Here is a 72,089-nt window from a genome sequence, read left to right on the forward strand (position 1 = left end):
TCAGGGGACAAAGGTGACAAACGTAAAACTTTAGGCAATTAAAAAAAAGAAATAAAAAAAGAAAGCAAGTGTGCTGCCTTCTCTTCAAGTAACCTGTCTTTTATTTCTTTTTCATCCTAAGACCCAGACTGCTCTCTGCCAGGATCCCTAGAGCCTCCACATTGGTGAGTGCCCTGACAGGGCAGGACCCAGCCTCAGGCTCTAGTTCACTCTCCTCCTGGGAAGAAAATGCCTCTACTCCGAAGGCAGCCAGCACATATTTTACTCAAAACAATTGGCAGAAGGCTGTGGATCCCTTCTGTTCCCAGGAATCACACTGGGACTAATTGCACCGTGCATTTTCCATCACTGGTAGCTAGTCCCAACAGTGATGTTGGGCATCGTTATTAATAGGCTTAGGACAGACAAACAAGAGGGGAAGTGGCTTGGGCTGAGTCACCCAGCAAAGTTAGAACTCAGAGCTCCCAGCCACTAACCTCACCCTGGGCTCTGTTTCACACACCTGACAGCTCCAGAAACTTGCTGCATTTTGTACTCTGGGCAACAAATTATCTGGCTAACTAAGCAGGTCTGACTTGTCTTGCAGAAAAATAAAGCAAAAATCTTCCTTGGGATGCTATCTTCTGATCTTTCTGTTTCCATTGGTTGACAGGAAACCAGAGTCCCCATGTCTTGCTGAATGACCTTGAACACATCATTGAAAGTCTCTGGATCAGTTTTCCCTTCAGTAAAATGTGGACAAGAGTTATTGATACCCACCCCAAGAGAAACTGTGGATGAGCTAGAGAGAGGATTGGGGTACGTTTATCCAATTTAATCTGCATAATCCTTTACACGAGTGAACCTCAAACTTGGCAGAACATTATTATCACATGGATAGCATTAAAAATAAAAATACCTGGGCCTTGACCAGCCCAGCTTACTTGGACTCCTCCTCCATTCTCCTAGCCACATGGCCGCCAATGTGAAGAGAATCCCTGAGTTGACAAGCGGGGTAGTCTTTAATTTTCCGATTTAAATCCTTTACAACCTAGGTTAAAGGCACCTTCTCTACAAGATGGGAAGCATTGCAATCTCTCCTTTCAGCTCTCCCGTGAACTCACTGTTCCCCAATTTTGGCATTTCTCTCACATGCTGCCTGTTATTTTTACTTAACTCATTCAAATCTTTGCTTTTTGTGTTCTCAATTAGCTACTGAAGAATAAGAACTGTAAGAAATAAGGCGATTTACCATCGCAGCAAAAAAATTAAGATACCTAGGAATAATATTAACTAAGGAGGTAAAAGACTTGTACTCGGAAAACTACAGGACACTGAAAAAAAAAAAAGATAGAGGAAGACACAAACAGATGGAAGGACATACCATGATCATGGATTAGTAGAATCAACATCATTAAAATGTCCATACTACCCAAAGCAATCTAGAGATTCAATGCACTCCCCATTAAAATACCAATGGCATATTTCACAGACCTAGAACGAACTTTCCAAAAATTCATCTGGAATAAAAAAAAAGACCCCGAATAGCTGCAGCAATCCTGAGAAAGAAGAACAAAGTAGGTGGGATCTCAATACCAGATAACAAACTGTATTAAAAAGCCACTGTTCTCAAAACTGCCTGCTACTGGCACAAGAACAGACATATAGACCAATGGAATAAATTAGAGAACCCAGAAATTGATTCAAACCACTATGCTCAATTAATATTTGACAAAGGAGGTAAGAGCATACAATGGAGTCAAGACAGTCTCTTCAATAAATGGTGTTGGAAAAACTGGACAGATACATGCAAAAAGATGAAACTAGACCACCAACTTACACCATACACAAAAATAAACTCAAAATGGATAAAGGACTTAAACATAAGACGGGAAACCATAAAAACACTAGAAGAATCCACAGACAGAGAAATCTCAGACATATGCCAAAGCAATATCTTCACTGATACAGCTACTAGGGCAATGGAAAGTAGGGAGAAAATAAACAAATGGGACTACATCAAAATAAAAAGCTTCTGCACTGCAAAAGAAACCATCAACAAAACAACAAGAAAGCCCACTGCATGGGAAAACATATTTGCCAATGTTATCTCCAATAAGGGTTTAATCTCCAACATTTACAGGGAACTCATACAACTTAACAAAAGGAAGATAAACAATCCAATCATAAATGGGCAAAGGACCTGAATAGACACTTTTTGAAAGAGGACATACAGAAGGCCAAGAGACATATGAAAACATGCTCAAAGTCACTAATCATCCGAGAGATGCAAATCAAAAAGACAATGAGGTACCATCTCACACCTGGCATAATGGCTATCATCAACAAATCATCAAATGACAAGTGCTGGCTAGGATGTGGAGGAAAAGGAACCCTCCTGCACTGCTGGTGGGAATGCAGACTGGTGCAGCCACTGTGGAAAACAGTATGGCATTTCCTCAAAAAACTAAAAATGGAACTCCCATTTGAGCCAGTGATCCTACTTCTAGGAATATATCCGATGAAATCAGAAACACCAATCAGAAAGGATATATGCACCCTTATGTTCATAGCAGCACAATTTGCCATAGCTAAGATTTAGAAACACGTAAGTGCCCATCAGCAGATGAGTGGATTAGATAACTGTGATACATCTACACAATGGAATACTACGCTGATTTAGCCAATCGTGAAAGACTATAAGCCTGAGCTCCAATGTGTTTCTCTCACATTGATGATGTTTCTCTCTGTCTTTTCCTCTTTTTACGCTGTAAAAAAGAAGGAGTTCTTACCATTTGCAACACCATGGATTGAACTGGATAGCATTATGCTAAGTGAAATAAGCCAGTCAGAGAAAGATAAATATCACATGATCTCACTCATTTATGGAATATAATGAACAAGATAAACTGATGAACAAAAACAGATCCAGAGACAGAGATGCACCGATCAGACCGTCAAACCTCAGAGGGAAGGTAGGGGAGTGTGAGTGTAAGGGGGAAAGATAAACCAAAGGACTTGTATGCATGCATATAAGCCTAACCAATGGGCACAGACACCAGGGGGGTGACGGCATGAGTGGAGGGATGCGGGGAGGGGGGTAATGGGGCGATAAAGACACATATGTAATACCTTAATCAATAAAGAGAGAAAAAAAGAAAATAAAGAGAAATAAGGTGAGCCCCCCCAAATCAGGGGTCTTGGTAGAACACAAAATATACTTGGAAGCCAGGCAGCAAGGCAAATATCTTTACTCTTGCAGGAGGGTGCACAGCATGCGGTCTGCACTGAGCTGGCAGTCTGCTCGACTTTTTAATCCTGACGCATGTGACCTGTCCCTTACTCTTTTTTAAAAAAAATATATTTTAAAATATATTTTTATTGATTTCAGAGAGGAAGAGAAAAAAACATCAATGATGAGAGAGAATCATGGATTGGCTGCCTCCTGCATGCCCCCACTGGGTGGGGATCCAGTGCACAACCTGGGCATGTGCCCTGACCGAGAATCAGACTGGGACCCTTCAGTCCCCAGGCCGACGCTCTATCCACTGAGCCAAACCGGCCAGGGCTGTCCCTTACTCTTGATTGGAGCTCAGGCTTATAGTCTTTCATGATTGGCTAAATCAAAGTAAGGGGTTGACCTTTGTCATTTCAAGATGGTGGCCCCCAGGGCAGCTGCAAGTCATACAGGCCAAAATGTTGGCTGCCACGTTACGCAGTCCAAAACGGAGGCTGTCTAAACTGTTCTTTGACAGAAAAGATTACTTGTTTATTCTCACAGAACGATGACATACCCTTCTCTTATTAGCACCACAAATGCCAGCTCTATCATCCCATAATATATGTTTAATGAATATTTGTTGACTTGCAAATATTGTGATTAGGAAATCTGGAATAATTTCTTATTCATTATGGGATGTGTTCTGTGTCCTTTGGAAGCTTTCTTATCACATGGAAAGAACTTTAAAGAAAGAGACAGGAGCCTTAGCTTTCAATCCTGGCTGTGTCACAAACTCCCCTTGTGACCTGCAGCAAATCACTTGCCTTCTCTCTCTCTCTCTCTCTCTCTCTCTCTCTCTCTCTCTCTCTCTCTCTCTCTAACATTTAATCACCTTTATTTGTTTATTTATTTATTTATTGTTTGTTTGTTTTTGTTCCTCCTCACCTGAGGATATTTTTCCATTGATTTTTAGGGAGAGTGGAAGAGAAAGGGAAAGATCGAGAGAAACATCATCAATGTGAGAGAAACACATCAGTTGGTTACCTCCTGCACATGCCCTGACCAGGGCTTGGGCCAGGGAGGAGCCTGCAACTGAAATACATGCCCTTGACTGGAATCAAATCCGGGACCCTTTGGTCCGCAGGCCGCTGCTCTATCCACTGAGTCAAACTGGCTAGGGCCACTTGCCTTCTCTTGCTGTCAGTTCCCTCATTTGTGAAACCAGGGTTGATCTGTAAAGTTTCTTTTAGCTCTGGGTTTGGGCTACTCTAGATAGCAAGGGGCAGCCTTTTTTTATGTCATTGCTATTAATGTCCACAGTGAATTTTCCCCCTGTAAGGACTGCCTAATTGATGGCTCAACCCCAGTATATAAAATGAGAAACACAAGAGAAAATAAGTGCTTTGGCCAAGCTTCCATGCCTAGCATGTGTGCATGTGTAGGGGCCCCTGGATTTGACTAGATTTTTCCATCAATTCCCAAGCATAGGACTGTCAACCCTTAATTATATGCATGCCCACTGTCTCCTCCGTGAATGACACAGGGCAAAGGTATGACATTTCAGCTGGTTTACTCTTGTCCCTCTGCACACTCCCTTCCACTGCCATGTTCATTACAGTCAGTTCAAGTACTGTCTTCTGAGAAGGAGATGAAAGACACAAGACACTAGTCCTTGCCCTCATGGGACTTCTAGTCTACCTGGTAAGTGGGGACGTAAATGTGTGGGGAAAGAATGTGCTACCATATGTAAGGGAGAACCTGGGAGTCAAGTGCTGCTTTGATACATCTCCAGTACCTAGAACAGTACCTGACACATAGAAAATGCTCTACATACATAAAATAGGTACTAATTGCCATGGTTTTCAAACCTTTTAGTTTAAAGAAGGGAAAGCCTTTCTTCAATGAAACAGGTGGATATAAGGTTGCCCTGGTAAGATGAGCTAGGTTTGAACGCTGCTTGCTCAGGTCTCCTCTGGGCACCAGAGATGTTCCTCAGAGTCCAGTCACTTACTGCAGTCAATTAGAAAGGAGTTGAAGATCAACTTGCTGTTTTTCCTGGTTAACCTTAGGAAAATAAATGGAGGTTTGAAGAACCAGGCCCTCCAAAAGGAATATTTGCCATCTGACAAAGAGTTGTCAATCTCTCTTCTCCCCTCCTTCTAGGGAGTTCCAATTCGTAAGGGCAGAGGGGAGAAAGTTTTGACTAGGAAACTTCTAAGTTAGTCTACAAATGTATATCAATGTAATGTTTACTTTAAATAAAGAAGGAAAGAAAACCACAGTGGTAATGTTTTCCAGTATTCCATAGAAAGTCATTTCATGTTGTCTTCCAAGCAGTCCTGATTTGAAAATACAATGTAAAACTCTCATGAAATCTGTTTAGTTAGTAGATGGTGCTGCCTTTTGCACAGCTCACCCTGCATCACACTGGTATCTACTAACATTCCTGACTAAGTTCATGGTCAGCCTTAGGCACATTCAGCTGGTAGAGGGGGCTACCTGATGAGAGAATCTCTGTGCATGCTTACAGGACTGAGACCCACTTCCCAGCTTGGCCTTCTTGCCTTTCCACCCCTCACCAGCAAGGGAGGGAAAACAACCTAGGGATGCATACTTGTCAAGGGGATCCAGGGAGGAAGGTACATCCCAGATATGCATCTGGAAAACAATTTTGGGTAACCAACATCTCTTTTTTTAAATCTGTTAAATGGATAAAGCTCTTGAATTAAGAGGTTTTCCTCATTATCCATCTCATGGCCCTTTCATAAGTCTCTTTACCTGTACCACAGACTGTCCCTCCATACAGGTGCCAGAAGGGGCAGGCATTAGACCAAATGTGTCCCTCCCAAATTCATACTTTTAAAGCTAACCCCCAGTGTGGTAATATTTGGAGATGGGACTTTTGGGAGGTGATTAGGTTATGAGGGCTCCCTCACAAATGACATTTGTGTCCTTATAAAAGAGAGCCCAGAGAGATCACTTGCCCCTTTCTGTCATGTGAGGTCATATAAAAAAAGAGCCACCTATGAACCAGGAAACAGGTTCAGACCAGACACCGAATCTGCAAGAGCCATGATCTTGGACTCCCCAGCCTCCAGAAATAAATTTCTGTTTTTTACAATCCATCCAGTCTATGGTATTTTGTTATAGCAGCTTGAAAGGACTAACACACCTCATCAACAGCAGGGGAAACTGAAGGGGAAAAGGAGCTCACTTTAGACAGCAAGTCACCAGGAGCCCTAGCTTCTCCCCTACTGCCTGGTATACCCATCTCTTTCACCTCTTGGCCAGTCCTAAGACTTCATTACCTTCAAAATCTAGCTCAGGCCTGACAACCATCTATCTATCCACCCCTGCCCTTCCAACACGACTGCAGACTTCACCCCCTGTCCAAGCCCTGACCCACAACATGTAGCCTTTTGCACTTAAGTAGTTGAGCTTGAATCGTTAAATCTGGTCTTAAGATAGAAACCACTCAAGGTTAGGGCTGAAGGAAACCTTGGAAATTAGGAGAAACTGAGGCTTTCCTTGGGTTCCAAGGTTATGAAAAAAATATGGCTGTGACCCAAGTTTTCCTATGTGTGCCTATGCCTTCCTGGTTACATCTTGAGTTCTTCAATTTATTTTCTTGGTCTCTTTCCCTTTGCTGCACAGTACCTGCTCTCTGTGACCATGGTGTTGACTCAAGGAGGGATTAACGACCTAAACAACAAAGAGCCCAGATAGAGGCTGTGGTCCCCAGCTCTGAACCATGACTTGATCCCAACTAAGACCTTCCCTGATATTGGTTCGGAAGCTCAAATGATGGCTCCCAGAAATTAGGTCACTTGCTCAAGGTCACTTGGCAAGAAGTAGCCACAGCAGGAGTCAACTGTAGGTCCTCAGGCCCCAGGGGCAGCGCTACGCCCTGGGAACTGCTCCAGGCACTGTCCAGAGCCCGCAGATCTGGAGGCCGACTGAGCCAGAGACAAGCCCAGATCCCGCCCCCCTCCTCTGCTCAGCGTGACGTTGGTGGAAGTGCATTATTCCTTTAGGTCTCTAAGCATTGCTCGCATATTTGTGCCTGTGGCTCCCATCTGAAGTGTGAGGGTTGGAAGGAGATAGTGTGGGCGGTTCACACTGGCCTTCTGTACGTAATCTGGGCACACTTGAGGGTTCCTAGCCACCGTAAGCCAAATCCCCTCAGCTTGTGTGCAACCCTACCGCCTCGCGCACAAGCCCCCACTGTGACACGAGGATGTCTGAACTCAGAGTTCCTGGAGTGGTGAAACTGGAGACAGCTTGGCTGGCCGCTGGAGTAAGCCAGGATTAGAAGACTTTCTCCGGAGTGGTGCTCTCTGGTCCTTCTCCGCCCGCCGTGCTCCCACGCCCCTCAGAGTACCCACAGACCCCCGCAGGCAGAGTCCTCATGGCTGCACCCATCCAGCGGGTGCCCCCCCCCCCCGCCCCCGCGGCCGGCCAAGTCCTTCTCCAGATTCCAGCGTTGGGGGAGAAAGAGGTGAAGAGCCTGGGCACGCAGGTCGCCAACCTCCCAGCGCGAGCTGGTGAGCACATCTTCACGCGTCCCCCACAGCTGAGCTCGAGCCACAGAACTTTTACATCACCCGCGTTCCATGACGCTTCTAGAACTGGATACCAAACGCCCTCGGATATCTGTATTCACTACTTTTGTAGGACTCTCGGGAGAAGGCCGGCAGGGGGCCGGAACAGGGGTGAGGGTCTTCCCGGAGACCTTCCTAACCCGTTTCTCTTTGCAGACAGCAGTGGTCAACCCTAGAAGGACGAGACTTGGGCGTCCCAAAAGACCTAGCGGATTGTGCTCCTCGAGGTACCGGCCTTCCCTGGGGGTTAGGGAAGGTGGGGAGAGGGACGCGGGGGGAAGGGGTGGGGTTGAAGAGGGTGTTGAGAGGACCGCTAGCGAATGGATCTGTTTGCTGCCAAGTTGGAGGTTGGATAGGGTAGTTTGGAGTGAAGAGTCCTAGAGCAAACACTGTTTGTTTTTTTTCCCTCTCCCCCCTCGTCCGAAAAGAAACCACATTGCCAGGGGGAAATAAGACTTAGTGTAAACACAAACAACCTCAAAAAGAAGCCAAGAAAAACTAAGCCAAAAAAACCCAAGCGCAACACTCTTACAAAACTGTCTGGTTTTGTAACAATTTCCCTGCCGCTGGCCAATGAGCAGCGTGGCGGCGCGTCACGTGGTGACGTTTTATATAACGCTTTGCTGAGACAAGACAGTTATTAGGCGGCGCGAGGCGGCCGGCATGGAGCTCTTGGAGGAGCGGCAGGAACCGGTGTGCGGCAGCGCGACAGCAGTGGCAGCCCCAATTCCCTCCAGCCACCGCTCCCCATTCTGGGTCCCCGGCCCCTAGACGCCTCTTCCTGAGTTTGTCCTTCCTTTAATGGATTTATTTCAGGCTGAACAGATGCCGAGCTTGCCCGCTGAGCTCGCGGGCAACAACTTAGAGCTGGCGGAGCCGGCGGCATCAGTGACCCGTGTTGATTCGGGCCATCCGGAGGCGGCTACAGAAGGTCTCTCACCTCTACCGACGCGGGAGCCAGAGCAGCCTCCTCCGGCCTCGACGACCGAGTGTAAAGTCCTGCTCACACAGGCAGACGCCCTGGCGTCCGGGGGGCGCCTCCGGGAAGCCCTCGAGGTATACCGACAGCTGTCGGAGCGGCAGCAGCTGGTGGCTGAGCAACTGCAGCAGCTGGTGCGCTGCCTGGCTGAGAACATCCGGACAGGAGAGGAGCTGGCGCCAGTGCCGGCGGTCGGGGGCAGCGCTGCGAGCTGTGTGGTGGGGGCGGAAGAGGCAGGGGTGGCAACCGCCACCGAGGCCACCGAGTTGTGGGATGGCTTCAAGTGCCGGAAGTGTCATGGGTTTCTGTGGGACCCCGTGTCCTTGTCGTGTGGCCACACCTTTTGTAAAGTGTGCCTGGAACGCGGGCGGGCAGCCGACAGGCGCTGTGCTTTGTGCGGGGTCAAGCTCTCCGCGTTGATGGTGGCCACTGGGAGGGCGCGCGGAGCCCGGCGGGCTGGGCAGCAGGCGCCGCCGCCGCTGCGGGTCAATGTGGTGCTCAGCGGTCTCCTTGGCAAGTTGTTCCCTGCTCGAGCTCGGGCATCGCAACTCCGGCACGAGGGCAACCGGCTGTACCGCGAGCGCCAGGTGGAGGCGGCACTACTCAAGTACAACGAAGCGGTCAAACTAGGTGAGCCCACCGAGATCTCCTGGCAATGAAGGCACAGGGAGGTGGGGGATGGTCCAGGGCCAGGAGTGCTCAGGGGACCACGGGATGGACCGGGACCGGAGTGGGGGAGGGGTTTCTGGAGTTCACTCCTGGACTTTTCCTCTGCCCCTACCAATTTCTCTTTCTTTCTTTGTGTCTCTGCCTCTCTGGCTCTGTTGCTCTTCGTCTTTTTCTGTGTGTCCTGTTAGCTCGTGTTTCTGCATCTCCGTTTCTGTTGGTGGCACACTGGCTCTGTCTCTCCTTTTGTTTGTCTTTCGCACCTTTGTCACTCCGTTTGTTGCTCAGTGTCACCGACTCTGTTTCTCTTTCTCTCCTTCTCCCTATGTCTCTACACGCCTGGGCTCCCGCTTACACCTGCCTGCACCTTCCCTGCCGGGAGGGAAACTTTGCACCCTTCCCACCCTCGCACAGGCTCCGCTGGGCTTCCGCCAGCCCCAGGTGTTCTCTAGGCACCTGCGTCTGCTGTCCCACCAGCCCGGGCCGCCCTTGCGGCCGGGAGGTGTCCCTTCCGGGGCCGCGGCTCCGGGTGGACTGGGTCCGGCGTGGAATTAGGTCAGGAGAGCACTGGTTGCATAAGGGCCGCGAGCAGCCTTGGCTGGGCCGCCCCTCCTTCGCGCGGGCGGACGGGCGGGCGGGATTGTGTAACCGCTGAGGTAACCAAAGTGGGCCACGCTCGCCTCGGAAACCATCCCGCGAGCATGGGGGGGCGGGGGGAGGGAAGAGCGCTCGTGCCCCGCTGCCCTGTGACTCATTGTCACCGCTTCCTATCACAGGATCCCTGTCTGAAATAGATGCCCCCCTCCCCTCCCAGTCTGCTGCTGCGTCCTGGCCTGGAAACTGCTCAGGAATCCCAGGGCTGTGGGCTAGCTGAGAAGGGGACATGCCTCTGTCCCGCTTTCTCGTGCTGCCTGGAGACAGATGGGTGGGCTTTGTAGGTTCAAGGACAAGGTGGGCAGCCCCATGCCCGTGGCCCTACTAGGGCTCCAGAGTTCCCGCAGGGAGAGGCTTCCCCAACCCTCTCCTCCCCACAGCTGAACCCAGGAAGTGGCCTCTGAGCCACTGGCTGCTGTTGCCCAGTTCGGGCAGGCTGCCAGGAGCTCTGCTGGTGGGACATGGTGTCTGGTGAAGCATGCGGGGAGGAAGGAGGCAGCAGGGCTGGGCAGACAGGACTCTGGGACTCCATGGGTGGAGGAGGGGCTGGGCTGGAGTCTCCATGTGTGGAGGAGCCTAAACCAGAACTGGCAACAGGTATTGGGAGTAGGGGAGGAACTAGAGTGGACTGGGCAAGACTGGCACCTGAGGGAGATGGGGACTCCACACACACACACACACACACACACACACACACACACACACACCCTGTGCTCACACAAACACACTGAGCTTCCACTGGGCTGGCATGTGCTGCAGAAAAGAAGAGATGGAGAAGACTTTAAAGTGTTTCCTAATGTCTTAAGAGCAAGTAATGGGCACCCACACAAACCCTCAGCACACCCCTGAGGGAAAAACCAACAAAACCTGTTCCCGAAACAGAAGTTGGAGTCTGGTCCCTGGGGAAGAGCAGGGCAATATGAAGGAGACAGGTGGAGGCCTCTTAAGCCCAGCTCTCCAAGGGAGGTTCCATTCCTTCCAGCCATCCCAGGAGGGCCAGTTTTTTCTGGTTTTTTTCCTTGCACGGTCAGAGCAGTCAGGGTGAAAATGTCAAGACCACTTCACCCTTCTAGGAGGAAAGGGGCCTCTCCAACAAAGAGTATCTTTGTACTGAAAAATGGCCACGCTCTCTTCCTCATTGTTCTAAATACTGTACCGCCCTTCAGAAAAAAAAGAAACTCCAGATGCAAAGTTTGGACAGTTAACAAGTCTGACTAGCTATCTGTGTGACTTTCAGAAGATGTCTTTCCCTCTCTGGGCTTGATTTTCCTCATCTGAAGAATGGGTTGGTTGAACCAGATGATTTCTAAAGGCCTGCCCAGCCCTGACATCTAGTGATTCAGACTGTTGGTGAGAGCCAATCTCAATTTATTCTCAGAAGCCTTGTCCAGGTTCATTCACATTTGGCCATCTATACTGAGTAGCCAGATTATTATGATCTCTGAATGCATAATCTGGCCACTCAGTGTATATCCTATATAATAAAAGGCTAATATGCAAATTGTCCCCTCAACCAGGAGTTCAACCAGCAGGCAGGCCGGCCAACTGCCCATGTCCCCTCCCTCTGGCCAGGCTGGCCGGACCCCACCAATGCACAAATTCATGCCCCAGTCCTCTAATATATAGTGGCCAGATTATTATGTGTTCAGAGATCATAATAAGCTGGCCACTCAGTGTATAATGAGAGGAAGGAGCCTTGCAAATACATTTCCATTTTCTTAGAGAAACTTTATATGTGCTGGGTTTCTACACAGATGTTGCTGTTGCTACCAGAAGACTAACTTGAGCTTGTTTTCCTGGTAGCCATGATGGGGGTCACATCTAGCCAGCTCCCGCTCCCCACTTCCTGGCCTGTTTCCTTATCGTTGATACCTCACTCAGAAGCCAGGCTGTCAGTTGCTAGCCCCATATAGCTAGCCCCATATAGCCCCATTCCAGAGTTTTCTCCATGTCAAAGTCACTAAAGCACCCCTGACACCACAGGCCCTCTAAGGATCTGCTTCATATAGGGGCAAAAATCCCTTCTTTACAGCTGGGGCATCTCAGACCCATAGTGGCTGAAGGGGAATGTGGTTGGCAGGATAACATTAGGGCTAGAAATTGAGCATGACCCTTTGGGTCCCCAGGGGGAAAGTCCTAGAAAACTTGCCATCTGCGAAAGATCCATCCTCATACAGGATTTACATGTTTATGCTGGGGGCCATTAATGAGGGTTTGTTTTTTTTTTCTCATTTTGGCAGCACCAAATGACCATGTACTTTATAGCAACCGGTCACAAATTTATTTCACCTTGGAGTCGCATGAGGATGCACTGCATGATGCAGAAATAGCATGTAAGCTCCGCCCAATGGGCTTTAAGGTGAGTGTGGGATGGGAAAGGGTTATGCTATAAAAGGAAATGGCCAGAAGGGCTGCCGCCCTTGGGGGTATGGGGCATTAGAGTTCAAGCAGACCTAGGAGAAGGCTTTGCAAAATTGCGGGTCCCTTGACAAAGGGTTACTTAGGGGTCTTTAAGGGAACTGGATTCTTCCCCAATTTGATTCTCCATTGATGACCTGCATAGCAGCCTGGGCTCTGTGACTCCAGAACATAGACTTGAGAGCCTGACTGCCTGAGTTTATGTCCCAGCTCTTCTACTTTTATCATCTGTGTGACCTTGGACTAATTACTTAGCCTCCCTGTGCCTTATATTCTCATCTATAAAATGGAGATATTCAAAGTTCCTACTTAACAGGGTTTGTCATAGTTGCCTGCACGATAGGGCTGTGTATAAGATAACCCTTGGAAATGCTTCAGGCAGTAGTGAATACCTATGAAGTTAATGAGTGTTAAGAAGAATAGTGTCAGGAGGGTGAATAAGAGTGGGATTGAATGCTAAAGTTTTCTTCCAGGCACACTTCAGAAAGGCGCAAGCCTTGGCCACCCTAGGCAAGGTGGAGGAAGCACTAAGAGAGTTTCTATACTGCGTTTCACTGGATGGAAAGAACAGGAGAGCAAGATCTGAATCCCAAAGGGTGAGTTGAGATGACATCAGGTCCAGATGCCCAATGGGTTCCCACCTCACTGTCTTCTCCAGGGAGGTGAGTGAGGGAACTGTCTTCTAGGGCATTTGGGGTCTTGAGTGCATGGCTTCCTGGGTTAAGGGGACAAGAGGGAGACACAAGTTCTAATTGATTGCCCCCAAGTCACCGTCCTCTTAGGGTGTACAATCAGATTGAGCAGTTGCTACATTTCTGTAGGAGCCTATGAGGAATGTTCTTGCTTCTTTCACTCAGGGTTGTCAATGGGGAAAAAACACAAGACAAAAATAAATGCAAACAAGTTAACATGGGGATGGAGGCTCACTGAGAAGATTCTGGCTGTTGACAAGAAGCCAGGGGTGTAGGGCTGCCTGCAGCTGTAGAACTTCACTTTGACCGAGTCACAGCTTCACCAGCCACACGGGGAAACCAGCTCCTCATAAAGGATGCTGGCCCCCATCTCACTTGCCATATGTACAACTCCAACTTTCATTTCCTTTGCTAGAAATAAAACACATATACTGTCTCACAAATATAAGTCAGAGACCATTACAATATAATCCAAACAAGCATTCCAACGCTTGAGTCCCAGGAGAATGTGGTTATTTTTAAAAGCTGCATGAAGTACTGAGAGTATTAGCAAAGGCTTAAGCATCCTCATTCCCTGGACTTTGTTGCTTACTCTTCTGCAATGTGCTCTCAGAGTGTCTGGCTAATTGGCCTGAAGTTGGACATTCAGTGGTAGCCTCTGCTCTCGCCTTGTGCCCAGCTCCCAATTCACCACCACAACCCAAGTACTTCTGTTCCATTGTGGTTTGGCAGAGCAGTGATGAAGAAAGAGAGCAAGAGACAGGACTGGTTGCTGAAGGCTCAAGAAACGAATGGTTAGAAAAATCAATGAGCTAGGGGAAGTGGAGCTCTGGAGGTTCTGCCTCTGACAGATTTCTTTTCTGGGGAGTTGCTTTTCCATGGTTTGGGAAGTGGACAAGGTATTCTTGAGAGAAGCACTGGTGGATCCTCCAAATCTTAAGTGTAGTCCATGGTGTGGATAATAATAACAACAACAATAATAGCAGCTAACATTTATTGAGCACATCCTATGCACACCAGGCACTGAACTAGGGCTCTCTGTGGAAGATGTTATTTAATCCCCACAACATCTCTATGGGGGTAGGTGCTGTTATTTATCCCCATGTTACAGATGAGATGGATGAGGATGCTGAGGCTTGGTGTCGCATGATATATATATTTCAGAGAGGAAAGGAGAGGGAGAGAGAGATAGAAACATCAATGATAAGAGAGAATCATTGATCAGCTGCCTCCTGCATGGCCCCTACTGGGGATTGAGCCCACAACCCAGGCATGTGGCCTTGACTGGAATTGAACTCGGGACCCTTCAGTCCACAGGCCGACACTCTATCCACTGAGCCAAACCAGCTAGGTCAGGCTTGGTGACTTTTGTGACGTTGCACAGTTAGTGATTTGTGGAAGATCATTTGAAGCCAACTCTACCTGTTTCCAGAGTCTGCCTTCTAGCCACTTCCTGCTGTCCTGAGGGGACATGCTCAGAGTCTCAGCACTCATTGCTGGGGCTGGATGGAGTAGCAATGGGACCAATCATTTCTGCAGTGGATGGACAAAGCTGGTTAGAAGAACCTTGACTCTGGGGACAGATTGTGTGAAGGTCAACAGAGGCAGCTGTCAGGTCCTAGGATGAGTGCTTTCTTAAAGAGTTTTTTTTTTAAAGTATTGATTGATTTGAGAGAGAGACATTGATTTGTTTTTCTATTTCTTTATGCATTTGTTGGTTAATTCTTGTATGTGCCCTGACCAGAGATGAAACCTGCAACTTTGGCATATCGGGACGACGTTCTAACCAACTGATCTACCAGACCAGGGCCATGAGTGATTTCTCTACTCCCATTTGCACATTTCACAGGTGGCCTGAGAGGGTCTGGTATCATCAGTTATGTTGACCTCTTTTTCCAGCTGCTTTTAGAGGGGCTACCTAACTTAATAGGGCAAGAAGTTGTGTTAAGATCTGGAGACTCAAAGAGGCATAAGACACAGTGTCTGTCTCAAGGCCCTTACAACCCTGCATGTGTTACCCAATGTAATATAAATGCCAGACAATAGGAGCCTATGCCCGTAATGAGTGTTCTGGAGTTCTGAAGCTGGGGCAAGAATGTAGGGGCAAATTTTCACTGAGTGTGACAAGGACATGGCATCCACTTAAGAACACTGAGGGCCTGCAGCAGTGCTTACTTACCAGATTGTTCCATTTTCAGATGTGACAAAGATGGTCCAGGTTCATTGGGCATTAGTTACCTTATACACTCACAGACCTCAGATTCTCCCCCCCCACACACACATACACACTTCTTGACCCATTTGAGCCTTTTGAAGGCTGACAGTGAATTGGGTTTGACTTTCATTTATGTGGAATGATTATTCCCACTGAAAATTGGCCCCACCATTTGTTTTCTAAAGTCATTGGGAAGGCCTAGAACGAGATCTTAGGTAGTAAAGGGAAAAAGTGAAGAGCTGCTGTTGTTTCTGCCTTGTTTCCTTCCATTTCTCCTTTCTGCCTCCGCTCTCTTGCACCATACTCTGCACTTTTACCCTCACATTTTAGTGCTGTTTGGCGGCTATTGAAGAACATCACGCTGTTTGGGGGAGAATGTGAGGGAGATTGCTTCAGAAATGGGTTGGTCCTGCTGGGTCACTCAGGAGGGCTTCTGAGAGCCAGCTTTGGCTTCTGTGGAGGAGAGGGCTCTGAAAACTGGCATTTATGACCCTAGGCACTGTGAATGCCTTTCCACCTCATTCTTTTCCCAACTTAGATCTGGGAAGTGGGGTCCCCAGAAATAGAAGGAAAAAAGGGATGTCTGAGGACGTTGGGCCTGAACCCAAGGCCTCTCCCTAGGCCCTGGGATGGATAAGTATGCTAATTCAATTACATCTAGTGTGACGAGTATCTGTTGGGCATCTGTCCTGTGCTCTCCAGAAGCTGTTCGTCTAGTTAGAGAGAAAGACTTATGTCTACGGTATAATTTGAGGCTAACACAAGACTGTGTCATGTAAGGTGCTATATTATGGTACAGTGGAGAACATGAAAGGATAAGTGACATCAGGGAGACTGGAGTAGCAGGGGAACGCAGCCCTGGAGCTGAGCCTTGAAGGCCAAGCAGAGTTGGTTATATGAAGGAACTGGGGGGCGGGGCAGGGCGGGGGGGGGGGTGAACAGCAAGGGAGCAAATCAAACTGGAGAGTTTGGTCAGAGTTCCTGTTAGGCTTTCTTGATTAATTAATACCCTGATTGAGCAAGGGGGTGGAGCATCCTTTACTGGGTCTCCAAACATTGTAGGGGGCTCTGGATGGAAACACTTGAATGTGTTTTGGAAGCCAGGTGATCTGTCCTGTGTTACGTGTTATATACAATATATACACATGTGTATTCACAATCCCTGCTGGCACATTGAGGCAAGAATGTGGGCAGCCAATGATGCAGCCTGCACTAGAACACCCATTGTTGAGTCCAATCCATTCTGGATCTTCTCACTCAATGGGCTTATGCAGTTGCAAAGGAATCAGCCACACACTGGAACCAGTCTGCCCCAGTACTAGTACTTGAAGTTCCTTGACTTTCTCTGGAAAGTAAAGGTCAGAATGGGGGAGGAGAGGCTGGGAAAAGAGGAAGGAAGGTTGGCTTCTGCTTTTTCTAACACTTCAGTGCAGAGGGGATAAAGGCCCAGGGATGATGGCTGGGGAAAGAGGGAGCAAAATGAGCAGGCAGAGGAAAGAAATATCAGAACCTAAAAGACAATTGTAGACTTCTACCCACTGGGGTGTTATGGACATGGCTCTAGGTCCCCCAGCTGATGTTTTTGTCTCCTGCCTTCACCTCTTTGACTCTTTCCTCCTACACAGGCTTTTTAATCCTACTGCAGCTATTTCTATGGAAAGATAGCACTGCAGTGATAGCCCTTTAAGTTTGACTAGGGTGACAGAGGCATCTGGAATGCCTTTTCAGAATGCAGATTCCTGGACCATACTTCAGATCTGGGGAGCCAGGCATGGGAACTTGGAACCTGGACTTTTAATAAGCTCCTGGGTGATTTGGTGAAGCAAGGCCCCCTTCCCTGGTCTGCCCTGGTCTGCCCTGGTCTGTCTGGTCCAAGGCTTCATCCCTAGAGTTTTGCCCTGCAACCTTTGCCCTCTACCCTTTTCTCCCCCTCTCCCTTCACCTGAGTACCTCTAGAAACTTAAGTAGTGAAGTCTTCTGTTTTATGTCACAGCTTCTCCTTAGTTTCTTTTCACCATCAGTCCCGGGGGAGTCTCAGGAACATTCTCCCGATATCCTGAAGCTGTTGGCACCTCAGCTTAGATTAAAGGAACAAGTAGAGTCAATGGCTACTGAAGGCGACAGCCATAATCTACCAAAGTTGTCACAGGTAAAACAATTCACCCAGCTCGTTTGTGACGCTTCGTTTGGCTGTTTTGTGGGCAAACCTGGGGAGTGAGCCCTACCTCTCTTACTTCGGTTCCTGAGAAATAAGAAATGGACTGGTTATGTTCTTTGCTGGAAGGTTATTTCTTCTTTTTAAAAAAATATTTTTATTGATTTCAGAGAGGAAGGGAGAGGGAGAGAGACAGAGAAATATCAATGATGAGAGAGAATTACTTATCAGCTGCCTCCTACACGCCCCACACTGGGAATTGAGCCTGAAACCCGGGCATGTGCCCTGACCCAGAATGGAACTGTGACCTCCTGGTTCACAGGTTGATGCTCAACCACTGAGCCACGCTGGTTGGGCAGAAGGTTATTTCTTAATGATAAAAACTGGATTTCAGGCATGGTCCCAGGGTTTATGATTTGTTACATTCATTTTTCAGTTCTTGGTTAAATCCAGATGAGAGAGATTTGATAGAACTAGAAAGGAATTGGTCAACTTCCACTGGAGCCATTCAATGAGGTGGCTTTATCAGCCTAGGGGTGGAGCCTGGGTTGATAAAGATCCTCCTTTCCTGCTTTTTGTTTGTTCAAGCTGCTGGCCTTTGAGCACCAGCTGAGTTCCTTGTGTAAAGACAACTCCATTTGATCCCCAAGTGGAGGTAATTTCCTGCACCATGTCTTACACATAAGTAGACTTCCGGTACATATTGGAGGCTGAGAAGAAAGAGGGAAGTGATTTGGGAAGGGTTAAGGTCCTTGGAGGAAGGTATATGTGCCTTTCTTTGAAAACAAGGGAACAGAACCACGGAGAGATGGGTTCCAGATCCTGGCTTTCACATTCGAGGGCAAGTGGGCAGCAGCTGGGGTTCAGAAATCCAGCCCTGAAGGCAGAGTTTAGTGCTGACTGCCTCAGCCCCTTGGGGTTGCAGTCCCCACTGCATTTGTGCCCTGTGTTCTTCCCTGTATGTAAGCCCTGGGATCTCCGTGGCTTTTTAGATTCTCTGGCAGGTGGAAATCCTACATTTCCCTGCTTCTCTCCCTGCTCAGGAGAAGGAATAAAATGCAGGTGTGTCCAAGTAAAAAAAGAGGGGGACGTGGAGGCAGAACTGAAAGAGCATCTCCTGAAATCAGACAACCCCTAATGCAGTGGTCGGCAAACCGCGGCTCGCAAGCCACATGCGGCTCTTTGGCCCCTTGAGTGTGGCTCAGCGTTAAAACCACTTCTTCAAAATAGACTCACCCAGGCCGAAAACCGACTTCTGCGCATGGGCCACGAAGTTTCAATCGCACTGTAAGTGCACACCCGCACGTGGTATTTTGTGGAAGAGCCACACTCAAGGGGCAAAAGAGCCGCATGTGGCTTGCAAGCCGCGGTTTGCCGACCACTGCCCTAGTGCATTTCAATAATTGTTTGAGGTCATGATTACATGATTGAGAACACTAACACTGAACTTAAGTGCCTGGAGTGGCTTCTAATTGCTCCTCATTCCAAAAGGAAGAAAAAAGAGCACCCCTGGCTTTCCAGTGAGAGCCAGCTGTGGAACAGTGCTCACTTTGCTTTGCAAATCAGTGTTCTCCTGTGTAGCCAATGCCTGGGGCTCATGGAAAGTTAAGGACACAGAATCAAATAACTCTGAACTCCCCAGGTTGGATACTGAGAAAGCCCACATCCTTTTTCTCTTCCCCTCATTGTTTTCTCCCAGTTCTATGGCTCTCATTTTTCATCTATCTACCAATGTTTTTGGTAGGGATTGGAGGGGAAACAAGAACATGGCATTTTGACCTGTAGACTATGGGTTTACAATAGAGAGGGATTCTCAAGGTATTGTTGGACATATTTCTAGGTCCATTTTTGAGTATTCCTCTCCTGGACAAACATTCTTTTCTTTTCTTTTTTTTTTTTAAGCAAAGGCGTGGGAACTTATTGCAAGTGTATACAAACTCCCGCCTGGGGAGGGTTCCCAAAATGGGTAACCCTGGACAAACATTCTTTAAAAGACTAGAGACATTATTGATCATTTTGCCAATGATTTTTTCCTCTTTTTCAACATCCCCCCCAAAGACTAGTGAAGGGAATAGTTGGACCCTAGTTCATTTGAGCAGCATAACCTATAGCTGGAGCATGAGGTAACTGCAAGTCTGTGACACACCTGTGCCAGAGCCTTCCCAAAAGTCCTTGTGGAGCTGGGCTGTAGAATGAGAGGAAGCACTGAGTGACAGGATCTACCCTCTCTGCATGCCTTGGTTTCCCTAATGTAGTAACTGGGGAATGATCTGGATAGGAGAGGGGACTGGTACTACATCTTACATTTCTCCCCTTCACCACTGCCCAAGGAATCTCTCCCCTACATGCCTTTCTGTCCTTGCCTAGGGAAGTCCCCCAACTCTGCCCAAGATGGGAATGCCTTTGTCACTGATGCTGTGTGGACAGAAGTGGGAAATATGCCTTGTGACTGCCCCTTCCCCATTAAGCCATGTGTCCACTCAGGACTGTGAAGTTCTCTCTCTGTCTCCTTTGGTGGGAATATCAGAGGGCAGTATTGATCCCTAGTAGATTCTGACTTTTGGCTCTCTATTCCACCAGGAAAATGAGGAACTCCCCCATTGTTCTAAACAGGAGGAAGGAGCAGCCAGTGGGGACTGCAACATCCAGATGAATCCTGCGGAAGTAAAGGGGCATGGGCAGCAAGGCACCACGAAAGACCAGGAAGAAGAGGAGAAGGGGTACCCTGCCTCTCCAGAAGCTGCGTCCAGCCAGACTGGTAAAAGCCAGGAAAAGAAAAGGAAACATTTTCAAGTTGAACCCAAAGACCCAGATGTTCCTACTAAAGTCTGTAAGCCAGGTACTGACTCTACCCAGGGCTAAAGGGCCTTGGAGGAGATGCTGGGCTCCCCAGTATAAGAAGGTTACTTGCTGTCCATATGAGGGTTCTTTAGGCTCTGGGTGTGTGGCCCAGCTCTGGAACTTGGCTGTGGCACCTCAGGATTGCTGTGAAGTTTCTGTGAGAACATGCATAGTTCCCAGCGTACTGCCAGTGCTCAAGAATAATTGTAATGGAAAGCCAAGGCATAAGGTCAAGCACAGTCTCAAGTAATGATATCCAATGCCCTTGATGGTGTCACTTCCTGCCAGGCCAACCTCTCCCTACCCCCATCCCTATTCCAGGAACAGAAGACCAGAGCTGTGCGATCATGCCACACTCTGCTCATTCCCAGATGTGTTTCTGTAGGCAGGCATCTGAGAAGCAGCAGCTGCAGCCCAATAGCTTTTCCAGAGAGGTGGGCAGTGCCAAGAGTCACTATCAGCTTTGAAGGCCTGGCTCAGTCCATGGAGTTGCCGCTGCTGCTCCTGCTGCATGAGGTGCCTTTTGCATTTGAATGAAGTCCACCGGGCTTCTGGATATTCCCTGACTTGCACTTCTCTTTCTGTGGGGCTTCTGGACATCTCGAGAGTCTACTTCAGGGTATCCCATTTTCAGTGGGTCAGGTGGCCAATAAATCAAGCCCCCAGAAGAGGTGAGAGTGGCAGACTGAAAAAAATAATTGTGTGGGGTTTTGTGTGTGCGTGTGTGTGTGTGTGTGTGTGTGTTTGCCTCACAAGTTCTGTCTGTGAAACAAGGTTGGTCCAGCTCTGACTTACTGTTTTCTAAATCACAGAACCTCCTGCTGATTTGGGGAACCTGCCTGCTGTCAGTATTCCACTCCCTTCTTTTGACGCAACCGACCTTGAATGTGCCCTATGTATGAGGTATGTGATGTGTGTTGTCACTTACTGCCTGAGGGGTCTCCTTTTCCTCTCTGGTGTGTGGATCTTTCTTCTAGTGACCTACTGCTTCATTGACCAGCACATAAAAACATGGTTCTAGCGAAATGGAAATTACCTTAACACAGCCTGTCACACGGGCTAGCTGGTGTCTCCGGTTTACAGATTGCATTCCTTATATTCCTGACTTGGAAATACTTGGACAGTGGGAAGGAAACTATCTATTCAGAGGTCACAAACTGTGGCCCACAGGCTGAATGTCTTGTGTTTGGTCCTCACGGGATTTTTGTTATTTAAATTTGAATGTCTTGAGACAGGACACACACTTTCCAGTTGGTCATGGTCCCTCCACTGCTCACTGTCTTACATTAGCCTGCATTTCACATTTGCATCACTTTCCTGGCCTTTGTAGGTATCTAGGTTTGAGACTCTGGGACTAATGTCAACTACTGGATCAAGATCTCAAAACTCAACGGCTAATGTCAGTGCCATAGGTCTAGTCTATGGAAGCAAAGTAGAGGACCTGCCTAGTATTTGTTTTGTGCCATGAATAGGATTAGTAGTCGGTCTGTACTACTTGGCCAAGCATCTTTCCTTCACCCAGTGCCTTATTATCCCTACTTTCTGAGATCTCTGGAGAGGCAAATCATCCACATGCTTCCTCCCAAACCTCACACAAAAAAGGAAGCTGCTATAATCATAGTCTGTGTGGAAAAAAAGACTTTACTTTATTTATTTATTTATTTATTTATTTATTTATTTATTTATCCTCACTCCAGGATATTTATCCATTGATTTTTTTTGAATTCACTTTTTTAAAAATAAATCTTTATTGTTCAGATTATTACAGGTGTTCCTCTGTTTTTCCCCCCATAGCTCCCCTCCACCTGATTCACCACCCCACCCCATGCCCTTACCCTCCCTACTGTCCTCATCCATAGGTGTAAGATTTTTGTCTAATCTCTTCCTGCACCCCTCACACCTCCTTCCCCCTGAGAATTGTCAGTCCACTCCCTTTCTATGTCCTTGATTCTATTATATTCATCAGTCCATTCTGTTCATCAGATTTTTTATTCACTTGATTTTTAGATTCACTTGTTGGTAGGTATGTATTTGTTGTCATTTTGTTGTTCATAATTTTTATCTTTACCTTTTTCTTCTTCTTCCTCTTCTTAAAGAATACCCTTCAGCATTTCATATAATCCTGGTTTGGTGGTGATGAACACTTTTAGCTTTTTCTTGTCTGTGAAGCTCTTTATCTGACCTTCAATTCTGAATGATAGCTTTGCTGGATAGAGTAATCTTGGTTGTAGGTTCTTGCTATTCATCACTTTGTATATGTCTTGCCACTCCCATCTGGCCTGCATAGTTTCTGTTGATAAATCAGCTGACAGTCATATGGGTACTCCCTTGTAGGTAACTAACTGTTTTTCTCTTGCTGCTTTCAAGATTCTCTCTTTGTTTTTGCCCTTGGCATTTTAATTATGATGTGTCTTGGTGTGGTCCTCTTTGGATTCCTCTTGTTTGGGGTTCTATGCACTTCCTGGACTTGTAAGTCTATTTCTTTCACCAGGTAGGGAAAGTTTTCTGTCATTATTTCTTCTAATAGGTTTTCAGTATCTTGCTCTCTCTCTTCTTCTGGCACCCCAATAATTCAGATGTTGGTACACTTAAAGTTGTCCCAGAGGCTCCTTACACTATCTTCATATTTTTGGATTCTTTTTTCTTTTTGTTTTTCTGGTTGGGTGCTTTTTGTTTCCTCATATTTCAGATCTTTGGTTTGATTCTTGGCGTCCTTTGATCTACAGTTGAATTTCTGTATATTCTTTATTTCAGACAGTGTATGCTTAATTTCTGACTGGTCCTTTTCCATTTTTTTTTTTTTTGGCATTCTCATTAAGGTCCTTGAAGTTCTTACTAAGCTCCTCAGAGGTCTCATCAAGTTTCTTAGCGGTTTTTAGAAGTTTCTTGAGTAACCTTATAAATCTGGTTTTGAACTCTATGTCCAGTAGTTTGCTTTTCTCCATTTCTTTCATTCGTGACATATTTCTTTGTCTCCGCATTTTGCTGCTTCCGTGTTTATGGAGTGGTTTTCTGTGGTAGGTGACCTATAGGGCCCAGTGGTTCAGCCTCCCCTATCACCTGAGGTGGACACTCTTGGTGCACCCCTTTGTGGGCTGAGTGCAAAGTCTTTGTGTAGTTAAGCCTTGATTGCTGTTGGTACACTGGGAGGAATTGACCTCCAGGCCATTTGGCTGTGAGGACCCGCTGTGTCTATAATGGAAGAACTGCTGTGCTGGAGACACGCTTATGGGGCAGGACTTGTTTCAGTGGGGCTTTGGTACTCACTGAGTCTGCCTCTTGAATGTGTCATTTATGGATGTGAGAAGTTGAAATCTGGTGTCGTCTCACACTGACCAGTTGATACACTAGCTTTTGGATTTCCAATGGAGTGCAGGTCAGCTACTGTCTGAGGCCACCCAGCAGGAGCTATAGTGAGAACTACAGTTTTCTCCTCTTTGCTTGGGGTTTGGAGGTTTTGGAGCTGTCTGACAAGAGCTGCAGTTTGTTAGGTTAAGCTGCGATAGGGCAGACCATTTATATGCAAAAGCTGCTGCGTGGAGCTTGGGTGGGTTTATAGATTGTGCGGGGCGGGGTCTCAGGGAATCACTAGGCTAGGGCATGGCAAACAGAGATTGCTGCCAGTCAGCCATCTCTGTATCTCCGAGTTTCCCCATCCCCGCGTCTCATGCCCCAGCATAGTAAACAATGATTGCTGTGCAGACCTCTGCAAGAAAGCCACCCTCACTTTCCAACCTGATGGCAGACAGTCCAGCTTCTCCCCGTAGGAGTTTGAGTCCCCAGGGTCTCCCCAGAAACTGGAGTTCAGAGTAATTGGGAGCTTGTCTCCCTTTGGGTTGAAAAAAAGCAGCGTACCCAGTCGCCCGCCGCCAGCCCAATTTGCATGCCTCCGTACCTCAGCTTTTCAGCGCTTGTGCACGTCTCAATGCTCTTTTCTCTTTCCTTCTAGTTGTAGAACTTCCACTCAGCCAGCTTTCCCATGGTTCTGGGTGATAGACGTTTTGTCTTTTAGTTGTAGTTTTGAAATTGTTGTGCTGAGGCAGCAATTTAGGTGTTTACCTATGCTGCCATCTTGGTTTCCCTCTCCATTAATTTTTAGAGAGAGTGGAAGAGAGAGGGAAAGACAGAGAGAAATATTGTTGTGAGAGAGACATATTGATTGGTTGCCTCCTGCATGACCCCTGACCATGGCCTGGGCTGGGGAGGAGCCTGCAACTGAGGTATGTGTCCTTGATCAGAATTGAACCTGGGACCCTTCAGTCCACAGGTTGATGCTCTATCCACTGAGCAAAACCGGCTAGGGGGAAAAATTACTTTTATTTGTTTCATTTCACAGCTGTGACTTTGTAGCTAAGAGGAGAAACTCCAAAGTCAGATGGTCTGGATTTGAACCCTTGCTCTGCCACTTGCTGCCTGTTTGACCTGGAGCAAGTGACTTTCTTTGACATTGTTTTCTCATCAGTAAAATAAAGAACAGTAGTCTTTACCCTATGGGATAGTTATGATTGAGAAAATCTACTTAAAACACTTAGTGACTGACGTATAAGTACCTAATAAATGTTAATTATTTTTTCTCCTAGACCATGAGGAGGTTCTTTTTTTTTTTTTTTTTAGTCATACCAGTTTAATAATAAAAACCCCAAAAATGGAAAACAGGGGGTAGGGAAGAGGACCCTAACCGAGCCACCATTCACCTGGGTTGAGGACCCTTACTTCTTCTGGGATGTGCTCAGCTTCTGCATGCCTCTGGTCTTGTCCAGCAGGCCAGAAATGAAGGCCTCAGTGGGTTTGTAACAGTCAACCAGCAGCTCCTTGACCCTGGCAGCCTGGGTGTCATCACTCTTCATGTCCTTCATCCACATAAATCTCCAGCCCCAAGATATCTTCCTGGAAGTCCTAGAGGCAAGTGAGCTGTTCCAGGATCCAGTCCTCCTGGTTGAGGCGCTTCCATAACTCCTTGCGGTTGTACTTGATCGTGACCTTCCCTTGGCGCCTCACTGGGCCATCATCCTCTGGCTGCCACGGGCCCTCACCTGCAGTACCAGGGGTGCTCTGAAAGTAGATGCGAAGACCCTGGGCCACCACCTCCCAGACCGGGAGCTGGGGTGTCCCGGTCTGCACCCTCCGTGAGGCCACTGTTTGCCCTGGTGGCTACCTTGGCCACTGTGCATGTCAGGCTTCCCCCGCCCCCGGCCCCACCACCACCTCTGAGTTGCCTGCTGGGTGGCTGAGGGCCCTTGGCTTGGGGGAAGGTGTCTAGAGTCACCTGCACCTTGCGGAGCCCCAGGGCCTGGCTTATCTATGTATACATTCTAGTAGATCTATGAATTCCCTATTATTGTATGTAGAAGTGTGTGTGTATGTGTGTGTGTGTGTGTGTGTGTGTGTGTGTGTGTGTGTTTCCAGGACAAGTTCCACAGCTTTCAGTAGATTCTCAAATGTGTCTTTCTTTCAAAAGATCATTAAAAGGAGGCTAAGATATTTGCACAAAAGTTGTTTAGATGGTTGAGCCAAGAAAAGATATGTCAAGAAAAATCTTTTGCTCCGTCACACAGTGGGATCCAGCCAGCAGAGGATTTTCAAAGGTTGTCTTGCCCTTTACAAGCACATACGCTTCCCATGTCAATCCCATGCATTTGTATTCAGAATGACTTTTCTTGTCATCTGAATAAAATTACTAAGGCAGCCATTACCTTTCTTTCTCTTAAAACATGTACCTTTCTTTCTCTGAAAAAAAAAAATAGAGTTGGCAGATTTGCTCATAAGCTCAGGCAGACCTGATAACGAACAGTTCAACAGATGGAACATGAAACACTTGAGGAAAGCCTTCCATACACTGTCAAGAGTTTGTTTGCTTTTACCACCTTCTCTCCTCCTCAACAAGGTGGCAGGTGGGCCATGCCAGAGCCAAAGAGATAGAGAAACTCTGCTTTCCTGAAGAGAAATGGGCATCTCCAGGTAATACCACGGCGGCTCTAAGCCTGTGATGTGAGCTGTGGACTTTCACTTGTCTAACATTGAGAGATTTGATTCAGTTTGCTCAGAAAGCCCAGCTCCTCAGTGTACTTATCACTCCTCCCAACATCCAGGGGATGCAAAATCAAACACACAGACTCACCCTGTTTGTGTTTTCCCTGAGGTTGAAGTTCTTTTGTTCTCTTTCCTCTGCTTTCTCCCTTTCATCTTGTTTGTCCCTGATCTCAACAGGGGGCTTCAGAGAAGGGTTAGAAATCTGGTCCAAGAAATAAACACCAAGAGGATAAGACCCCCTTTAGTTTGCTTGCTCTGACTTTAAAAGCCTTTATTTTTCTTATCCTGCCCCTCTGTTCTAAGTAAGACTTCAAAACAAAAAGCCATCTTTGCCTGGAGTAGCTATTGTATAGGCCGGGAAGTTATAGGGAGACGCTCGCTGCTTTATTGCAAAAGAAAAGCTGCCAAGTCCAGAGAGCACTTCTGATTTCAAGGCTCGTAAAACTGTAGCCCTTGGTCAGAAGCATGTAGTTCCTCTTCCAACAAGGTTTGTCTCAAAGTCAGAAATCAGATGTTGATAAGGGCTATTTCATATACAAGCTTTAGCTTGAGTTATTGTAGGTTTTTAAAATATATATATTTTTATTGATTTCAGGGAGGAAGGGAGAAAGAGAGAGAGATAGAAACATCAATGATGAGAGAGAATCATGGATCAGCTGCCTCTTGCACTGGGAAATCTCACTGGGGATTTAGCGTGCAACCCAGGCATATGCCATGATGGGAATCAAACTGTGACCTTCCTGGTTCATAGGTCAACGCTCAACCACTGAGCCACACCGACCAGGTAAGTTATTGTAGTCTTAAGAAAGTTCCTGTTTTCACTTCTCTTTAGTGTTTTTCTTCTTTTTATTGTTAGGATTATTATTAGGTTCTATTATGACCCTCATGTGTCTTTGGGGTACAGTTATTTTTAAACAGTCTGACAGGCATAAACTAGACATTTGTATCTCCTATATGAGTTTCTAGAATGAACTCCAGTCCTGTGGTGCTACATTGGCAGAAGACAAATTCGAGTGCAAATTTATCTATTCTGATTCTAGGGAGAAAATGAGGAGCAGTTTGTAAATTTCATGGGAAGGGGTGGAAAGAGTGAATGGAACAATAATTGGCAGCTGCATTCATGAGGAACTTTTCAGGCTCCAAGTCTCCCTTGCTGGATTGGGGGAGCTCTGCTGATGGAGGTTTCTTCCTAATTCCAACATCTCAGACAGAACTCTGCCCCTCAATTTTTAGTAACTGAAAATCCTTCCTTGAGATTTGCCTGATATGGATATTCTAGCCTTTGGGGCCACCTCTGGGGCTGCTGTGCAGAAGCACCTTTGGGGTGACAAGATATTTTGAGAAGTGGAGCAAGAATGTTTGATGTTTGAACCAGTTACCTAATGGCCTAGTGACCTCTTTATCAATTGAAACATAAAGCTTTATATTTAACCTAGATTTAACTGCTCAACTACCTGGGTGTTAGGGAGCCAGTTTATTCTATTCTATTCTATTCTATTCTATTCTATTCTATTCTATTCTATTCTATTCTATTCTATTCTGTTTTAGTTTTTCTCTCCCTTTCTCTAGCTCGCCCTGGGTTCTTCTTTGCTCTCAAGTTGATAGCAGCAAAAGAACACAATACAAGGATGTAACTGGTTGGAAAATATAGATATTTTCAGATAAGCCAAACATTTTATCCAGGCTGAAATCTAACTGAAAACATTTATTATTACTATTGCTTAATCCCTCATATGACAATGTAAAATGCTTTTTTGTGAAAAAATCTGGCCCTACTCTGATTTATAAATGTCTCCCTGAAGTGTTTTCTGAAATCATTACCAAAAGTGGTAAATAGCCCTGGCCGGTGTGGCTCAGATAATTGGCTCATCATCCCATACACTGAAAGGTCTCAGGTTAGATTCCTGGTCAGGGCACATACCCAGATTGCAGGTTCAATCCCTGGTCCGGGATTGTTCAGGAGGCAACTGATCAATGTTTCACACTCACACTAATGTCTGTCTCTCTCTCTCTCTCTCTCTCTCTCTCTCTCTCTCTCTCTCTCTCTCCCTCCATTCTCTCTCTCTCTAAAATCAATAAGAGTATGTCCTGGGGTGAGGACTTTTTCAAAAGTGATAAATAAAAGGGAAAGGAATCCAAGTATATCTCTATATCTAGCTCTATCTACCTAGCTAGCTAGCTAGCATCTACAGTTCTCTATTTTTCTCTTTCTCTCTCCCACCCCTCCCATGAGGGGAGAAGAGAGGAAGAGAGACAGAGAGGGAGAGAGAAGTGTGTGTGTGAATGTGTGCTTCTACAAGTACACAGATGATTTCTGTTCTAGGTATAGAGGTACACACAGTCGTGGCCATGTCATATAGTGGAAAAAGAATAGGGGCTTGGAAATCAGATGTGACTTCCCATCCAAGCCCCAGTTAGCTGTTTGACCATAGATAAGCTGTTTAACCTGTCTGGTTCTTAATTTCTTCAGTAGTAAAATGAAGCTAATCATATTTACCACCTATTAATATATAAACTTAATTTATGTGGAAAACAGTATTACACACACTAGAATAGCAAGAGAAATATATTCCATCTGTTCCTAATCACATTACTCAGTTAGCTTTTGTAGAAGAGTCACCCTGAATATTGAAGTGAATTGAGTTTTGAAAGATGATATATTCTAATCATTTGAACCTTGAATTATTTCAAATCAATAATTATGCCTCATCTGTGGCAGCATTTTTGTTTGTGACCACTTAGATTAGAGGTGTTTTAAACATATCTCTTACAAAGAGTTGCTGTATTCTTTTGTGTCTGTTTTATTCATCTGCTCATTAGATGTCAGTGTTAATTGCAATTTTTTAAAATATATTTTTATTGTTGATAGTATTATAGGTATCTCCCATTGCCCCCCTTATTGCAATTAATTGACCAGCTATATCATTGTTATTTTATGTGGATTACATTGTTAAATGAACTAAAGGCCCACTTTTTTTTTTAATGAATCTTTATTGTTCAGATTACAATTGTTTCTCCTTTTTCCCCACATATCTCCCCACCACCCAGTTCCCACCCCCCTCTGCCCTTATCTCCCCCCCTCCCCCACACTGTCCTTATCCATAGGTGTATGATTTTTGTCCAGTCTCTTCCCATACTCCCCACACAGACACCCCTTTCCCCCTGAGAATTATCAATCCACTCCCATTCTAGGCCTCTGATTCTATTAAGTTCACCAGTTTATTCTGTTCCTCAGATTTTTAATTCACTTGATTTTTAGATTCACTTGTTGATAGATATGTATTTGTTGTTCATAATTTTTATCTTTCTTCTTCTTTTTCCTCTTTTTAAAGAATACCTTTCAGCATTTCATATAATGCTGGTTTGGTGGTGATGAACTCCTTTAGCTTTTTCTTATCTGTGAAGCTCTTTATCTGCCCTTCAATTCTGAATGATAACTTTGCTGGGTAGAGTAGTCTTGGTTGTAGGTTCCTGCTATGCATCACTTTGAATATTTCTTGCCACTCCCGTCTGGTAAAGGCCCACTTTTGAAGTTATCTGTAAAAATAGTTCTGCAGAAGCAGATTCATCAATCATCTTCATCATTAGCGTTATTGAATAACTAGAGGCCTGGTGCATGAAAATTCATGCACTGGAGGTGGGGGTCTCTCAGCCCAGCCTGCCCGCTCTCACAGTCTGGGAGCCCTCAGGGGTGGGAGGTGACCTGGCGATCAGGGGAAGGCAATGACCCCATCACATCTCTGCTGCTGCCACTGCTGGCAGCACAAGCCTGGGCCGGCCCTGGTTACCGCTCCTCGGGTGGCCCTGGGGCTGGGCAGCTGCCATCCGAGGCTTGCCTGTGCTTCAGGCTGGCCTTGGGGGGCTGAAAGGATTGGAGGACCCTGGAGGCAGGCTCGCAGAGTGGCCGGACCCACCTAGGGGCAGGCGCAGCCATGTGCCTGTCACCCCAGCGGGGCTGAGGGGACTGGGCGCCACCATCTTGTGGTTGTGGGCACCACCATCTTTGCGGGCGTGGCAGTCAATTAGCATATTCCCTCCTTTTTTTTTCTTTTTTTTATTGATTTTTTACAGAGAGGAAGGGAGAGGGATAGAGAGTTAGAAACATCGATGAGAGAGAAACATCGACCAGCTGCCTCCTGCACACCCTCTACTGGGGATGTGCCCACAACCAATGTACATGCCCTTGACCGGAATCGAACCTGGGACCTTTCAGTCCTCAGGCCGACGCTCTATCCACTGAGCCAAACCGGTTTCGGCATATTAGCATATTCCCTCCTTATTGGCTGTGGGCACTGCCATCTTTGTGAGGGTGTGGAGGTCAATTAGCATATTCCCTCTTTATTAGATAGGATGTACAAAAAGCATTTGGCTTCATGAGACTCACATTACTGAGGAAATGAGAATTCTGGTTTAGCTGTTCTAGTAGTTAGAATTCAGCATGGTTCCCCAATCAGCCTGCAAATCACACTTTTGAAAAACATTTTAATTGTGAAATGTACACAGTGGAAAAGTACATAAAAATATAAATGCATTCTCTTTTTATTATTGTTTAAAGTATTACACATAGTAGTACATATATCTCCTTTTCCCCCCCATTGACCTTCCCCCAACCTCCCCTACCCAGTCGCATGCCCTCATCCCACCGCCCCAATGTCTTGTGTCCATTGGTTGTGCTTATATGCATGCATACAAGTCCTTCAGTTGATGTCTTTCCCCCCCTCCCCAACTCTCCCCAGCCTCCCCGCTGTAATTTGACAGTCTGTTTGGTGCTTTACTGCCTCTGTATCTATCTTTTTGTTCATCAGGTTATAATGTTCTTTATTTTCCATAAACGAGTGAGATCATGTGATATTTTTTTTCATTGCCTGGCTTATTTCACTTAACATAATGCTCTCCAGGTTAAATGTATTCTCTTAATAAAATATTATAAAGTTGATACTCATGCAACCCCTCTCAGTTCAGGAAATAAAACAGTGTCAGAACCACAGATGCCACTTCCAAATCACAACTTCCTCCTCCTGAAACCACTATCTTAACTCTTATTTCTTCTTTTAAAAAAGAAAATAATTTTACTACTATGTATGCATCTCTAAACAGTGTAATTTAGTTTTGCCTGTTTTTCAAAAAACCTTTATATAAATGGAATTATTCAAAATATATTCTTTTGTTCTGGCTTCTTTACCTCAGTATTAAGAATTATCCATGTTACTGCAGATAGGTAGAGCTTGTTCATTTTCATTATTGTACATATAGTGTCCCATTGTATGAATCTCTCACAATTTCTTTAAAAAAAGTTTAAAGGAAAAAAAGAAAAAGAAAAGAAAAATCCCTAGCCAGTTTGGCTCAGTGGAAAGAGTGTTGGCCTGCAGACTGAAGGGTCCTGGGTTTGATTCTGGTTAAGGGCACATACCTGCTCCACCCCTGCCTGGGCCCTGTTTGGGGCACGTGCAGGAGGCGTCCAATTGATGTGTTTCTCTCACATTGATGTTTCTCTCTGTCTTTCCCTCTTTCTTCCACTTGCTCTAAAAATCAATGGGAAAATATCCTCAGGTGAATATTTTTAAAAAAATCAAATCTCTGCCCCTCCCCTTGACCTGCTGAATGACAAACTTTACCCTGTGAAGCTTCGGCATGTCTATATTTTTAAAGCTCCACAGGTGACATTGACAATGAGGTCTTGAGACTAATACAGAAGATACAACTCAGCAGAGATTAGTAGGAGTGGGTAATACGGTGATTCTCAACCCTAGTTGCACATTAAAACCACCTGAAGATCTTTAAAAAGTCTTGATCAGGGGTCCTCAAACTTTTTAAACAGGGGGCCAGTTCACTGCCCCTCAGACCGTTGGAGGGCTGGACTATAGTTTAAAAAAAACTATGAACAAATTCCTATGCACACTGCACATATCTTATTTTGAAGTAAAAAAACAAAACGGCAAAAACATCTGCATGTGGCCCGCGGGCCATAGTTTGAGGACGCCTGGTTGATGCTTGGCCCTTACCCTGAACCAACTGATCTGAATCTCTGCAGGTGTAGTGCCAGGCATCTGTAGTTTTTTAAAGTCCCCCAGGTAATGGCGGTGTGGGGAGGAGCAGGAGGGAGAGTTTAGAAAGGGGCATGAGGACATGTTTGGGGGTAATGGGTATATTCACAATTTGATTGTGGAAATGTTTTCATAGGCATGTACAGATGTTACAACTTATCAGACTGTACACTTTAGTGTGTGCAATTCATTGCATGTCAATTATACCTCAGTAAAGCTGTTTAAAGAAAAAGCTCCCCAGGTGATTCTCCTGCACAGAAATGATTGAGAATCACTGTTCTAATAGAAAGAGCACACAACTGAAAGTGGAAGTTGGAGAGCCTTTCATCTGCCAAACAGTTGGCTCTGTACATGTAGATAAGCGACTGAATCCCTCCTAGATCTGTTTCATTCTGGTTTTTGGGTTTAATTTTTTTCCCTCAAGTACTTGAAAAATAGTGGTTATACTATATTGAAACCCAGGGTTAGAGATTTTGTTCATTAAAAATATGTGTCATTATTAAATGCACAATGAAATGTTACTTGAGCACTTCTGCATAATTGTTAGAAAAGAAGATATTATATAGATAAAATTTGCCTTAATTTATTTTTTCTTCACATAGGGTTTAACTTTTTAGTGCGTTTGATCTTTTTTAGTGCTGAATTTGCTTATGCTAGTGATAGATTTTTTTAAATTGCAGTAATTGGTATCTAACTTAAGAGAAACATGTTCTGTTCTACTTGAATAATCAGTAATTGTTTTAGGGTTGGTAGGTTGTTGATATTATTTTCTGACCAGGTAGCTGATGCACTTCCCAGCCATGGCCACACGAGGAGGCTGTGCAGCTGGCCGCCTCTTTCTCTCTACTGACATACTTGTAAGGTCAAAATAGTCTGGTCAGGATCTTTCTGTTCTTTTTGTCCTCTTGGTGAGTGGGAGCCCCACTTATGAACCATCATTTTTAGCTGCCCCAGCCCAGTGGTTCTACTGCAGGTGAGCCTTTCTTTAAGCAAAGTAAATTCATGAATCTCTCAATGTACAAAATAGCTTTTAAAAAGACCACCAGCCCTGGCTGGTGGGCTTAGTTGGTTGAGCATCATCCCATGCACCCAGAGGTCGCTGCGTTTGATTCTGGTCAGGGCACATGCCCAGGTTTCGGGCTTGACTGATCCCCAGTAGGGGCCGTGCAGAAGGCAACCGATAGTGGTTCTCCATCATCAATGTTCCTCTCTCCCTCTCCCTTCCTCTCTCTAAAATAAAAAAAAAAACATATTTGAAATTTCCTTTTAAAAAAGGGCCCCCCAAAACAATTAAAATAGGACTTAATTGAAGTGTATGTGCATGCATATGTATATATGTATATATGCATGTATCTATCAGTAAGCACATTAACAATAATACTCTACCACCCCTAGGAAAATGGTTAATCCATATAAAAAGGCAGTTATATGTTTGTTACAGGTGCAATTTCAAAATTCTTCAGGGAATAGACATTGCTTAGGTGAAAAATAGAATCAAGGTTAGCAAAGAAGCCAAGTCGTTTTTCCATTGTAATGTGATATGAAGTACTTAAATGGGTTAACATATTAATGTGTGTTTATCTCTCTGTGTGTTTACATACACTCAGATGAATAGGTTGGCTAAATGTTTTAGAATAGAATCTATGCAGACACTCTGGGTATTTATCTCTAGACAGTGAAAAAAATATGAATGCCCCAGAAGAGATTGGCTAGAACTAATGTTACAAAATGATCTATGTCCTAAACTTTAGTGAATGCATTATTTTACAATTCAGCTCAGAAATAAAAACCAAATGCCTTTTTGAAGTTCAAAAACAGCATGGATTTAAAAACAAAAACAAAACACACCTCACCGCAACATACAGAATTTTCCAAATAATACTATAAAAGCTTAACATTCAGTAGCCCTGTCTTTTTTATTTTGTCTGATTGCAGTTTTCTTCCATTTTGATTTCTAAATTTCAGATTATTCTATGAGCCAGTCACAACACCGTGTGGACATACATTTTGTTTGAAATGTCTTGAGAGATGCCTAGACCACAATGCGAAATGTCCACTGTGCAAAGATGGTCTTTCACAGGTAAAATATTATTTATTTTTGGTCGGATTGGCATTGGGTATTTAAGAGAGTGTCCTATTGGATCCCAAGCCACTGCACTGTGTTGGGGCAAAATACTCCCTTAGACCATCTATCTCTTTCTCCTGTCTTATAGTTACTCCTCCCCTCTCCACTATGTCCTTCAGAAAAATGAGGCAACGTCTAGCTTTTTATGAACTGTTGGTAATGAAATAAGTTCGTGTTGGAAACAAAAGTATTAATTTGATGATAAACCTGGATCCTGGTTCTAATCCCATCATGGCACCCAATTCACTGTAATGTTGTGTGAATTTTATGTTCTCTCTGGGCTTGGACTTAGATGAGCCCTGATGTCCCTTTATTGTCAACATTTATACTGTGTGTGCTTTTAAAATTCTTTATTGTTGAAACTTTTACATATCTCTCCTTTTTTCCCCCCATTGACCTCTCCCCGCCTGCTCTTGCCCCTCATATACTCTGGTTTGAAGAGATCACTCCTAAGGCTGCAGAAACCTCACGGACCTTCAATACGGTCCTTGTTCTGCCCCTCAGAAGCCACTCTATTTATTAGCAGATGCTTGGCTACTTGAAAAACTCTGAAGCTTCTAGGTCCTCTAAAATGAATCACACAAATTGCCACCTTATTTTTCAAGTCGGCCTGATGGGATTTTCTTTAGCAAAAGAACATCCAGGAGTCCATCTTGTTTTCCCTCCCTCAGGGACTTGTATGCCACATTTTACAATCAGCATTAATGTTGCTTGACCCCTGTCATCCCTGAGGAGAGGGTGGAGACACAAGACTACCTCTAGGTGAACGCAGGTCCAGAGAAGTCACATGTTGAGCTTTTCCAACACCCCAACTTTTAAATGAAGGGAATAGAGTGAAATAATCACACGGGACAACGTTGAGGGCATGATTGGGTTGGGGGAAGGGTCAGCATCATCCTTGCCTAGGTAAAGGGGTGAGATTTGCTGGCCTGATTGTATGTGAGAAGCCCATGGTCCTTATACTTAAATAATATGTTTGTGTTACGGTAACACTGCAACACTCAGATAAACAGAAAAAAGAAAAGCCTACCATTATGCTCTTCACCTGGAGAAAACTATTGTTAACGGTTTAGTATATGCCTTTCCTGGTTTTTGTTTGAGCATCAGCAGTCACCTCCTTCTTGGTTTGACTACCTTCTGAGTCATTGCTTTTCCCCAAGATCAGGACTTGGCAAAGCAGGTGGTTCTCCTGCACAGTGGCAGTGGCTGATAAGGCATCCTGGAGGCAGATGCTATGGGGTCCCAGACTTAGGGGCTAGAAGATATTATCATCTATCACTTTGTTTTCACAAGGGTCACACTTACACCATTCCCAGAGAGATAAATATTTTATTCCAATCATATTCAGTGCAGAATAGACAAACATAGCCCATACTGGGAAAGGAGAAATTGTCTGAAGGTAGCAATTTTATACTCAGGAACTCCCACTGCTGGGCATGTGTGGGTAGCTTCCATAGTGAGCAATTCTTGGCAGATGTTTTATTGCCAGCTCCAAACAGTTTAATGCCCTGTACTTACAGATGCCTGGATTTGCATGTGATAGGGGTGTTTGGGAGGAGAGTAATAGTGACAATTGAGCCTGAGTTCAGTTCTGAAATCATGGTTTATAACATAACTTCAGTGATAACTAGATGGTATATTTTTTAAAAATCACCAGTATTTAGTTGTGTGTTTTTTTAAGATAGAGAACAAAAAAATATTTAGGCTTAAAATATCCAGAAGCCAAGCATTGGGATGGGGTGGGGGTGGGGCAGGGCAGGAAAGGATCAATGATTAAAAATTACTTTTTAGTTCTCTGAACCTTTTGACCATAGACATTCAGCATGTCTCAGATGGAGACTGTTTCTGTGAGCTTTCAAACACAATAATCAGAAAATGGAAAGGGAAAGATTTCTCCCCTCTTTTGATAAGAACATGATCTCGATTTCAGTGTTTTGAGAAAGCAGTGAGATTTTTAAAACATAAATGCAGGTCTTTTTCCCTTGTTAGAATATTTTTTTCTAATTATAAGACTAATCAATTTCACTGAATTTATTTGGATGATATTGGTTAATAAAATTATATAGGTTTCAGGTGTACAATTCTATATCATCTGTATATTGTATTGTGGGTTCACCACCCAAAGTCAAGTCTCCTTCCATCACCATTTATCCCCCCTTTACCCTTTTCTACTTCCCCCACCCTTGCTTCCCCTCTGGTAATCACCATACTGTTGACTGTTCTAACACCCAGAGAATACATACATTATGATAGTATGAGCTGCTAATGTGTGGGCCCAAATTACTCCAATATGTGAGTAATTTGACTGTTCTACTGATTGCATAAGAAGTGCTTTGTGTTTTTCTGATGACTGCATAATATCTAATTGCCTCCTTCCTCATATAGTGCTTGGCATCAAGAAAGTACAGCAAAAACGTCATAATGGAAGAGCTAATAGCCAAATTCCTTCCAGAAGAACTCAGTGAACGAAAGAGGCTTTATGAAGAGGAAATGGAAGAACTTTCTAAGTATGTATATGCATGTTTCTATTTTCAGTTTTACTCATATCAGCTCATAGAGCTGAATGCACATTTCATCCTAACTCCTCATTCAGTGATACCATGTCAGTAGCTTGAAGTTGGCCATGGTGAGAGTATTTGCACCATGGAAATTGGCAAATGCTATAAACCAGGGATTCCCCCACCCCCAGAAAGTCAGTTGTTCAACATTTACCAGTACACTGGTGAAGAAGCATAAGCCAAACCACTGCCAGGTCAGATCTTGGCACTAGTAACTGGGTGCCACTGGCAGGAGTCAGTTGAAGTAGCTTAAGTGTCCAGAAGACTGTTTTCAAATAAGGAGGTGTTATGAGGTTAACAACTTTGGTGTCAGCCAGACCTGGGCTTATGACCCAGTTTTGCCACAAAGTGAATGTACTTCATGACTCTAGGCAAGTCACTTCACCTCTCTGGGCCTTAGTTTCCTTCTCTGTAGTTTGGGGATGATAGTAGTTCTTACTTCATGGACTTGTTATGAAGATCAAATCAATTAGTGGCTAGTAAATACTTAATAAATGGTGATAGTAAGAGTGTTGTGTCCTCTGCCATGTACAGGTGATGAGAGGTGAAAGGTAGGGATGGAAATGCAAGTAGGGCTCCAGGTTCTCTGCCTGGCTGGAAGAACAGCTCACTTAGCGGACAAAGCAGGAGGCAATCACCAATTTCTGCCTCTCATACTGCTGTCCTCCTGTCTCAACCCCAATGGAATCCTCACAGTATTCTGGGGGTGAGGTTCCAGGTGGCAAAAACTGTTCTGGTTTTATGCCTGCCCTGTAGAGAACCATTTCTATACTGCCACCAACTTGTCTGAATGTCCCTCTCACTTTGAACAAGATGTTTTCCTGGGAAGCTAGAAATTAAATCCTTTTTTCCCCTCATTGACTTATATTACATCTACTCAGGGCATCTTTATCTTTATTTCTGATTCCTAAGTTTGTCTTGAATCTCTCGAATATTATTTAATGTCTTATTAACAAAAACTGGAATATATTATAGAGAAATATATTACATTTCTATTTAAAGGCATCCTAAACTTAATCCTTTTGAGATTTGGGCAAATGGTCTTAAACCTATTGATAGGTTCAGCTGTTCCTATATTGGATTTATTAGACAAATAAGAGAACAGGGTCTAGGAGGAGCCGGCCCAGTTTGTGGTACCCCCTCAGGCTTTGTGTCTGAACCTTCATGGCACTTGTTAAGGGCAAACTCCTGGGTCCTGATTCCATAGCTGGTGCACAAGGGTCTCTGGGGGCGTTGCAGCCTGCTAGTCTGGATATAAGGGCCCTCAGTGATCCTGCTGCACAGGTGTATTTGAGCATCACTAGGCTAAATTACTCCCACCTCCCATTGCTCCCTCCTCCTCCCAGCTGGACCTGCCATGCAGACTTCTAGGGGCTTTGCAAATTTGAGGTGCTCATGGTGACTCTGTAGAGAATGTCCCACCCTTGCTCTGGAGATCTGGGCCCACTTATACCACCAGTACCCTTCCCTATACTGCCAGCAAGACACCTGGAGAGATTGTTGAGTGGACAGCATGAAAGAAGAAAAAAATATGAAGTATAACTGTCACCTACCATGTTAGTATACTAGATAGAGAACTTTAGGCAAATTAGATTGTGCAGAATGTCCATTTTTACCTCAGCCCTTAGGCTAACCCCATCATGGGACTCAGTCCACAGCATCAGTTGCATTTCAGTATTTTTTATCAGCCATAAAAACTTGATGTTTCCGCCCAACCAGCATGGCTCAGTGGTTGAGTGCTGACCTATGAACCAGGAGGTCACAGTTCAATTTCCAGTCAGGGCACATGTCTGGGTTGTGGGCTCGATCCCCAGTGGGGGTTGTGTAGGAGGCAGCTGATCATTGATGTTTCTATCTTTCTCTCCCTCTTTCTTCCTCTCTGAAATCAATAAAAATATATATTTTAAAACAACAACAACAACAACAAACACTTGATGTTTCCTTACTTTCCTGTGGAGGAACCACATGGTGACATGTGACCAGCCTTTCTGTGTTGTGCTCCATTGCATTGAGAATCATGTCATTTACTCTTCCTTACAGCTTAAATAAGAATGTGCCTATTTTCGTGTGTACTATGGCCTATCCCACCGTTCCTTGTCCCCTACACATATTTGAGCCTTGCTACCGTCTGATGATTCGTAGATGCATTGAGACAGGCACAAGACAGTTCGGCATGTGCCTTGGAGATCCTGTCAAGGGGTAAGTGAGGAGCTATGTGAGTCAAGGAAGGTGGGTGGAGGAAGTTTTTGGTTTTCCTTAGGGCTTTCCCAGGAGGTTGGGAGGTACAGCTCAGGAGACTTAGCCAGGTCATGACCATAGGCATTTGTAAGGATCAGGGTTCCTCTAGCTCCTAGTTTAGTATGTGAGAGGCTGCCTATTTAAAGGAACCTCAGGATAACTCTTTTGTTAAGTGGGTGGCATAAACTATAAAACTTATTTTGAGGGTGGGCTCTGGAGTCAAATTGCCTGAGTTCATGTTTTGGCTTCAGCCTTGGAACAAGTTTGACTTTGGGCAAGTTACTTAACCTTTTTTGTGACTCAGTTTTCTTATCTATAAAATGGGTATAATTAGAATGCCTACATCATTGGGTTTGTTGGAATGATTTGTGAGTTAATAATGCACACAAAGCACCGAGCATAGTATCATAGCACATAGAATGTACTCAATAAATACCAGCAGTTATATTAATACATGAAGATTTTTTTTTCACACAGGCACTGCCTGTTGTATAGCTGTGGCTATAGATCCTGGGACAGGTGAATAGGCAGAAGTCCCTTGAGGCACAGCATAGTGTAGAAATGGCTTGGTGAGGCCAGGGAAACAACTCATGAAGATTTCCGTTTCTTGACTTTATTTCCAATAAACAGGTTTGCAGAATATGGCTGCATCCTAGAGATCAGAAATGTTCAATTCTTTGCCGATGGCCGCTCAGTGATTGACAGTGTAGGCAAGAGGCGCTTCAGGGTCCTTTGTCAGGGCCAGCGAGATGGCTACAACACAGCCGATATTGAATATATTGAAGACCAAAAGGTAAGGGTGGCTAGTGCCAAGAATCCCAAAGCCAGGTTATTCCTGTGGTTTGGCAGATGGAGATGGTTGCAAAAAGATCCCTTAGCATCTTTGGGGGCCTTGGGATTTCTCATCAAATTGGTGCCGCAACATTGAATGCTGCCAATTGTCATTGGGTTGTAGAGTGGCAGTGAGAACACTCCCCCCTGTCCTGGCTCTCCCTGCTTAGTTGCTGAGTTATATTCATGGATAAGAAATGTCAAGCCAGACCAACCCTTGGGCCCATTCAGCCAAGAGTTAGGTCTCTGCCAGGGGTACCAAAGGATAGATCTGGAGCAGGGTCTACACATGTGTGTTGCTTTATCGATTTATTTATATTTTAAAATGTTTTCTTTTGAGATAATTATAGAGATTCACACATGCATTTGTATTTCAAAATGGGCAACCTGGCTAAGAGCTCTTCCCAATAATACATCATCTCTAAGGCAGGAAGATGACATGTCCAGTTAATTCTTTGTTTTCTGGACTAATGGGCAGAAGAGGAGATGAACCTGTGTTCATTTATACTTACAGTCAGTACGTAGGACACTATTAATAAGTATTTGATCAATGAAAAAATATATTCAACTTGGAAGATAAAGTGAGACACAGGCACATTCGTGTTTCTCTTACCAGTAAGAAATGAGAAAGCAGATGTAAAAAATGAAAAGGATAGAGGCATAAGCCAGCATAACCTAGTTTAAGATCAAGCTTCCACTCAGGCCAGTTTGCATTTCTGGTTTTCTATATGTGTTGCTGTTTCAGCCAGTTTGCCCAGCCAAATCTTTCTCCTTCCTCCACCCTCAGCAGTATTTACACAGTCCATCATCTGGCTGAGGAGCCTTTCACATTCCACACAAGAGAAAGCTGGGTGGGTGAGCCTTCCCATAGGGGGACAGGATGGATGCTCAAAAAGACTCAGGTACCAATAGTGGCTCTAGGAGTGATGGAGAAGGTACAGAATGTTTCACTTCCACTTTGATACTTTCAGGTTCTAGGAGAGGATTGTGCTGAACTCATGGGATTACATAACTGTGTCTATGAACAAGCATCATCATGGTTTCATTCGCTCAAAAATTCTCTTAGGAATCGGATAATCAATCACTTTGGTCCAATGCCAGACAAAGTTGCGGATCCTCAGGTATATAAAGTGTCTCTTTGTAATCAGTTGCCCCCAGCAGATGAGAGAGCCTAGGGTTTGTGATTAGATGGATGTGTGGTCATCTAGCAAATCAAATGCAGGGAGCAAGATGGATCTAATCTGGTATTGTGTGGCTGGGCATTAGGCATCAGGGGTAAGACCAAAAGGACCCCAGGTCAGAATTCCAGGAACTAAAGAACAGCAGTAAGAATGTGGATCCAAGATAGGTTTTGACAGATAAGTCAGGTGAGAGATGAGAGCACAGACACCATCAACAGGAGAACCTCGAGTGGGAGTCCAGATTCACACCATGGTAATGTGTTCAGGTGACAAGATTCACATAAAGGCCAGCTTAAGAGAAGGGTATCCTGGAAGCTGAGATCAAAGGCTGCCACTTCCAGGGAGCTTCATAACTGTCTTCCCCCCCCCCCCCGCCCACCACCACCCACATTGTTTCAGGAGCTAGGAAATAGGGCCAGCTATCCTAGCCAAATATTTCCCCACAATCACCTTCCCCACATTCTGAGCTGGCTCTCCTATATCATCACCTCCTCCAGAACTTTCTGGATTCTTTGCTTACACACATTCCTGACTCTCTCACAATAATAAAATAGAATATGTGTATTCTGATGTCCCTGCCAAAAGACTAGTCCTACTTACCTCTCTAGCTGTGTGAGCTTGGGTAAGTCCCTTCCCCTTTCTCCACTTTTCTCCCATCTTTGAACTGAAGCAGATAGATGAAGAGATCTCTAAATTCTTTCTTTCTCTTGCATTCTGAGGCTTTAAAAAACCAGCCTGTTCCTACTGGGCTGAAATGTCTTGCTCTCTCCAGACCACAAAGGTGGCTCCCTTTCCCCATGAAAATACATCATGAATATTGAAGGGAGAAAGGCCAATTAGTGCTTCCCAATAAATAACCCAGCTCCTCGCTCTGGGATACTGTGACTCAGGACTACAGCAGAGCTCTGAGCAAGCTCATGATAGAACTTAATGTTCCCTTTCACCTTCTGGATAGCATTTTCCCCGGGTCAGGCAGAAGATAGCGATCAGCAATGATAACAGCATCTTCTACCAGAAAAAAAACAAAAACATGCTACAGAGTGATTCATAAAGGCTCAGGAACAGAAAGCTGAAACTTGAGGTTTCATTTCCTTTTTTATTGGGACTGTTATTGTGTTGCTCTGGCAGCCGCAGCATTAGCAAACAAACAAACAAAAAGTCAAAATTACATCCAGTTTGATCCAGTCAGTGCGGCAGCTCCAGTGGTACCATTAATAAAAATGTCCTAAGTTTTGGGGGAAGGCTTCTTAGAAACAGACACAGATATTAACATCAACTTAAATATCTTCGTTAATTATCCTGGGAAAGAAAGTTCAGAATATGTCCATCTAATATTCAAAACTGATAATAGGAGGGAGAGTATATTACAGACTGCAGTGAGGGAAAAAAATGAATCCAAATGAATCTGGAGACACAGAGAAGCCAAGAGGGCAGTGAGGTTTGGGGCATAATTAAGTGAACCAATTTGGAGGCAGATAATCCCACATGTAGGTAATTTGACCAGAATGTGGTTCACTACAGTCCTAAAACCAGCCTTCAGAAAATTGGGGGCAGAAAGCTCATTTCGGGTTTAGTAGGAGATAAGTCACCAATGTCTAAAATGCATGCCTGGGCAGCTGCTGACAAACAGAATTTTAGTGAAGGGTTTGTGTGGGATGGGAAAGGTCTTTAGTGAAAGGATACATTTCACTAAATGTATCCTGGGCACAGGATACATTTCTTATGGGAATGCGTTTTATTTTTATTATTATTTGTATTATCTTTGTTGTTGAAAGTATTACAGATGTCCCCTTTTTGGAATTTTTGTGAAGTGGGATTGTTTGGCTTTGGGGCTATGCATCATAGGCTTAGTTTCAGGAGAGAAGCTAATTGTAACTGTGGCCCTATATAGTGACATAGCATATATGGACTATAGTGCCTTCAGCCAGAAGCAGAGAAATGAAGTGAGTTAAGAGACACGCAAAGCCTAAGGGGTCATGGAAATTGAAGGCCCACAAGTTGCATGCATCAGTATGAAGGATCTTAAATAGAATCTTAGAAGTGGAAGAGACTGAGTAGTGGATATTCCAGCTTGTCAAATCACACTGGCTAGGAAGTATAGTGAATCTGTTAGGATACTGATTTGCTTCCTTTAACAACTACCAAAAAATAACTAGCTTAAACAAGATAGCAGGCATATATGTCCAGGAGGCCTAGGGCAGCTCTGTTCTATGAGATCACTCCATCCTTACAGGTTTCATCCTCACAAAGCTCTACCATCCTTTGACTGTTGCCCTCGTCCTCCTGATCACCATGTCCATGTTCTAGCTAGGGGAAAAGGAGAGAAGAGGAAGGTGGAGGCCATGTGCCCCCTTCCTAGGGCATGCATGACCCAGAAGTCACACATATCACTTCCCTTTACATCTAATTTGCCAGAAATTTGTCTGATGGCCTCACCTAGCTGCAAGGGAGGATGAAAAATGTTGTCTTTTTCTGGGTGGCTATGTACCCAGCTAAGATAAGGGGAAATGGATACAGGGCAATTATCAGTCTCTGCTACACACAGAAGCAGTTTCACCTGGGATATTTACCTTGCTACTTTGAAAACCTGCACACTGATGTCAATTCCACAGGAATAAGGTGAAATCATTTTGTTTCTCTGTTGCAGATTAACCCAAATGGTCCAGCCTGGTGCTGGTGGATATTAGCAGTTCTGCCACTGGAAAGCCGTGCTCAGCTTCCGTTCCTAGCAATGAGGTCCTTGAAGGATAGACTGAATGGCATTCGGCGCATCCTCGCCTTTATAGCACGAAACCAAAACTAGTGAGAGTGGATTGATGAAGAGGAATTTTCATCCTCTCTACTGCCTAGAGGAGTCATCTTGTAAATATATCTAATTGCAATAATATCTTAACTGAAGGAAGTATCAAATAGAGGCATTACCCTGCTGTTGATTACAGAGAGAAATTCAGTTGAAAGACCAAAGAATGTGACTTGTTAGAAACTTTCTGTGTTAAGATATTTCTTGACACGCTGCACAACTATACCCACAGCAGAGGTGTTCAAGAGCCCAGAAAAAAAATGCTTTTGACATAAAATTTTCTGAAAGTTTTAAAGTGGTTTTGCTTTAATTCTCTTTCATCAGTGAATGACTGTGTGATTGAAATGTGAAGCAAAGATACTAATAATGTTGCTGCATTATTTCACTGACTTGAGGTCTTATTCCAAATAGTTCAGGTTTTATAAAGCATTGTATAAAATAATATTTATACTCCTTTCTGTTTTAATAATTTATTTTTTGCACTACTGTATCCTTTTTTCTACATGTATGTTTGAAACTATTTAAGTGTACATTACTGAATTCACTTGCTTTATTTATTGATATAGTTAACCATGTAACTAGAAGGAAGTAACAATACTAGAAATGTGCCATTTTTGCTTTAACCATTTTTTACTAGGTTTGATCCCAGTTCTTGAACCATTTTTGTATCTATCCAATTGGATACTTAAAATAACAGTATAAAATACTTAAGGGATTTGCCATAGATTGTAGAATAAGCCAGGATAAAGTAAAACCATCCATTTTCTATGTGTTATACAGAGCAAGGCTGAAGGAATTATTTTTCTAGAATGAAGCAATGAGTCAGAAGAGTGTCCTTTATTGCAGACATTTATCTGGGAGATCTAATTCTGTGTTTCTAATCTCTCCCCAGTTCAGTTAGTAATGGGCTTTTTAGGCAAGATAATAATTAACCCTTCTAAGGAAATGATTTTCAGTTTGGCATATCACAGTGAGTCCCAACTAGCCTCCATACCCTGCCTCTTTTCAGGGTTCTGAGGGACACAGCCTGGCCAGCATGTGTGGAAATACTTGATAAAGGACTGTCCATTATGAAAAGTGCAAAGAAGCTGGTAGAAAAGGTAAAATGCTTAAAAAAAAACAACCCAAACTATCATTTTGGTTTTTTAATATTTTCAAAGGAACCAGAAAGCTAATTCATGATTTTATCTAGCAATTGCCTTTCCTCCTAGTTGCATTGGGCCACAGATTTCAATATAGGGAAGAATGGTGGGTAAGGAGGTAAGAGTGAGCCCTGGTCTAGCTTGCTTTAGAGTTAGTGTGGTTCCTTTAGTGCCAGGCAAACCTGAAAAATGGCGTATGTATGGGAGTGTTATAATGACGAGTGAAAAGATTAGGGCAGGGAAGAAATGAATCATGCCATTTGTACATTTAAGAAAATGACCATCCTCCTCTACCCTATGATTCAGAACTGCAGCAGTGCATTGTTTACTTGAAGCCTGTCCATTCTGTTAAGGTGAGAGGTTAATGCCTCAAGTAATCACTGACTTCTTGTATCACCACCTGTGGCCAGAAACAGAAAAGGCAGAATGAGATAATCTGCACTTTCTTAATGGATGCTATGTTGTCAGAGCATCATGTTACCAGGTTTAATGTTTGGAGCCAGACTGGGCTGATGAAGAATGGAAGGACAGGCATGGATACTGCCCAAGCAAAACCTGCAAGACTCCAGGAGCATTATATTACAGACTACCCCTCTAACTTGGTGCACACCATGTGGTCATAACAGTTTCCTATTATCTAGTATAAATGTAACCCCCCCAAAAAAGGGTCATAAGCATCTCGACTTGATAGATGTGTTACTTTTGTGATTTAACTTTTTTTTTTTTTTTTCGTGAGCCCCGTTTTCTCATCTGGCAAATAGTAATGATAAATACCACATGTAGGGTTGTTATGAATATCAAATGAGGTAATATATGTAAACAAATTAGCAGGGTGCCTAGCATATAGGAGACACTCAACAAATAATAGATATGATTAGGTTATTCATTGTTATGGAACTTCTTCAGGGCCCTATATTTGCATATAACACTACCTTTATTCACAATACCCATTTCTAGCCCCTTTAAACTCAGTTGCACCACTAAGTATTGGACCATAATCTGATGATCTACAGATAATTCCTTTTGGGGTCAAGTCTGTTTTGGAAAGTGAGAAGACTTAGAAAACAAATAAGGCTCAGGGATAGAGGAGAATTCTGAGTCAGCAAATTTTTCTTATTTCAATAGAGCTAAAATGTAGTATTGTTTGGAGGTATAAAATTTCTAATTAAATGGAAGCCTTAAATTTTAGCTCCATTAGAATAACCAACTCATCACTTCTTGCTCTCCAAAATGTATTGAAAATCTTGGCTATGCCAGGGTGAGTGAATTTTACAATCTATGACTTTTGTGCTTAGGTCATGGTATTTCTTTATGCTGCCCCAACAAAAATGTATTGCGAACCTACTACGTACCAGGTACTGAGCCAGGTGATTTCACATACATGAGCCTGTTAAATTATTTTATTTCTCACATCTGCCCTGTGAGATCACATCATCTCCATATTGGATGAGAAAGCTGAGGCTCTGCAATGTTAAATACTTTGCCTAAGTAACATACACTGAGTGGCCAGATTATTATGATCTCTGAATGCATAGTAATCTGGCCACTCAGTGTATATCCTATATAATAAAAGGCTAATATGCAAATTGTCCCCTCGACCAAGAGTTCGACCAGCAGGCAAGCCGGCCAACCACCCATGTCCCCTCCCCCTGGCCAGGCTGGCCGGACCCCCCCATGCACAAATTCATGCACCGGGCCTCTGATTATATATATATATATATATATATATATATATATATATATATATAGTGAGTGGCCAGGTTATTATGCATTCAGAGATCATAATAATATGGCCACTCAGTGTAGTCAGCCAGTAAGTAGCCAAGCTTGTTATTGAACCCATTATTTTGCAGATTTTTAACATTTTAAATAGTTTGTGTTATACATAATTTTATTAAATAGACATGACAATCAACTCTAAAGCACCCCAGAAACTCACAGTGGGAAGTTGCAGTTTAAGTAAAATTAAATTACCCAACATATTTTTACTTAATCTAGGTAGAAAGGGAAGTTTGGATTTTTAAAATAAAATTCCAAACCATAGAATGCTTCATGTTAAGTGAGTACTTAACTCCAGCAAATGTAGATCTTGGCAAGGAAAAATTTTACTTTGCTCTCAGTAGCTTAGATACACATTTGGGTGGTTTTACAGCAAGCTTTTGTTTTAGTAGTGGTGGAAGGCAGGATGCAAGGCTCAGCCTTGGCTTTCTTTGGGAGGTACTTGAGCAGGGTAATTAGTTAGACGTGACCATTTTCACCTCTTATGAGTTGATTTTGCAGCAAAGCATAGGAATGAAGATTATACAGAGACATAAAGCTAAATTTAGGCCAGAAGGACAAGACTTCTCCTTGGTAGACAGTGCCATTTATTTGGTTAGGTTTTCCTGTCTATCGGACCCAGTCTTTTTCTAGTAGGTGTGTGTGTGTGTGTGTGTGTGTGTGTGTGTGTGTGTGTGTGTGTGTGTACACTAGGTACCAGGCAGACATGCCTTTCTGCTTTGTACTGTATTACTGCTGCTAGCTAACAAACAGCAAAATGTAGAAAATGGAATCTGATAAAATTAGTTTTCGGTAGACAACTCAGAAAAAAAAAAAAAAAGAGTGATCTCCCCTGGCTTAGGGGGGGCAGGGAACTGAGTATTTCAAAAATTTGCCTTTCCTGAAGGCTGACTGCTTGTAGATCTGTGGGGCTAGTCAAATCACTGCACATGGGGCACTTCCAGCTCTGCCTGTGGAGCTTGCATGGGTTCAGATAATCCCGTGTGACTGGCTATTGGAGCAATGGAGCTCCTGAGGCTGGCTCACAGCACTCAGAGGTCTCTTAACTGTCAACAGGTTGCACACTGTTGATGGGCTGGAATCCATTGGGGACTGTGATTCCATAATTCAACTCTATTTTCAAGATGGAGTTTTATTCAGGGACTTATTCCTTGAGTTCCCAACATGCTGACTTTGCATCCGTTCTCATTTACCAAGGCAGAATCATAGCAGAGGTATGGATCATCTAAACATGCAAATGGAAAGCAGCTGAAATAATGGATAAGGACAGATTTTTCAGCCAGTTCTCCAGCTTGTGAATTTTCCCCCCTGAATTAAAAAATACATATAATAGTAATGGTTAGAATATTCAATTTTTTTACAGGCAGAATTTTTTTATTGAGGTTTTAATTTATGATCAAAGACAGGTCGGAAAAGCAGCTGGCTGCATGGGCTGCAATTTGTGGCCCTCCCTGAATGCAGAGAGGAAGAAGGAAAAAGAGCTGTGTAAAATGTATGTGTTCAATTCCTCCAAGAATGATAGCTGGCGCCATTCAACTATTTTATAATCTGGGTTATGCACATGCAGAGGTGAAATGAAGACATTTTCACTAACAACTGGGTATTTGCAAATGCACTAAGTTTACCTTGAGAGAGAAGTGCCTGTAATCTCTGTTCCTGGTGTCATTTTGAAGAGTTGCTTCATGATTTTGTTGCCTTTTAAAAATTTGTCACAGCAAATGTGATAAACAAGTTTACAAAGCAACACTGTAGCTTACACATCATTTTAAAAGTTGTTTAACAGGCATCTATTGTCAGTGCAACAACAATAAACAAAATAAAAGGAGAGCAAATAGGTCAACATGGAATCATAGGATTATCTTAGATAAACTAGTTCCATCATTTTATGCAGTTCTCTGTAATGCCAGGAGCAAAATATCAAGCAACCCATTGAAACAGCGGCAAAAATGTCTGTTATTCCAGTTGTTTGTTGAGCAGCCATTTTACTCTCATACTATAATGAACTGAAAGGAGAATTAGGATAATGCTTTTTTTCCTGCCATATTGCTATTCAACTACCTCTATATGCTTGATTTCTCTTTAAGATTTTCTTTCCTCCAAATCCGTACAAAGAAAAGTTTCAGCTCATCTATGTTGCAATAACAATGTAATATAGACGGTCTCTGTAAAAGCTGTTTATTCATTAAAAAATGTTTTCTATTGTCTCACTTTGTATCTAACCTAGCTCCACCTATATGTTAGGGCAAAAGTTACCCAAAATACTTTAATTTTGTTGGAAGCCAAATACAAAGGAAAGCTGTTAAAACATCTATTTTGTTCATGTTCTTATTGGTTGTAATATTTTTGACCAGAAGATCTTTCAAGGAAATAGGCCTGCACTCAGATAGCAAGCTCTTTGTGACAGTGAGGAAGGTTTGACCTGATTAATGTGTTCTGAAAACCTGGCTATAGATTAATTGGTTTTAAAAATGTACCAGAAAGGCTCTTTGTTAAAAAAAATTATACGGAAGCATTTTGACAATAATTTACTCCCAGTTTATTTGTAAATCCATTCATATATTGGGTTTGCTTAAAGCAGAGCACACTACCTACTCTGTTTTCTTTAGCATTATAAAAATGTTCATGAAAGCTAATTACACATTTTTATTTTAGTTAAACAGTTTCTCAACAATAGGCTAAAGTGAAGGCCCAAAGTGTGAATCTTTTGACAGGAAAATTGGTAACATTGACTGGGACAGTGAACAATATTGACCAAACTGATTCTAGTTAGTAAGAGAGTTTAGCAACAACTCATCTTTTTTTTTTTTTAAATATATTTTATTGATTTTTCACAGAGAGGAAGAGAGAGGGATAGAGAGTTAGAAACATCGATGAGAGAGAAACATCGATCAGCTGCCTCTTGCACACCTCCTACTGGGGATGTGCCCGCAACCAAGGTACATGTCCTTGACCGGAATCGAACCTGGGACCTTTCAGTCCACAGGCCGACGCTCTATCCACTGAGCCAAACCAGTTTCGGCAACAACTCATCTTATTTCCAGGACCCATTTTATCCCATGCCACTGACAACTTTATACAGGTTCTATTTTACCACTGAAGAAACAATTGACATGGGAGTGGGACAATTAAAAAAATGAAATGATAGAAAATTCCACTTGGGCTGGACCTTATTCTTTGTAAAAGGATATTTTGGGTAATTGAGAAAAATCCAAACTCCTCCCCAACTAGGTCCCAGAAGGAATGCTTGGCTCTGTTGGATGTTGCCTTTCTGTGCCCAGTCTGCCACATTCCGGATCTCATGGGATAGTATATACTCTGGTCAAAGGAGCAATTTTCCCTCCAAAGCAGTTCTTCTGCCCAGAATGCTGGCATAACTCTCTCTGGAGAACTGTGTTGGATCATCTAAAAATGTCTTGTTTGCAGTTGTCCCCTAAGCCTTGAGCAAAGCCAAAGACACTTTGTTTCCTCTCCTTTGGATCCACTCTGGCAAATTTCAGTTGTCTAGAGCCAAAGATGCCTCTCTGGAAAGAACTTGCAGCCTCAAAATGAGATAGGAGCAAGAGAAGGGAAGGGAAAATGCCCTAGGCTCACAGGCTTCCAGATACTTAAACTTTCCCTTCTGCTCTTACGTTTGATTTCTTCACTCCCAGGAGGGGCTCAGGTAGGATGGAAAGGGGCTGGTGGCAATACTCCCCAATATTGGCTTCTTCCTGGTCAAGGCAGAAAGTACAGGAGTACTGACTAGATCTCTAAGCCCACTTCCTCCTCTCTATCCAGTTTTCTGTTACTGGTTTTCCCATTTCAACCGATGTTCATGCTGACTGGCCATCCAAGTTTACTGTCCTCTTACACACATGGGTTAGCAAATGTTGCATTAGAAAGCCCTGAAAACATCTTTCCTCCACTTAAGTGATCCTTTCCAAACCTGCCTTCAGAACACTGCCCATCTTCCAGTACGTCGATAGCAACAATTTTTGGATGCTACAAGTGTAACAAAATTAAGTCCCAAAATAATCCATTTACCCTAAATCCAGTTTTGCTCTAAAAATCTTACTTCTCTTGGATTTTAGAGGCGCATTATGGGAATATTCAACACAGTCATGGGAACAGGGGATATCGCTGCCCCTTTGGTCCATCAGGATGCTATGGCTATTTCTAGCATGCAACTGCATTTTCAGGACCACGTGCTCCTCCTACAAGCCCAAATGAGCACTTTCATCAGAGAACCAGTAGTTAGGTTGGGGGAACATTATATCCACAAATGAAGTTAAGACTTTCCATTTTAGACAGTGTACAGAAATGAGTACCAGTTGGAGGGAGGGAAGGAGGCAGAGAATGATTGTGGGAATGGATAATCATGATAACCGAAGTGGTACCCTTTTCACCAACTGGGCAGAACTTCATGCATCCTCTTCCCCTACTGACTGGGTTTGATCTTCCATCCCAATTGGGAATGTCACTTACGTTCACACCAAAACTGCAGTCATGTCTTCAGGAAATATGTCATGTTCTTACACTCCTAGGCAGCCAAAGGCCCAGCTAATATTTGTTGAGTATTCACTCTGTACCAGGCTCTTTGCTCCCCCACCTCCCCCATCTCCCCTCCAGCCCACCTTGCCTGCCCGGGGAATCACCACACCATTGTCCCTGTCCATGAGTTTTTTTCTCTTTTTTCTCTTTTGCTTAATCCCTCCACTTCCCCCCCACCCCTCATCTCCACCCTGATAGCTGTCAGCTTACCCCACCAGTCACCCCACAGATCGGCCCTGATTGCCAGCCAGGCCTAGGGACCCTACCCATGTATGAATCTCATGCACCGGACATCTAGTATAGTCAATAATATTGTAATACTAGTAACTATATATGGTGTCAAATGGGTACTAGATTTATCACAGTGATCACTTCATAAGTTATATAAATGTTTAACCACTAGATTGTATACCTGAAACTAATATAATATTTCATATCAACTGTAATAAAAAAATAAAAAGTTACTTAAGAAAAGAAATGGGGAAGGCAGAGGTGGAGTGGAGAAAGAAAATTGCTGACAGGACTGGAGTAGAGGCTTGTGATTTATAAGATCTGAAGGCTTTGGGACAATGGATCCAGATCAATCTTCTCACCCTGATCAACCAAACATAAACCAGGACCCTGTTGTGCCGGGAGCTGGCTCACACGGGCTCATGAAAGCCAATTGTTAAGATTTCAGAAATTGTACAAGCTGGATTTTAAGCACAGCCATTATTTAAAAACTAGAGGCCCATTGCACAAAGATTCCTGCAATAGGCCTCCCTTCACCTGGCTGCCCACACTGGTTTTCCTCTGGCACCCAGGACCCAGGCCTTTGCTCTGGCTGCCACCTTCCGCCTTCGCTCTGGCCAGAGTCTTTGCAGGCTTCACTGACTCCAACCAGGAGTCTGCAGGCTTTGCTCCTATAGCTCCCTCCCCTCGCCCCCGCCAGCCATCCCCCTCAAAGCAGGTGTCCTGCCCCTCCTGGCCACTCTGCACCTGGAGCGGATGGGGAGCAGGGCCACTGCCATCTTTGTCCTGCTAATTTGCATATTCCCTCCTGATTGGCTGGTGGGCATCATGGAGGTCCGGTCAATTAACATATTTCTCTTTTATTAGTGTAGATAAATAATGTAAACTTACAATTAAATAAATTACATTAAAGATAAAGTAATAAATACTCAAAACTTACCACTTCCTAATTATAATACTACTTTTTACTCTTACCTATACTCTTGAAGTTATTTAGGGCTACTGCATCTGTGTGATGGGAAATGTTATATAATGCTATGCTACTGAGCATCTCTTTCCAAGTGCACACCACACTAGAAATCAGGGCTCCCCTCCCAGAAAACTGGTTGCTATGTTTTTACCAGCATTGACTCTGAGTTTTTGTTCTTTCTCAGTCTTTAAACTGACCTCGAATGCCAAGAGTCATTTCCAGGAAAAAGCAATCCTGAAAATTAATTCATACGTACATGTGAAGTGCTAGCAGTCCAGATTTGGGGTTTTGGCACTTAGATAAGTTTTGTTTCAACAGAGATCTTCTGGAGACATCATGATATGATTTAAAAAATATTTTTTTTAGTCCAGCCTTTGCAGAGGCTGTTGAAATGTACATAATAGACAACTATCTTCTCTGGTTTTGTTTGTCATCATTCCACACACACACTCTTCAAACCACAAGACTGAAACTATTCCCCTTGTCTAGGATTTCAGTGGAATTAAGCAATTGAACCCTCATGATTCATTCCACTAAAATCATGACAAAATGGCCTGGCCAGTGTAGCTCAGTGGTTGAATGACCTATGAACCAGGAGGTCACGGTTTGATTCCTGGTGAGGGCACATGCCCAGGTTGTGGGCTCGATCCCATGTGGGAGTTGCAAGAGGCAGCCGATAAATGATTCTCTCTCATCGTTGATATTTTTATCTCTCTTCCCTCTCCCTTCCTCTCTGAAATCAATAAAAATATGTTTTAAAAATAAATAAATAAAATCATGACAAAATGGATTTACAGGTCCCCAGCCCAGGAGCTCCCAAATAGAGAGGTCTCTTTTTACCACCACTACACAAAGGTAAATACTATTACTGCTACTACTATTACTAATACTACGTACAGGAAGCAGCCAATTGGTGATGTTTCTCTCTCATCAATTTTTCTATCGCTCTCTCCTCCCTTCCTCTCTCTCTAAAAATCAATAAAAACATTTTTTTAAAAAGAAGTCAAGTTCTCAGTGAGATCCTGGGGCAGGGAGTGAGGGTGGACTGGAGGGGGTCAAAGGGGGGAGAAAGGAGGAATCTGTGTAATACTTTCAACAATAAAGAATTCTTTTTTTAAAGTGTAGTTCTGACTATCCTTTTATTCTACATTGGTTTCCACTATTCAAAACTGCTGCTTTGTGAGGAGTAGAATTATATCTCTTCCAATCCCTCTCTCCCCTTAGCTGTAGGGCTAAAGAATACAACATTCTGTTTATTTTGGCTAAAGAAAAGAGGCCATCACATTGAGCCCAGAGATGTATATGTGGGGACCCATAAACAAAACAACTTCATTTTACTCTTTTCAAACAGAATTTTAGTTGGGTCTCTTCTACTAACAGCCATTTATTAGGGAAAAGTTAATGGCTATAAATTTTCAAAACAGGATTATGAAAAATTTTCAGAATGACAGCTAGATAGATGAACTAGTGGAGTAACACTTTTCATTGACCTAAAACTACATGGCAAAAAGAAAATAGGGTATTTCTGATAGTGAAAACATGACATTGGTATTTAACCTTTTTAGATTAACAATAGAATCTTTATAAGGCTAATGGAACCACATTTTAAATTATTTTCTCCACAGCTTAGCGTGAAGAATATGATTGTCAAATGTTTCTAGATATCTTCACCCATCTGGTCCTTGGAACGTGATTTGATACTTGTACCGAAACTAGCTACCATTAGATGAGCCAATTTGAAGCCCAATATTTTATCTACAAGAATATCAGAGCAGGTGGTTTAAGAACTCTAGATGTTTTAATTTGGGTAAGTGCAGCCACAAAGCATGCTGGGGCTTCAATAGAGGACTGGTAGAGAAGAGGAAGTAGGTGGTATTAGATAACATTTGGGGGGGGGGGATTAACCTGGATTGACCTTAGAAGGGTAGAGGGAATGGAGTAGTAAAACATCCCAAGTCAGCAGTACCCAAGGCAGAGTGGCAAACTTGGGGAAATAAACATTTGTCCCTGTTGTGGGCTAAATTGTGTCCCATACAAAATTCATGTGTTGAAGCCCTAACCACTTCCACCCAGTACATCAGAATGTGACTGTATTAGAAGATACTATAGAGAGCACCTGGGAAGGCACATGAGTATTTCTTTAATTATTGTCAGCTGAGTCCAGTGATGTTGGCAGAGCCATGTCCTGGAAACACACCGTGCCAGAGGTAGGTATGTTGTCAGGTGCCAGGGGGTGGGTTTCATTATTTAAGTTCATCCAGGTGCAAGGAATGGATGCAATTATCTGGGCTCAGCCAGGAGTGACAGCTACATAGAAGCCACAAGAATGAAAAATTACAGTTTGATCTTTAACCATGGTTTCACATAATTTCCTTTGTCTTAAACTCTAGTAAAACTTCCTGGAATTATCCTATCTAATAAAAAAGTAATATGCAAATTAACCATCACTCTGCTACACCACAAGCCACACCCACCGGCCACGCCCACCAGCCAATCAGGAGTGAATATGCAAATAAACCCAACCAAGATGGCTGCAGCCACAGAGAGAGCAGGAGGGAGGCTTGGGTTTCTCTGGCAATGGAGGAAGCCAAGCTTTCCGCACACCCTGGCCAGCCCAGGCCTCTGCTTAAGGCTACAAAGTTTCAATTATAGAAGTTACATAAACCACAACAGAAATGGCTGCGGCCATGGAGCTGGAGAGAGCAGGAGCCCAGGGTTGCCCCCAGCAATGGAGGAAGCCAAGCTTCTGCAGCCCTGGCCAGCCCAGGCCTTTGCTCCAGGCTACAAAGTTTCAATTATAGAAGATAAATAAATTCCAACAGAAATGGCTGCTGCCACAGAGCGAGCAGAAGGCTTGGCTCTGCTCCAGCCTACAAAGTTTCATTTGTAGAAGATAAATAAATTTCAGATACCAGGGCCTCCGATTCAGTTGCCGGGGGGCGTGGCCAGCCTGCAAACCACCATAGGCCCCTCTCCCAGGCCACCCCATGCCCCAAGAGAATCCTGATCCAGGACACCCTTCAGGGCAAACCAGGTGGCCCCTACCCATGCACCAGGTCTCTATCCTATCTAATAAAAGAGTGATATGCAGATTAACCATCACTCCAACACACAAGATGGCTGCCCCCATGTGGTCAAAGATCCTGCTCCCATGTGGACACAAGATGGCCACCACAAGATGGCCAGCAGGGGAGGGCAATTGGGAGGGACGAGGCCTGCAAGGGAGGGCAGTTGGGGGTGATCAAGCCTGCAGGGGAGGGCAGTTAGGAATGACCAGGCTGGCAAAGGAGGGAAGTTGGGGGCAAACAGGCTGGCAGGCAGAAGCAGTTAGGGGCAATCAGGAAGGTAGGCAGGCGAGTGGTTGGGAGTCAGCAGTCCTGGATTGTGAGAGGGATGTCCGACTGCCCATTTAGGATCGGGCCTAAATGGGCAGTCAGACATCCCTCGAGGGGTCCCAGATTGGAGAAGGTGCAGGCTAGGCTGAGGAACACCCCCCCCCCCCGCATGAATTTCATGCACTGGGCCTCTAGTACTGTATAAAATAAACACGCTGCACCGGCTCTGGGTCATTGTCTCTCCATCAGAAGTCTAGCTGTCCTACCAGGTCCCAGATTTCCCTACTGTCTCAATCCCCCTTCACCCCTACTCAGGACTTGTGTCTGTTCTCTAGCCGTGCTGGTCACAGTAAAGAGAGAAATACTTATAGATACAACCTTTAAGGAGGTGATAAGTTTAAATGAGGTCATTAAAGTGAACCCCAATCCCATATGACTGGTGTCCTTATAAGAAGGGAAAGAACCACATGAGGAAATGAGAAAATGACCCTCTGCAAGGCAAGGAGAAAGGCATCAAGAGAAACCAGATCTACCACACCTTGATCTCGGACTTCTAGCCTCCAGAACTGTGAGAAAATAAATTTCTGCTGTTTAAGCCACCAATCTGTGTTATTTTGTTATTGCAGCTCTAGCAAATGAATACAGTTATTTTTTTGGGTCCTAGACTCTAAATGCCTTTCCAATATTTGTGGAAGTACCCATTGATGAATGTTGGTGGGAGGCAGAGGCTCTCTAGCATCAGCAATGGCTGCATCAAGATAGAGTTCCTAGTTCAATATAGAGAGTGTTAGAGGGCAGGTTGCCATGTCTACTGCCCACTGGTGGCAACTATAGTAGTATCCTGAGTAAGCTAGTAATGCAATGTAATGGTCATTGTTCTGGCTTGCATAGACCTGAGCTAGGCTCCCTAGTTCTTCTAGAGCCTCTGTGAGCTACCAAAAGCCTTTACATACATACATTTTCTCCCTAAATTAGCTAGAGGAGGTTTCTGTGTCTTATAATTAAGACCACCAACTGCTATGATTCAGATCTACATCGGTATCTTGAGAGTAACTCAAATACAAATGTTACTAGGTGTCAGAAGCATTCAAAATTAGATTGTGAAGGCCTCAGGGTTCTCAGTAGTCAGGCAATTTTGAGCAGTGCTCTAGCCATCAGAGATGCTGGCAAGAGGAACACCTGATCTGAGGTGGGTTTTTTCTTTTTCTTTCTCCTCCTCCTCCTTGTTCTCCTCCTCCTTTTTTTGTCTTCCATTTTTTCCCCTCATCATTGGCCAGTGCTTTGGCTAAGCCACTGGGCTCCACAGACATTGTTCAGCCCTAAGTGGGGCCTTTGGGAAGAAGTTACTTCTGTAAGTCCTACTCTCTATGAGTTTGGGCTCTCTTAGGAATTAAAGCTGCCTTAAAATACATCTCCCACCACCCTATCCCAGGCCTTAATGACAATACCATATTATTTATGTGTAAACTTTGATTCTCTATTACTTGGAAAAGGCTCATCCTGGGACACAGTGGCAGCTCTATATCTATAAGGAAGAATATATATATATATAGCAAATAGTTACTAGTGGGAGGTGAGGATATGGGCCAAAAATAAGGGCCACTGTGTGTGGCCAAGGAGCTATCTTGAAGCTGAGTTAACATAGCAAGCACACTATTTCTATTTAGATGGTATGTGGTAGAAGAGCAGAAATAGCAAACATCTTTAAATATGCCTTTTTTCACTTTTTACTTAATATTTAAAAATATAGGTTGTTCTTATCAAAGAAGGTTTTTATTTATTTTTTTAATATATTTTATTGATTTTTTACAGAGAGGAAGGGAGAGGGATAGAGAGCTAGAAACATCGATCAGCTGCCTCCTGCATGCCCCCTACTGGGGATGTGCCCGCAACCAAGGTACATGCCCTTGACCGGAATCGAACCTGGGAACTTTCAGTCCACAGGCCTACGCTCTATCCATTGAGCCAAACCGGTTTTGGCAAAGAAGGTTTTTATTATTTTTATTTGAGGGTAACTTTGCGAGGCAGTTCCCCCAAACTGTTCCTTGGTGCCACCACTCCTGGGCAGGAGGCATCTAGGGTCACAATCTTTTATCAGAAGGCAGTCGTTCAGATCCAAGTTCAATTTTTGTTCTTAGGTACATGCTGTTCCTCAGCCACCTGCCTGGGGCCTGACTTCTGGTTGCCCACACACTTAACTCTGCTTATTGTTCTCCCAAGCACAGGATTCATGGCTTTTGTGGCTTTACCCCTTGGGCCTAGAGCATAGCTTTTAGTTGATCTTTTTAAAAATATATATTTTATTGATTTTTTACAGAGAGGAAGGGAGAGGGATATAGAGTTAGAAATATCGATGAGAGAGAAACATCGATCAGCTGCCTCCTGCACACTCCCCACTGAGTATGTGCCTGCAACCAAGGTACATGCCCTTGACCGGAATCAAACCTGGGACCCTTAAGTCTGCAGGCTGACGCTCTATCCACTGAGCCAAACCAGTTAGGGCTTAGTTGATCATTTTTTAATGTGACCTCAGGCTTGCCAGACTTCTGATACTGCAAACTCTTCCTTTGCCATTTCTTATCAACTCTTTAGTTTCCCCTACTCCATTCCAGCCTGTGGAGTCTAGGGATGACAATGAAGCTTGTCCTTTAACAACAGCATACACAACTAAGGAGTAATTCCCTTCTTTTTGGAAACCCAATAGGATTATTTAATTGAAAATGTCAAAATACCATACAAAACAAAACAAACAAACAAAAAAACCCAGGAGACAAATTGAATTAGTCTGAGGTAGAAGGCTTTCGAGTATTACTCAGCATGAAAGAGCACATTATACTTAAATTATACCCAATCCCTCATTGAGTGGTTATTTAACTTTGTTTTAACTTTTTTATTAGGGTAAATAAAATAAAGGTCAGTAGAGTATAGGTTTCTATAGCAACCTGGCAGCCACACCTCTTGTAACCTATGAAATCATTAAAATCCAAGGTGTAACTAGGTCAGAGAAGAGCCTTATGGGAATTGGCTGACCAATGGTTATATAACTGGAATAAGTGAAGGTTACAGCCCACTCATCTGGAGGAGACAAGTAGGTATTTACAAATTTCTGAATCTGCCTCATACTGCCCTTTGTTAGGAGGGCCTTCAATTGTTAGGAGGGCCTTCAATTGGTGGTGGGAAGAGGGGTTTGAGAGTATATATGTTGTGTATATGTCTTCAGGATAAGGGGGAGGGGTGCTCTAAAGAATGGAAGGACAAAACCCAAGAAAGAAAACCCAAGGCTCAAGTCTGAAAAACCTGGTGCTACTCAGACTGGGTGATCCCTGCTGGTCTGCTACCCAGCCAAGAGTGGGCAGGCCTCTTTTTTTGGGGGGGGAGGATGGGGCAGATGTGTACAAGTCAGCTATATTTGAGACTAAAGCAATGTGTGGGCAAGAAAACAGGGAGACCAGGATGGGCACGCTGGCAAGTACAAAAAAAGACCCAATAAACAAAAACCCTATGCCTGAAAACCTTAAGATTTACCAAGGTTATAAAGGGTTAAACTACCCCATAGATATACACTGAGTGGCCAGATTATTATGATCTCTGAATGCATAATAATCTGGCCACTCAGTATATACCCTATATAATAAAAGGCTAATATGCAAATTGTCCCCTTGACCAGGATTTCGACCAGCAGGCAGGCCGGCCAACCACCCATGCCCCCTCCCACTGGCCAGCCGGACCCCACCAATGCACGAATTCATGCACCGGGCCTCCTGTGCATACACACACACACACACACACACACACACACACACACACTGAGTGGCCAGATTATTATGCGTTCAGAGATCATAATAATCTGGCCACTCAGTGTATAGGTTGCAGTCCCCATTCTCCCTTATCCTACAACTTATAACAACAACCAAAAATTTTTATCTATGTCTCCAAGTGTCAGTTAGAAATTTGATGATTAGTACAGAGACTGATGGAAATTAATACCCATCATTAGTTTCCTTTATCTCAGCACCAACTCTGCAAACCAGATGTAAGTAGATTAATCAACATACTTCCACTTAATGGGAGAAATTGCAGAGCATTATATAAGGCAGCTATTTTATTTTGCATCTGCTGATGAGAATGGGGCTTGACATAGAGAAATTTATTTCCAGTCTGGGTAATACAATGAAGGAAAGAGAGAGAGAGAGAGATGCATTCTATTTTCTCAGCATCCTGTGGGAGGAAAGCCTATCACCTGGTCAACATCAGCCCCATAAGAGGGGCCAGAGTCCTCATTCTCACCAACCACACAAATGCTGGCATGCTGTCCAATTCCTTGACCCTGTAAATTGATTCTTTGTCAATCTCTCTTATATCTCAGAACCCATTTCTGCCTTCCCATCCGCCCAATAACACGCTCAGGCACCTGTTTATTGTCTTTGATCACATTTACCTGAAAGAAGGCAGGAGTGGAAGACTGAAGAATGCTTAACTTTGAGGGAGTGGTGGTGAGAGAGGTCATTTTAGGATAACAACCAGAGCTATAGCACTCATACGCTGGCTCTAATACAAGTCCAGGGTCATTTCCAACTTGCTGAGTGATCTTCAGTCTTCTGTGAGTCACAGCTGCAGCTGAGTCATAGACAGAAAGAGGGAGACTTGTGTTTTCTGCTTATAGTCCTTCTTCCTTATCCCCCCTCCCCATATTCTTCCTAGATACTTGAAGAAGAGGCTGTGACTTCTATTATCATTATGATGAATGTCATGTATTTGGAGTCACATAAATCTGTCATTTACCTCCTGTAGATTACTTCCTCTGTCTGAGACTTAATTTCCTTATCTATAATGTGGGGAGAAAATAATAACTCATAGGATATCTCAGGACTATTATGAAATATAAATGTGATAAATTATGTAAAGATTTTTTTTAAAACTTCTGTTTCTTTTTGACTTTTTAAAAAAATATTTTTATTGATATCAGAGAGGAAGGGAGGAGAGAGAGATAGAAACATCAATGATGAGAGAGAATCATTGATTGGCTGCCTCCTGCATGCCCTCTACTGGGGATGGAGCCTGCAAACCGGGCATGTGCCCCTGACCTGAATTGAACCTGGGACCCTTCAGTCCACAGGCCAATGCTTTATCCACTGAGCCAAACCGGCTAGGGCTGTAAAGAATTTTTCATTGTCCTTGTTACATACTAAATATTCAATGAGTATGAATCACTATTAAGTCATTCCCCCACATTATTTTGGAAATATTTTTGGAAATTCATCTATTATGAGCTTGGTTAGTGAGAATCATTTCTTTAGAACCTCATCACCCTCAAGGAGTAAGTAATGATCCAATCTAATTTCTTCAGCAAACAAAGCTATGCATGGAAAAAGCACATGGGCTTCTCTGTGAGCCTCCTTTGTACACTATAAGGTATGGATTATGTATTAACTACCTTTTGCTTGTTAGACTTCTGCTAGGGGCATGGATATCCCAGGTTTCTCCATGTTTATGCTAATGAATGGTTTGTCCAATCCATATAGAAAAATGATGCTGTTCCTAAGTGTAGGTAGAATCTGTCCTTTGGCTACCTGTGTGCCCCCTGGGTTCCCTGCACATTTCATATCCATTGTAGGTCCCACATAGGTATCCTGACATCATACTCAACCAATGGAACTGACCATCTCTCAAATCAAAGGCTATTTTGCTAGTTTCTTTCTCTAGAAACAACATATTAATCAATCAACATGTTTCCTACCAAAGTTATTTATTTCTTATTTTTATTTTTTAGTTCCGCTAGAGAAAGGCAAGTCTGAAAGAGAGCTTTCGAGAAACCAAGATGGCGGCATAGGTTAAATACCTAACCTGCAGCCGGGCACAACAATTTCAAAGGCACAACTAGAGGTCAGAACGGACATCGTCCAGAACCACAGGAGAGCTGGCGGACTGAAATGCCCACAGCTAGGGGGAAGGAGAAGGCCACGGGGACAATCGGGGGAGCCGTAAAAGCCTTAGGTATGGAGAAACGGGCGGAGACACGAGCTCGCACTCCTGCGGGGAGGAAGGAACCAGAGAGGAAGGGGCGGCTGACGGCCTGGCCGGCGTTCACTGGCAGGAAGGAGATAAAGGCTCCGGATTGCGCTAAGCGCCGGCTCCGACTGCACTGAGCGCCAGTTCCGGACGAAACCCTGGGAAGCCAGGCGCACGCTGGGGGAATGAATCTGGGCTGTGGGGTGCAGGCACAGAGGAGAGGCAGAAGGCAGAGCTCCAGAGACGCGCACGGGAAGGGGCGCAAAGGACGGACTGTTGCCTGCGCCACTGAACTGCCCTAGCGGGAAGGAGACATAAGCTCAGGACCGTGCTGAACCCCAGTTCCAACTGCACTGAACCCCAGTTCCGGGCGAAACCCTGGGAAGCCAGGCGCACGCTGGGGGAATGAATTTGGGCTGTGGGGCGGAGGCACAGAGGAGCGGCGGCTCCAGACGCGCGCACTGGAAGGAGCGCAGAGGACGGACTTTTGCCTGCGCCACTGGGTGGCCCTGCTGGGAAGGAGACAGGCGCGCCAGACTGCGCTGAGACCCAGTTCCAACTACACTGAAACCCAGTTCCAGGCGAGAATCTGGGAGTCCAGATTCATTAGGGGAGGGACTGGACTGTTTGGCAGTGGGCGAAACTCCAGGGCTCGTTTCTCTCAGAGGTGTTTGCAAGGAATACAGAGGGACACAGACGCAGGAGCCTCATAGGGCGGGGCTGACAGGAAGCCAAGGTTGTAGGCTCCACCCTGTAGCTCCACCCCAGTCAAGCTGAGCAGAAGCTTTTTCCTGCTGAGTGCCTCAGGTAGTGGCTGACCCACACTACATTGGAGACCCAGAAACGAGGGCATCTAGTGGTTGGTGTGAGATGACACCAGATTTCAACCACTCGCATAAGGGAGGCATTCTAGAGGCAGACTCAGTGAGCGCCAAGGCATTGCTGCATCAAGACCCGGCCCATAAACATGTCTCCTGCACAGCAACTCTTCCTATATAGACAAAGAGGGTCCTCACGGCCAATTGGCCTGGAGGACAATTCCTCCCAGTGACACCAACAACAATCAAGACTTAACTGTACAAAGGAGGACCAAGATGGAGACATAGGGCGGCAGCCTGATCGTTGCCTACCACAACAATATTGAGACTACGATGGGAGAGCAGAGCAGACACCAGCCAGAACCACCGGGGGGCTGGCTGAGCAGATGCTCTACAACTAGAATAAAAGAGAGGGGCACGCGGGATGATGCTGATGCCGGTGACCCAAAGTCCACACTTTAAGAACTATGGCACAGGCGACACAATGGCGGCCTGGAACGTGCTCGGCGCAGTTCCCCCGGCGGTCTCCGGCTGAGGGGATGGCTCCACTCGCTGCCGAGCACGGACAGACGAGCCCCTAGGAGACATGGGGTGGGAGACTCCGTGCTTGCTGACCTCCGAGTCCTTCAAGAATCTCAATGCCCCGAAGCGGCCAGGTGCGCACGCTCGGCGACCGGCCACCGCTGCAGACCCAAGGGCCGACGCAGCGACACCGGACCAGCCCGCCGCCGCGCACCGGGCACACCGGAGCCTCGCCGAGCCCGCCGCCCAACGAGTTCTGCAGCAGCCGCCCTGGAGCTCTGAGAAAATGACCAAAGGAATTGCTGAGAGGGAATTGACCAACAGGAATTGGGATCAAGAAGACGAAACCCCGCTGAGACCTGAGTCCAGGCGAGGCTGCGAGCCTCTGGGCTCAGGTGTGGTCACACGCCCCTGGGTCTGGGGGAGGCCACGCGCCCCTGGGTCCAGGTGAAGCTGGATTCCGGGTTCGGGTGAGGCCATGTGCCCCTGGGTCCGGGTGAATCTGAACCCTGGGTCCGGGTGAGGCCGTGGGCCCCTGGATCCGGGTAAGGCTGGGTCCCGAGTCCGGGTGAGGCCGTGCGCCCCTGGGTCCGGGTGAGGCTGGGTCCCGGGTCCGGGTGAGGCCATGCGCCCCTGGGTCCGGGTGAGGCCGTGGGCCCCTGGATCCGGGTAAGGCTGGGTCCCGAGTCCGGGTGAGGCCGTGCGCCCCTGGGTCCGGGTGAGACCACGCAACCAGGGGTCTGAGAGAGGTAACGCGCCCCTGGGTCCGGGTGAGGCTGGGTCCAGGTCCCGGGTGAGGCCATGTGCCCCTAGGTCCGGGTGAATCTGAACCCTGGGTCCGGGTGAGGCCGTGGGCCCCTGGATCCGGGTGAGGCCACGTGCCGCTGGGTCGGGGGGAGGCCAGGTGTCCCTGGGTCCGGGTAAGGCTGGGTCCCGAGTCCGGGTGAGGCCATGTGTCCCTGGGTCCGGGTGAGGCCACGTGCCCCTGGGTCTAGGTGAGGCCTCGTACACCTAGGCCCGGGTGGGGCCACGTGCCCCTGGGTCCGGGCGAGACCATGTGTCCCTGGATCCGGGTGAGGCCAAGCGTCCCTGGGTCCGGGTGAGACCATGTGTCCCTGGATCCAGGTGAGGCCTCGTACACCTAGGCCCGGGTGAGGCCACGTGCCCCTGGGTCTGGGAGAGGCCAAGCGTCCCTGGGTCCGGGTGAGACCATGTGTCCCTGGATCCAGGTGAGGCCTCGTACACCTAGGCCCGGGTGGGGCCACGTGCCCCTGGGTCTGGGAGAGGACAAGCGTCCCTGGGTCCGGGTGAGACCATGTGTCCCTGGATCCGGGTGAGGCCTCATGCACCTAGGCCCGGGTGGGGCCACGTGCCCCTGGGTCTGGGGGAGGCCAACCGTCCCTGGGTCCAGGTTAGACCATGTGTCCCTGGATCCGGGTGAGGCCTCGTACACCTGGGCCCGGGTGAGGCCACGTGCCCCTGGGTCTGGGAGAGGCCAAGCGTCCCTGGGTCCGGGTGAGACCATGTGTCCCTAGATCCGGGTGAGGCCACGTGCCCCTTAGTCCGGGTGAAGCCGTGCCCCTGGGTCCGGCCGAGACCAAACCAGAGGGAGTCGGACCTCCGTTACCACCATTTGTCCACCATCCAGAGCTGAGGGGTCAGTGCTGACATGTACACATAAGGAACTGGTGGACATTGAAATTGGGTCTCAAAAGAACTGTTGGTCCAGAAAGAAACTCACTACAGACTGATTCATTTGCCTGTCAGCATAACTATTATTGCTTGTCTCACATTCAGTTCTCATAAGTATATATCTAGTGACATATGATCTCGCTCATCTAGGGGAAATTATGAACAACATAGACTGAGGAACAAGAACAGAACCAGAAGCAAGGAGGCATCGATCGGACTATCGGGCCTCAGAGGGAGGATAGGGGAGGGTGGGGGGAGGGGGAGAGTTCAACCAAAGGACTTGTATGCATGCATATGAGCCTATCCAACGGTTAAGTTCAACAGGGGGTTGGGGCAGGCGTGGGGAGGTGGGGGATGGGAATGGGGGGATGAGGACAAATATGTGACACCTTAATCAATAAAGAAATTTAAAAAAAAAAGAGAGAGAGCTTTCATGAAGTGCTGCTAAGTCTTTTCCACAACAGGTTCAGAGAGTCAATTTCATGACTACGTGCTTTTAATACCCTCCAAAATCAAGAAGGACCACCTTGCCACATAGCCTCTCAATCCCAAAATGTAGTCATAAAAAAATGGACAGGCTGCCCAGCCGGTGTGGCTCAGTGGTTGTGTCAACCTATGAACCAAGAAGTCACCGTTGGATTCCCGGTCAAGGCACATGCCCGGGTTGTGGGCTTGATCCCCAGTTGGGGGGTGTGCAGGAGCAAATGATCAATGATTCTCTCTCATCATTGATGTTTCTATCTCTCCCTCTCACTTCTTCTCTCAGAAATAAATAAAAAATATATTAAAAAAGAAAAGAAGAGAAAAGGAAAGAAACAGGCTTAAGGTTCCAGAGGCAGATTTTCTTTTCTTTTTTTTTCCAGGAACAAAACTTTGGTAATGGTTCATACACACAAAGCAGGCAAGATCAGTGCCAATGTTTTAATTGTTCCAGATGTAGTCATTAAAGAACTATTGTGTGAGCGCTTCTGAAGCATCCCCATGTGTTCCAAATGCAAAAAGTAGAAGCACATAAATGTTGAAGATAAGGCGTAGGCTCAACAGCCTCATTCTTCATACTAATGATGCACTCATGGGCTGTGCCAGTCTTCTCCAACTCGTTATTGCAGGGCTTCTGCTGTAATGTACGCTTCACAACAGACTACAGCCATGGGCAGAAAAATGCTACAGTACCGATGAGGGGCCTGTATAAGTTTTCCTCTGATAACTACATGGATACTTTTTAAATCCAGTTACTTACACATCCTTTAGTCCAGTAATTTACACTATATCTTTGGGATAGTAATAGGCACATTGTGGACTTTTCTGTAATAGGGGCGTTATGAAATTGTTGTGGAATGATATTTAAAATTGAACAGACCCTGAAAAACCATCTAGTCCAATGTCTTCATTTTTTGAAAAGTGAATAAACTAAGGTCCAGAGAGATTTTTCACTTACCCAAGGCCATTATGTGTATTTTGTGGCAGAATTAGAACTAGAATCTAGGACTCTTGACATCCAGTTCAGTGATTTTCCAGGACAGTATGCTACTTTCTATTGTAACGACATTTGTTTTATCTTAAATAATAAAAGCAAATACTTATTGACCACTTCCTATACGCCAGGAATTGTGCTAAGCATTTAAGTATATTATTGTATTTAATCCACCAAACAATGTAAGAGGTAGAGACTTACTAGTATATTTTCCCAACTTTATAGCCAAAGATATAGAGGCTTACAGAGGTCAAGTAACTGAGCCAAGGTTGCACATGACACCATAGAACTCCTTTAATATTTAATTTACTGCCAACTGGCGTGGCTCAGTGGTTGAGTGTTGACCCATGAACCAAGAACTCGCTGGTTCAATTCCTGGTCAGAGCACATGCCCAGATTGTGGGCTCAATCCCCAATAGAGGGCGTGCAAGAGGCAGCCAATTGATGATTCTCTCTCATCATTGATGTTTCTCTCTCTCCCTTCCTCTCTAAAATCAATAAAAATATATTTTTAACAGCAAGTCACCCAGGTAAAACATACATGGTGTCAAAACAAGCCAAAGGAAAATCATTTGGGCAAAAAAATGAAAAAGGATCGCAAGTCAAATTTATAGAAAATATTCCTTTATTAACTTTTGGTCGAGAATATGTTTGTATATTTTCAGAAAACAACTCCAAGACACGTGGATTCCTGCAACAGAGAGGAATTGACAGGAGTGCTCCAGCCATGAAGTCAGAAGAGAAACAGTCCAGAGATGGAAGACGCTGACCATGCCTTGCCATACTAGCAGTCAGCAAATATGCGTCACTGCAGATTGCCCAGGACCAAACCAGAGAGGGTCGGACCTGCAATACCACCATTTGTCCACCATCCAGAACTGAAATATCATTGCTGTTATGAACACATTAACAACTGTTGGACATAGAAACCGGGACTCAAAAGAACTGTTGGCCCAGAAAGAAACTCACTATAGACTGATTCATTTGCCTCTCAGCATAACTATTATTGCTTGTCTCATTTTCGGTTCCTATAAGTGTATTCCTAGTATCACATGAGCTCACTCATCTAGGGGAAAAGATGAACAACATAGACTGAAGAACAAGAACAGCACTGATCAGACTGTCAGACCTCAGAGGGAAGGTAGGGGAGGGTGGGGAAAGGAAATAGATCAACCAAAGGACTTGTGTGCTTGCATATGAGCCTAACCAGTGATCACGGACAACAGGGGGAGGGGGGCTTGCGTGTTGGGGGGTTTGGGAAGGGAACGGGGGGAGGGGTTGATGACAAATATGTGATACCTTAATCAATAAAGTAATTTAAAAAAAAGAAAAAATATATATTTTTTAAAAATTTAATTTACTAAGCTAATCAATCCAATCCAAATAGAAGAATTCTCATACTACAGGGGATTTGTACATTGACCATAATCCATAAGGTAGAATGTCAGGATTATATGTACATTTGTTTATTTTTATCCTGAGAAGAGAATTTTCTGCATAAATAATTAAAAATTTATTTCGGGGATGTTCTTCCCTTTTCTGAATGCTCTCACTGGCATTCACCACCATGTTTAGGAATGGTAATATGATGAACCTTTGCAAATGTGCACAGGTTGGAATTAAAAAAGGGAAGGCAGTTTCCAGGGCCTGGGGCTGGGGCTGGGGGAAATGAGAAGTTACTAATCAGTGGGCATAAGGTTTTGGTTAAACAAGATGAATAAGCTCTAGAGAACTGCTGTACAACATTGCACCTACAGTTAACCATAATGTATTGTACATTTAAAAATCTGTTAATGCCCTAGCTCAGTGGTCAGCAAACTCATTAGCCAACAGAGCCAAATATCTACAGTACAACTTTTGAGAGCCAAATTTTTTTAACTTAAATTTCTTCTAACACCACTTCTTCAAAATAGACTCGCCCAGGCCGTGGTATTTTGTGGAAGAGCCACACTCAAGGGGCCAAAGAGCCGCATGTGGCTCGCGAGCCGCAGTTTGCCGACCACGGCCCTAGCTGGTTTGGCTCAGTGGATAGAGCATTGGCCTTCAGACTGAAGGGTCCTGAGTTCAATTCTGGTCCAGGGAACATCCTCAGGTTTCAGGCTTGGTCCTCAGTAGGGGGCAGGCAGGAGGCAGCTGATCAATGATTCTCTCTCATCATTGATATTTCTATCTCCCTCTCCCTTATTCTCTGAAATTAAAAAAAAATACATTAAAAAATTGTTAAGCCCAGCTGGTGTGGCTTAGTGGTTGAGTGTCATCCTATTAACCAGAAAGTCATGGTTCGATTCCCAGTCAGGGCACATGCTCAGGTTGTGGGCTCGATCTTCAGTGGAGGGCATGCAAGAAGCAGCCAATCAATAATTCTCTCTTTTAAAAAAAATATTTTATTGATTTTTTACAGAGAGGAAGAGAGAGGGATAGAGAGTTAGAAACATCGATGAGAGAGAAACATCGATCAGCTGCCTCTTGCACACCCCCTACTGGGGATGTGCCCGCAACCATGGTACATGCCCTTGACCGGAATCGAACCTGGGACCCTTGAGTCTGCAGGCCAATGCTCTATCCACTGAGCCAAACCGGTTTCGGCAATATAATTCTCTCTTATTGTTGCTATTTCTCTCTTTCTCTCTCTCTCTCTCTCTCTCTCTCTCTCTCTCTCTCTCTCTCTCATCAATTAAAACTATATTAAAAATAAAATAAATAAAAACTACATTGTAAAAAAACATACTTTATGAACATAGGGGTCTCTATATCTTTTCAAATTAGTGTTGTCATTTTCCTATTATAAATACCCAAAAGTGGAATTGCTGGGTCATATTGTAGATCTATTTTTAATTTTTTGAGGAACATCTATACTGTTTTCCACGGTGGCTGCACCAATTTACAAACACACCAATTTACAGTGCACAAGGGTTCCTTTTTCTCCACATCCTCACCAACACTTGTTGTTTGTTGATTTATTGATGAGAGCCATTCTGACAGGTGTAAGGTGGTATCTCATTATACTTTTGATTTGCATTTTTATGATGATTAGTAATGTTCAGCATTTTTTTTCATGTCAGTTGCTTATCTATGTCTTTGTAATAGCCAAGATATGGAAACAATCTAGGTATTCAGTGGTAGGTGAATTGATAACAAAATCATATATATAACACAAGAATAAAAAAGAATGAAATTTTACCATTTGAGACAACATGGATGGGTGGATCTAGGGGCATTATGCTTAGTGATAAGAAATAAAGACAAATCCCATATGGTTTCACTTACATGTGGAGTCAAAAAAAACAACAACACACAAGAGGCATACAAAACAAAACAAAAATAGACTCATAGAAACAGAGACCACAGAAATGATTGCTAGAGGGTAGGGAGATAAGGGGATGGGTGAAAAAGTTGAAGGGGAATATAGTCAATAATATTGTGATAGGTTTGCATGGTGACAGGTGATTACTAGAATTAGTGGGGAGATTACATTGTAATGCATAAAAATGTCAAATCACTATATTGTACATTGAAAGTAATAAAACTAATATAATATTGTATACCAACTATAGTTAAATTTAAAAAATCACACTGAATGGAATCTTATGTATAATATGTTAAAAAATGAAACCACAGAGAAATGCTTGGGAATAAAGTATATGAAATGTTATATATAAAAATAAATATATAACCACACACCCATCAGAGTGGCTAAAATAAAATATAGTGACAACGAAGAATGCTGGTGAGGATGAATATTAGTCACTTGTAACAGGTGGGGGTTTGAAGATATCAGTGATACAGAAATTCTCCCTGGTAGCCCTTCAAACCAGAAGTTGCCAACCTTTACATGCCTATGATTCTTCCAAATATGGGAAAATTTATATTTGATTTGTGTAGACAGCTGCTTGGCAATACTTCCCAGGAGAGCTGGGATTGCAGTAAAAAGCAAACATTTCTAGCTCTGTTTTGGGAACATTTTGGGTTGACTCCAATGGTCCTAAAGGAACATTGCACAACCTGCTTAAAATTAATTATCCGAATTTAATTTATACTAAAGATAAATTAAACCATGAACCCCCCCCCCCAAATTTTGATCTAAATTTCATTTTACCCTCCCTTCTTCCTCCACAAACCCTCCCTATGCTCCTCTGGCCCACGGTGAGCTCTTGCTGTGAAATTTCTCTGCATTCATGGAACAAGTTAATGTGACATTAGAAGAACTATGTCATTTAGCACAGTGGTCGGCAAACTCATTAGTCAACAGAGCCAAATATCAACAGTACAACGATTGAAATTTCTTTAGAGAGCCAAATTTTTTAAACTTAAACTTCTTCTAACGCCACTTCTTTAAAATAGACTCGCCCAGGCCGTGGTATTTTGTGGAAGAGCCACACTCAAGGGGCCAAAGAACCGCATGTGGCTCGCGAGCCGCAGTTTGCTGACCATGGATTTAGCACATTCTTCTGTGTCTATGTTCTTGTTCTGTTTGTAATGATTTGCTGTCTCCTGGTCAGGTTATACGCTCCTTGAGAATAAGATTAGTGTCAGATACTTTAGTTATACCACCTCTTCTACCCCCTCAGTGGGTTAGCAGTTTGTCATAAAATGATTATTCAAAAACAGCAATTGAGAATGGGCTGAGGACGTGTCATAAAGTCTGTGTCCCTATAAAGCATTTAAAAAATAGCTACAAGAGGGGTACTTTATAAGCATCAGTTGCAATTTTCTCCTGAAAATTGTATTTAACCAGCCTGAAATTTGGACCCATCTTCCCTGGGCCCTAAGCCAGAGATTACAGAAAATTACCAGCCTTGGATGAATGTCTTACGGGGAAATGGAAAGACACTTCAGATGTTGGTTGTAGAAACAGCAGCAGATAGGAGTCGGATTATCTCTGTAACTGAAGTGTGATCAGAAAAAAAAGGAAAGTACTATGCACAGTGAATTGTAGGATTATGATTTGTTGCTGAAAGAAGTCTTTTTTCTGTCCCTGCAGCATCCAGTGAGTGCCTCTATCATTTCATTTGTATAAAGTGGGCTGCTTCTGTGTCAGACATTTCTGGGAATTCTTAAAATGAAGCTAAGTGGCAGGTCTGTATCTTTAGCCCTCAATTATTGTAATGATAATGTCAATGTCCTTTAGCCAAAGACTACCAGGAACACATATGCAGTGGATCAGGTCAGTTTTACTGCTTGTTGCAGTGAGGAAGACAGACACCATGGAGAACTGTAAGCATCTAAATAAAAGGTTGTTTAAAAAGACTTATAGGGAACGAGCTTTGGTTGGGTGACTTGAGGAAGGGTCAAAGGAAGATGCGGTTCACTCTAGGTTGGGTGCCATCAGAAAGCAGAGCAATTCTGTGATTGAGTATTTC

General features: G+C 44.4%; 1 protein-coding gene and 1 pseudogene across 4 annotated transcripts; one reads left to right on the forward strand and one right to left on the reverse strand.

Moving 5' to 3' along the window:
* Positions 1–8,455: 8,455 nt before the first annotated feature.
* On the forward strand, positions 8,456–44,702 carry LONRF3 (LON peptidase N-terminal domain and ring finger 3). Of its 4 annotated transcripts, XM_028133109.2 has the most exons (12): positions 8,456–9,409; positions 12,340–12,458; positions 12,991–13,113; positions 17,418–17,573; positions 20,160–20,418; positions 21,233–21,323; positions 34,460–34,574; positions 37,005–37,126; positions 39,218–39,376; positions 40,046–40,208; positions 41,218–41,367; positions 44,075–44,702. In XM_028133109.2, exons 1-12 carry the CDS (start codon positions 8,602–8,604, stop codon positions 44,228–44,230), a joined length of 2,421 nt encoding a protein of 806 aa, XP_027988910.2. In that variant the 5' UTR covers positions 8,456–8,601; the 3' UTR covers positions 44,231–44,702. The 4 variants fall into 4 exon arrangements, with proteins under 4 accessions (XP_027988910.2, XP_008155053.2, XP_054581182.1 ...); XM_008156831.3 differs by lacking the exon at positions 17,418–17,573; XM_054725207.1 differs by lacking the exon at positions 17,418–17,573 and having other exon boundaries at positions 20,193–20,418.
* On the reverse strand, positions 25,130–32,083 carry LOC103299984 (protein phosphatase 1 regulatory subunit 14B-like; annotated as a pseudogene).
* Positions 44,703–72,089: the final 27,387 nt, after the last annotated feature.

Source organism: Eptesicus fuscus, chromosome 1 (genome assembly GCF_027574615.1).
Source record: "Eptesicus fuscus isolate TK198812 chromosome 1, DD_ASM_mEF_20220401, whole genome shotgun sequence".
In the NCBI taxonomy this organism is placed as follows: Eukaryota; Metazoa; Chordata; class Mammalia; order Chiroptera; family Vespertilionidae; genus Eptesicus; species Eptesicus fuscus.

Bases quoted from the DNA above. Each gene is read 5' to 3' on its own strand.
- LONRF3 (XM_028133109.2), top strand. From the start codon at position 8,602: ATGGATTTATTTCAGGCTGAACAGATGCCGAGCTTGCCCGCTGAGCTC. The intron at 12,459-12,990 runs GTGAGTGTGGGA...GTTTTCTTCCAG, and splicing joins TCCGCCCAATGGGCTTTAAG to GCACACTTCAGAAAGGCGCA. The intron at 34,575-37,004 runs GTAAAATATTAT...TTCCTCATATAG, and splicing joins GCAAAGATGGTCTTTCACAG to TGCTTGGCATCAAGAAAGTA.